Genomic DNA, 69,373 nt, shown 5'->3' with positions numbered 1-69,373 from the left:
AGTATATTTTAGTTTATTTTTTAAGAGAATTTAAGACATGATGATTCAGGTATACTATCGCCAAATTAAAAGGCATTTGTAATAATAAAATGTCTCAATTCTTCGACAAATGGTCTCAAATATCAACCTCAATAACGAACGTCATAGTCAATGACTATTTTATAACCCGCGATACAATAATCATTCTTTCTACACAAAAAAGTGCAAAACATATGCATATTATATTGTCAATATTAAATTAAACATGCAAACAAAAATCTATGAAAAGGTACATAACTTAACAATCGTTTAATAGATTGACACGTTTTGGTAAAATATATCTGACATACTACTCAATCTTTGTTAAGGATCACTACTTTAAAAGGTAATACGTCAAACTGTGTGCATCTGATGAAATAGTCAAAGACAATATTGCGTGAAGATGACGAGGATTTGGGTTATTGTCCATGAGGATGAAGTCCGGTCCGATGGCACCAGCGTACGGTCTCACGTACACGTCCAGAATGTCATCCTTGCAGCGCACACCTGTCATCGTACCCTTCTGCAGGACATAGAGATAGGTTCTTCCAGCTCTACTGATGCCGTCCCGAACCATGATTGAGTCTCCTCCATTGCAGTCATGTTGAATCATCGAATCCTGAAATCTTTCTCCTTGTCTACGCCACACTTGGGCACGACGAGCCGTGAAGTCTGGACAGTGTCTCGATTCATCATTGAAAAGTACTGAGTGAGTGAGTTGGGTTTAACGTCGCTTTCAACAGTATTCCAGTTATATCGCGGTGTTAAAAAGTACTGGAGCACAGTCCTGGTCTGTCCATTAAAGCGATCCTCAGTCCAATACAGACGTGCCTGCCTGTGGGTTGCGAATGCATGCCCTCCGTGACCGGAAACCATCCGCACGGAGACGAGTACACACTACACACTGAGTAGAAATGTTAACGCCGATGGCGTTCTGCGGATCATTTCTGAGTGTGGTGGTAGTCACCAAGTGATGACATCTTGCGCCAATCAGGAGAAACCTGTCTTCCCAGTGTGTTGCGGGCCGCTGTCGACCACCTGCATGTCGCTGGGTAGCTGATCAAAACGTCCGGTATCGATTCCATACCCTGCTGATCACACTTTGGCTGACAACAAAGACGTTTGCAATGTGACGTTGTTTTGACCCAGTTTCAAGCATGACTATGCATCTGCCTAATTCTTCGGTCGTCAAACGACGTCTTTGACGTTAAGGGAATATAAGTACATTCAGTAAGTAGTGTTGTGCTCTTTGAAAATGATTAGCAAAAACTCTGTCACGATACATCAAAATATAGGTTTTCAAGCACCTTGTGCAGATCGTGCCCATGACTGCATGCCTCTGTCCGTTCATCATGAAACGGGGGTCCTTTCGGGGCTATCCAATCATTGTGTACCGGTATGTTTAAATCTTTATTTATTGGATGTTTTTTTATGTATAAGCAAACCTGATCCTTAGCAAACTGTGAGTAGTATACACATGTTTTTATTTATAATCAAACTTGATCCTTAGCACGCTTTGGGTAGTATATGGCTCAAGGCTCTACCATATCACATCTGAACAAAGCGAGCAGAGAGAAACCTGGCAGCTGTGATTGTATAATATGTTTTTAAAATGTTCGTCTATGCAGTACTGCCTGGCCATGTGTTTCGGTGTTTCTGTTTAAACATGATGACTTATGTAAATGTGACCACAGACATTTTTCAAGCAGGTGACATTTGGTGCGGAACTGGGGCTGGCCTGTTCATCTTCCTACACTCTGGAAGCTGGGTGAGCAAGCCAAACTTTGTGATTTTATTGCAGCTTTAAAGTCAGAATGTGCACACATGTACATGGTATGGTTGTTGAATGCCTTGCTATGTAAAACAAGGCTATAGAAGTCTATGTGTAACAACAAGAGTCCACCCATCCTTCTTTTAAATTGGGCTGTTGTCTAGGGGTTTTGTCTGATCTGGACAGAGAGGCGAGGTGAGGTTAAATGGGGTTAAACGTCTTTCAAGATTATTGCCCTCATATAACGATGTGCATTGAATTGTGTGGTATTACGCTCTCTGAAATCTTAGAAAGAGCATCGATATTGTAACTAAATAATTTGGACATGTTAACTCCAAAGGCTGGAGCTGTTTGAGAGAGAGAGAGAGTGAGAGAGAGAGAGAGAGAGAGAGAGAGAGAGAGAGAGAGAGAGAGAGAGAGAGAGAGAGAGAGAGAGAGTTTGGTTTTACGCCGCTTTTAGCAATATTCCGGCAATATCACGGCGGGGGACACCAGAAATGGGCTTCACACATTGTACCCGGGTCTTCGGCGTGACGAGCGAACGCTTTAACCACTAGGCTACCCGGCCGCCCCTGGAGCTGTTTGAATATATTGCTCAACATTAAGGGAAAGTTGTCTATAGGAAAGTTGAAATCATCCCACTTGGCATACATTCTTGTGGGATTTTGTTGTTGTTGTTGTAAATGTAATGTAAATATGAAACTGTTGATGCGTTTGCCTGTCTCTTTTAATTCTAGTTCAGGTTGGTAAATCAGTGGAAGGGGATATGCTATGTGTCGATTACTGAATGATATCAGATCATCCATACGTCATGGGCACAGTTATGAATGCGTGTTCCAGGGCTCGGTAGTGTGTGTGTGTGTGTGTGTGTGTGTGTGTGTGTGTGTGTGTGTGTGTGTGTGTGTGTGTGTGTGTGTGTGTATGTGTGTGTGTGTCTACTTGGACTAATGCCGGTTTGATAGTACCAGCCCACTGAGATACCATGCGTCAGTTTAACACGAATAACCGACTCAGAAACAGTATTCTGATCCAAGCCGACCAGTCCTTGTTATATCCCCGTAACGCCGAGCACCAGGCAGAGTAACAACAAGTACCATCGTTTAATGTCCTTTGGCATGGCACGGCCGGGAGCCGAATTCCCGATCTTCAGTTCTCCGGGCAGACGCTCTATCTACAAGACCACGGAGGCGGTCCCTTGGATGAGTGAGGTATCGCATCGAAGTAATGACATTGGTAAAGCACCATACCTATATCTAAACATATCCACATGCCCTCGATGACCTTTATGGCACTTAGCTGGGGTGTCGAAAATGAAAGTTGTCCTTGCGAGTATGTGTGTATTTTGATCCAGAAATACACTTTTCGGAGCAGCGTTAATGAAATAATCCTCATCGGTATATAACAACATTCCAGCATGACTAAAACATTACCTATTTTCCTTGTTCGCGGAGATAAAAGGCTTCCGAATTTCGACTAACAGGGCCTCTTACACGTGAATAAATTGCGTTGAAACAGCCCCCGTGTAATAACCGTATCACCACTGGTTGTCTCCCTTGGACAAAGACACACGCTGTCCCGGTGAACGGACTCCGACGCCCGCTCCTGTTGAGATGCTATTCCCTCAATTAAATTACAAAAGCACTCACGTCCGCCGTAAGTCGGCTATCACCCTCGGCTGTGAAAAGACCTGATTAGAATACCAAGGCGGTGGTGAGAGCCCCTATCTTGTAATGTTTTACAGACGGTTTATCTAGCATCAGCCGCAATATCTGTCTATCTATTTCCAGCTTGAGCTGCAACGTGCACGCCCCCAACTCCCATTGAAGGCTCCGACTTTGGAAATTAATTTGAAAAAAGAGGTGTGTTTGTCGTTTCTGGTCGAAACAAAAAGGTAAAAAACTGACAGTTCGAAAACATGGGCTGCTAGATTTGAACACACTTCAGTAAGCGTTACACTCTACACGATAAATGCATCACACGTAACATTAATTACGTTGTTTCTTTTCCTCTTGGTTGTTTGCAAATGACAGAGTAAACACCACGTGGTACGCCTAATGGTCAGATGGATCATAAACCTTCCACAATGAAGGGATCTGAATACGTTTGTTCTCTCTTATGATCATCTAATCACGAAACATGAGTGGACGTTTACAATATGTGTGATTACATAAATATTGATGGTTAAAATACCAATATTTATGTGATGTAAATAAATGAAAGTCTTTGATGATTATTGATAAAAGGTAATTGCGTCGGACACAATTACATCCTATTCTTGTTTCGCTATGAGCGAGGACCCACGGGTATTCCAGGGAACGACAGAGCTTCCAGGAACGTATTTGTGTGATTGTCGTAAGTTGTTAGACTGTCGATGTCGATTGTATGGTATCGTATTCAAGTTGCGTGGAGCGATGCTCATGATATCCATCACAGGATTGTCTGGTTCTGTTTTGTTTCCAGACCGCCGTCATACATCTGGAATTTACGGCAAACAAGTGAGTGAGTGAGTGAGTGAGTATGGTTTTACGCAGCTTTTAGGAATATTCCAGCAATATCCAGCCAAAATGTCGCCAATACCTACAACAGTGACAAAAAACATCAAATCCTTACTTTTCTTCATAGTCGTACATGTAACTTTGTCACGTGAATTGGAACAGCCAACTAGCAACGACGAAATTTTGGGAGCCCGCGTTATATCCAAGGTAGCGGTACATCGAGGGGCGTTGTATCGATGTATCACTGTATTACAATATGACGGAGTGAGTGAGTGAGTGAGTCAGTGAGTATGGTTTTACGCAGCTTTTAGCTATATTCCAGCAATATCACGGCGGGGACACCAGAAATGGGCTTCACACATTGTACCCATGTGGGGAATCGAACCCGGGTCTTCGGTTTGACGAGCGAACACAAGGCTACCCCACCGCCCTACGGCAAACAAACGCCATGAGTGAGAAGAAACGGTACCAGACAGGAAACTGCAGTGATACGCCGACAAGAGACATCGTTTGTCGAGTCCATTCCGGTAATTATCTAAACAAGTGGCGTGGTCATAATCATATGGGGCGGTCGGGTAGCCTAGTGGTTAAAGCGTTCGCTCGTCACGCCGAAGACCCGGGTTCGATTCCCGACATGGGTACAATGTGTGAAGCCCATTTCTGGTGTCCCCCGCCGTGATATTGCTGGAATATTGCTAAAAGCGGCGTAAAACCAAACTCACTCACTCACTCACTCATAATCATATATAAATAGCCTCAAAAGAAACTTTACCAGAGTTTGAAATCACTCTTGCTCAAAAACAACAAAACATACATGCATGAAGTAAAGTGTATTGAGAAGATCAATATATCAACATAACCAACACTGAAAATGACAATCATACCGCGACCGAGGTTATGTGTTTTAGATAGACTTCATCGAAACAAATTTATGCTTTGTCTGAAATTTATATTTTCAGTTGGAAAAGTTTCTTTTGGACGTCAGTTTACTTGTTGCCCAAACAATATATAGAGGGTGTTTTTTTAGTTCCGACACACGTCATCGAGTGACCTGCAAAAGTTAAATTTTTTATCGGATGTCACGTCACTAAGTGAATGCTGATGACGCGTTTGAGTAAAGTCAGTGCTGACGTATCGTGACGTCACAATTGACGCGTACCGTAACGTGAATTCTTTGTTTCTGTATTCGGCACAAACATATACCTTATGATACCTTTTGAATAATCCAACACACACAAACACATATTGTACATAAATATTTGTGACCCGTGAAGACGCTGGGTAGAATAGGTCTTCAGCAACCCATGCTTGTCGTAAAAGGTGACTGCTTGTCGTAAGAGGTGACTTACGGGATCGGGTGGTCAGGTCTTGCTGACTTGGTTGATGCATGTCATCGTATCCCAATGGCGTGGATCGATACTCATGATGTCAATCACTGGATTGTCTAATCCAGACTCGACAGACCTCCTTCATATAGTTGGAACAACAAACAAACAAACAAATAGACAGAAAATGTGACATAAATATTTGTGAGATGCATTCTTTGCAGCGAATATATGAAATTACCGTATTCGACGTAATAAGCGCCCGGCGATATTTGCTAATATATTGGCTAGTGAACAATCCCAATTAGCACCCCTTTCGATTGATCAATGTACACTTATTTATTCGTGTATAATACGCACTGGTGTGTTATATGCACCCTCAATTATGGGCAATTAATTTCTGGAAATTATATCTGTCGTATATAATATGCACATACTTTTCATTTGTATCATTTCAGGCTGTTAGCATAAACCACGAAATTTACGGAAAAAAAAATTTCACCAAAATTATATTCAAATGAGAGCCCCCTATTTCCAATTTTGTGAGCGCCCTGGGCGCTTATTACGTCGAATATGGTATATATATTTTTAAGTCTTTACACGGCTCTATCATATTAATTATGGTATTACTTCTCAATGAATAATAGCCACAAACGAAATCTCTGCTAAAATACTTTTGTTCGATTCCGACAATATCATAAGCATGTGTTTATCCAGTGATGTGTTTCTTCAGACATTGTGATGTGTAACTACATATATGCACATGTTCCAAATGCTGACAAAGAGGTTCCTTAATCTGCTTAAAGTCAAAGAAGCTGAAGCTAGATGCGTGTCCAAATACTCTATAACGGAACAATCATTTTGACAAACGTTGTGGCCCTCGATTATCTAGTATATGATAGTATCTTAATGGAATGGAGATATACTAATACGTTGGATCATTAAGGATCGGCCTTAGTCATCATTTAATTACACTGCTTCCTTTCGAGAAGTTAATGATACTCAACATGTGTATTTTCGGGTTTTGCGTACGTCTTTTCGTTCCTTTCTCCCATGCTGCAATTATATACGTTTTTAAAGTGGAAGACTCAATATAAACACTATTGCAAATTATATTTCAACATAATCCTCTCAGTGGTCCTGTGACTTATTTCAACCAGCGGATCGTATTGGCGAAGAAGGCCTTCTCCTGGTGGTGTTAAAACGCCTCCAATGTCGACATAACGTCATCGTCATTTGTGTTATGGTGACCAGACACCCCTTTCCTCAAACTTGGAAATAGGTGGACATTTTACAGTGCCAAATCTGTTGAATATGGAGGATGTTCAATGAGTTCAAAGCCAGCCATGAATTACAGCCAACAGACATGAACACATAAGCATTGTCCAGGTGGAACAACACGTCTTTAGTAAGTACAAAGCGTCACCTAAGCAGAGTAATTAGTATAATATTGACCGTTAATTGGCTAACCTTTCTGGAGGTAGTCTACCAGGAGGATTCCCTTGGAATCACAGAAATCTGAAGCCATCATGAAACAGACTTTCATGTAAGATGTTCCCACTGCGTTGACTGTTATCTGTGGCTGATAGTGGTAAAACCCAAGACTCATTCAGGGTTCCAAATCGCTCAACAAAATCAACTGCTTAAAAAGTACGTCAATTCTTACGAGAGATGTTCAATTCAGAACGTTTCTGAAGCCTTGGATTCCATCGTACTGAAACCTTTCTCATGCCCAGTTCATTCCTCATTGCTGGCAGCTCGGTAGCCGATTTTGTCCATTTTCATCACCAGAGATTACCTAATTGATGCCTGCAGATGTATGCTGCCTCCTTTGACGTGACTGTTGCATTATTGCTGTGAACGATGCCACTGATTCTGTACCGTTATTTAGATTGTTTTTTGTCTTACTGATCTAAAATATGTGAAGTTGTTATTGTTGAGGTATTTACATGATAAAAATTGACTTCAATATCTGTTTGCATGTAACGACTGGCAATTACACGTAAAAAACGGTGTAGGCAGATTTACCCAGTATGCACTCCGGTGTTTACTTCTGTACTCCATGAACGCAAATAATATTAAAGTTAATTTTGACATGACGATGTTTGATTGTTTGAATGTGTTTGACTTATCGTCCTGAAATGTGTCACCTGATAACAATGCATTCAGCTGAAATCAACCTGAACCTTCTGCTTCTGAGTGTTGACATGTGGTTGCAGGCTACGTGTTGTAATTTTGAACATAAAGAGATAACGACAGCTGCTCACGTTAAACATCAGTGAGTGGGTAAGTGAGTTGGGTAAATCGCTGCAGTATTTCAGATATATCAGTCGTATAAGTTTGAGGTGGGAGAAAGCCTGAAAATGTACGTCTCGTTTACCCCTTTATAGAAACCCACGATAACAGATATGGTGCTGTCAAACTTAGAAACATAATCAGGCCGAACCGGGATTCGAACCGTGAGCATAGGTTTCTTGCGCGTCTTCAGGACGCAACTCTGCACGCCGGATTGCGACGCCTCGAGGCGACTGGGACAACCGTGACTTCACTATGCAAGTGCACAATATACATGTACACACATACATGAACATTAAAAGGGTGTTTTAAAGATATATCCCTCCATATTTCCGTTCTTCTTGCGGAACACGTATTTGTAGGTCCCCTCAGGCTGTGAAGAATAGGTCCTGGAATGCAAGCTGTGACACCACCTCGCGCCTAATTCAAGTGAAGGGAGGTGACATGGGGTTTAACGTCGCGTTCAAGATTATTGCACTTATATAGCGACGTGCATGCACGTGTGTGTGTGTGTGTGTGTGTGTGAGTGTGTGTGTGTGTGTGTGTGTGTGTGTGTGTGTGTGTGTGTGTGTGTGTGTGTGGTGTGAATGTGTGTGTGGTGTGTGTGTGTAGTGTGTGGTGTGTGTGTGTGTGTGTGGTGTGTGTGTGTGGTGTGTGTGTGAGTGTGTGTGTGTATGTGTGTGTGTGGTGTGTGTGTGGTGTGTATGTGTGTGTATGTGTGTGTGTGTGTGGTGTGTATGTGTGGTGTGTGTGTGTGTGTGGTGTGTGTGTGTGTGGTGTGTGTGTGTGTGGTGTGTGTGTGTGTGTGTGTGTGTATCAGCTTATACTAGTAAGGACTGATGCCGGCTTTATAGTGCTAGCCCACGGAGACACCATGCCGCAATTTCACATAGATAAATTGTTTGATAGGCATTTCTGAGAAGTTGACGGATGACAAAGGAGACACAATTTATGGATAACGACTTCTTTGTTCTACTTTGATGGTGACGTCTCGGTGTAGACCCTTATTCCGTTGTCAAGCAAGGCTGTCAACGATAAAAGAATCTGTACCGAAAAGTCGCCATTATATAACAGTAAAATAAAGAAGTTGTTGTCCCTAAATTGTGTCTACTTTACATGGATACTTGACTCGGAAAAAATATTTTGACACCGAGCCCACCAGTCCTTGTTTTAACATCTTGTCTCCGAGCGACAGGCCTAGGCAGTGTAAAACAACTACCACCTCTTAACCTCGAACCACCGACCTTTTACTCTCTGGGCAAACGCGACACCATTGAGGCGGTCGACTTAATTCAGTACATGACACTCATTCTTATTGAATGAGGTGAGGTGAAATGGTGTTTAACGTTGCGTTCAATATTTTTGCACTTACATAGGGACGTGTGTCTGTTTGGCTGCTTGTACTAGTCCGGACTGAGGCCGATTTTATAGTGCTAGCCCACAAAGATACTATCCCGCAGTTAAACATGAATACCCCACTCAAACACACTATACTGACTCCGAGCCGACCAGTCCTTCCTCTAGGCCCTCAATGCCGAGCGCCAGGCAGGTAACAAGTACCATATTTTGGCATAACGGACCTTCCGCTCTGCGGGCGGACGCTCTACCACTAGACCACGGTGGCGGTCCTTTTTGTATGACGAAGTCAAGGTTACTAAGATACGCTGTAAATGTTCATTTGTTGCGAACACAAATAATTTTGAAAACTATTGCAAAAAAATAAACACTTTTTATTTCGCATCACAGCTCACACAACCAGCATGACGTCATTTGTACTGAGTGTTTATGATGTAATAGGGTTCCCTTCCGCCTCCAACTTCGCCTCAAGAATAAACCTGACGTACTGCGCAAGCGCAGCTGCTGCCACTGTGGTCCTGTGACATAAACACCCGTCACTCAAACGTTTCTCCTCCCTCTTCACTCGCAAAGGGTTCCTCTTGAAATGAATGTCATCTGAAATATACACAAAATTATTATTATCATTATTATAAGTCAGCCTATTGTATAGATGACGTAATACGTGCTATTGTTAACAATGAAGCAATATGACGTCGTCTCTTCAAATGGGGTGAGGTGACATGGATTTTAACGTCGCGTCCAAGGTTATTGCAATTTTATAGCGACGTGCATGCACGTGTGTGGCTGCTTGTACTAGTCCGGACTGATGCCGATTAATAGTGCTAGCACCTTGAGATACCATGCCGCAGTACAACAAGAATATCCAACTCAGGCACAGAATACTGACTCCCAGCCGCAAAGTCCTTGTTTTAGCCCCTTAATGCCGAGCGCCAGACAGGGCAACAACAAGTACCATCTTTTAACGTATTTTAGTTTGACACGGCCGGGGATCGAACCCCGGACCTTCCGTTCTTCGGGCGGAGGTGATCCCTCTTCACACGACCAACCAGCATTGCGACTCACTAAAAGAATTGTATGCAATGGTTGTTTTGCTTGCTTGTTGTTTAACGCCGCACTCAGCAATATTCCAGCTATATGACGGAGGTCTGTCAATAATCGAGTGATTGACATCATGAGCATCGATCCACGCAGTTGGGATACGATGACATGCATCAACCAAGTCAGCAAGACCTGACCACCCGATCCCGTTAGTCGCCGCTTACAAGTCTCCTTTTACGACATGCATGGGTTGCTGAAGACCTATCGTAACCCGGATCTTCACGGGTGGTATGCTATGGGCTATGTTCTGTGGTATAATGGGTACTCACTGTATAGCATATATTGTACAATTTAATTAAGTGTTATTATCATGAAGTTTGTGTCTCATAGGCCTGAAGGCATAAACTTTATGGCATCAAACTCGTGCGCCCTGCCTAACGCAATTGGCTCAATGCAAACATTTCCACAAATGACTAACACGTGTATTTATAGGGCTACTCGTTGAACAGATACAAGTGTATTTACAATTAATTCCTCATTTGTTATGCACCAGCACATACACATTTAGTGCACAACTGGGACGTTTAGTCACACTGCCGATAAAATATACATATGTTTATTTCTGAGGACAAAATCCCCCACGTCCTAACGTTGCCTAGGGACGTTACCATCGACGTTAAACGCCCCAGGATAACAAACGTATACTAAAAGTATACTAGGAGGCAAACACTCCCTCCAGAGCAAGGACGTGTAAACATATTTACGAACACGTTTCCATGTTACGTTGGCGTACAATATCATTAATGCAGTTATTTCTAAAGAAAAGAACTTGATTGCGTGCTGTTGAAAGTGCTCTTACGCGCAAAGAATCGATTTGAGAATTGTGTGAGGAGATTATCAGACAATAGTCAGCGATTTGGGTTTAAAAGTCAGTGATTCTTTGCCCATTTATGAGATTATGTTCTCTCGGATAATGGTGAAAAGTTTTAAAGCGCGAGCAGATTTCAACGTATTTTGTTTGAAGCATCCAATGTTAATTTGAGTTTCACTCTGGTCATATGGTTTCATCACCGATTTGCCGGCACTGAGGCGGAATGTTGTCAGGATCACGTTCAAGTTTAATAGCTTAACCCAGTACAGACTGAGGTGAGGTTATGAAATGGGGTTTAACGTCGCGTCAAAGAATACTGCACGAGCATGCGCGCGCGCGCGCGCGTGTGTGTGTAGCTGCTTGTACTAGTCCTGACTGATACTGATTTATAGTGCTAGCTCACTGAGATATCATGCCGCAGTTTCACATGAATACCCCACTCAGACACAGTAAACTGACTCCGAGTCGACCAGTCCTTGTTTTCGCCCCTTAATGCGAAGTACCAGACAGGTACCAACTTTTAACATCGTTTTGGTATGACGCGGCCGGGGATCGAAACCCGGACATTTCGCTCTCTGGGCGGACGCTCTACCACTGGACGATGGAGGCGGTCAGTACAGTTTGACAGTGAATTGACACCACCGTCAACTATATCCCATCTTACCTCGTCGGGAGACACCAGGAATGGGATTCAAACATTGTATTCTGGTGAATTGAATTAGCTGACGCTTTAACCACTGGGCTACCCCACTGGCCTACCCATGTCCAGAGGAAGTCTGCACTTTGAACGATGTCTTTTTCAAACATTTCTGTCTTAATACAATCTGTTGATAAATGAATATGTTCTCATGAATGTGCAAAATCCTTTACATACGTTGAGTGTATATCGCTTACTTAGTTCTTTTAGGCCATTAAAATTTGCATTTAAACCTAAACATTCCACACCAACATTCCACCGTACCAGCTCGCATATAGCCAGCGTTATATGTTGAGCGAATAACAACAGAGTAACCATTTCAAGTCATTCGATGACCAGACGGGCTGGATTACTGCTCATAATATCAGTCACTGGACCGTGCGGCCCAGACTCGATAATTTACAGACCGCCGTCAGATAGTCGGACTATTGCCAAATGTGGTGTCAAACAAACAAACAAAGAAACAAAGAAACAAACCTATGCCAAGGCCATCTGAAGTGGACCCTCGGAAACATCCCACATTCAGGTCTTGCCAGCCAAGGATCTTCTCAAGCCAGTCAGAGTTCACGAACTGCCGGTATCCCAGCATTCCACACAGAGCACCTACAGAATGTATGCCAATGAATGGTCATAATGTTATATCAGACAACAGATTAACTACTATTTATAACTTTTACACCTCTACGTCGCTGTGGAAGAAAGCACTTGCGACCCAAGGCTGTGCGGGTCGTAGATTCTGATCACTAATTCGCTCCTATTGTCAGCGTCTTATACGTGCTCGTGGGTTTCACCAAAGTGAGGAACGACCTGCATCACCTGTACTTGCTCCCTACATTATGCTGATGCTCCTGGTGTAACAAAAACAATGTTCAAAGAGGAGTTAAACTCAACTCGCTACGAAAGTTCGGAAATGGAGGCAACACGTCATTGCACCCATTCTCAATTTACCATTACGTCAGATTTCAATGTGTCACATTAAACCCCACAACATCATGAATATTCTCAATTTTATGATATGGAATGATAAAGTAAACCTTCCTCTTCTGTTTTACAATAGAGTTGTCAGTACCATATATGTACCCGTGTCACCGTGAAGACCTGCATCACTTCGACTTTCCTCCCTCATCAAGCATCAAACATTTCTTTTATAATAACTGGGCATGAACAGTAATTAGTGGTAAAATTTGACCCCATTCATTGTGAAGAGTTGCGTCCCTTGGACACGCCACAAACTTATGATTGTGGGTTCGAATCCCGGTTCGGACATACCCGTGATCTTGGGTTTCACCAAAATGGTAAAGGTATGATTCCTGCATCACTTCGGGCTTTCCGTCCACATTAAGCTGATTGGAACACTAGTACTGTTAATAGCGGTGGTCTGTACATTATCGCTGCTGGAACAGACAATCCAGTGATTGACATCATGAGCATCGATCGACACAAATGGGATACGATGACATGCATCAACCGAGTCAGCGAGCCTGACCACCCAATCCCGGTAGGCGACTCTTACGACAAACATAGTCGCGTCTTAAAAGAAGCATTGGTTGCTGAAGACCAATTCTAACCCGGATCTTGAGGAGTCCACTGACTGTATAACAAAACTGCATCATTTGGCATGAATAGTAACTAAGGACAAACCTTGTTCCGTAAGGGTTAACCAATGACTAACCTTGTTCCATAAAGAGATCTTGTTTAGGTGGAGGGTAATCGTTTGCCGCTAGGAGGCGCGCTTCAGACAACATGTTAGCACAGAATTTCTCTCTTTGGCTCTCCAGCGACGCCTGGTGGTGGGTGAGGACTTTCCACAGCATTTGGGGGAGGCAACCGAACTACAACAGTGAACACATAAACTCTGATGTAACTACTCGTATTTGCATGCTGTGACATGGGAATAAATAGCATGAATGAGATTATTGTTTTCATTTTCTGTGTTTCAGTTAATGTACGAGATATTCTCACAACCTTGTCTAACAAGCTGGTGACATATTGAAAGACGATCTACAGCCGTTTTCACACGGCAGTTTGGATCTGTCTCATGATAATAATGTAATCCCTGTAAAAGTGAACGATTTGTTTAACTGAAAATATCTACTTTAGACCGTGCCCTATTCTTAGACTCCCGACCACCCTTCCTTACAATACATGCTATTGTAGACAGAAATAGTGGAGGGCATTTCCTAGGTTATGGTTATTTGTTCATTTCTTTATTCGTTGGGACAGAAAATGAGTTTCTGTTTGAATTCGTCAAATCGAGGTATATGATCAGAGTGAGTGAGTGGGTATGGTTTTACGCCTTTATCAATTTTTTAGCAATATCACGTCCGGGGACACCAGCAATGGGTTTCACACATTGTACCCATGTCGGAAATCGAACCCGGGTCTTCGACGTGACGAGCGAACGCTTTTACCACCAGGCTACCCGACCACGAGCCTGACCAACCGATCTCGGTAGTCGACAAACTTGTCGGGTCTTATAACAAGCATTGATTGCTGAAGACCAATTGTAACCCGGGTCTTCTCAGTAGGGCCACTCTCTGTACAACAAAACTGCATTACTTGACATTAATAGTAACCAACCTTGATCCGCAAACGTTAACAAGGTGCGTGTTTGGGGTAGTCATCACGTTCAATCTTACCCTTTTCATTATTTGTTTTTTAAAAGACGTCCATTTTTCAAGTTTCATAAAAGCATCCAGTCAGTGTGACACAGGCATAAACAACATGTTCTTTAACTATTAATCACATTGTCAACATACCCTTGTTGGCTTTTTTTATGAGGGTCCTGATGGGTTTTAATGCTTAACGTAAACACCCTTCCAACACTATCGTAAACGTGAAATTCATCTTTTTTTTTATCGTAAATGCTTAACGTAAAATACCAGACAATAACTGCTTAACGTATATGAATAATTTACTGCTTATCGTTAAACGATTAAAATGGTCAAAAATAGTCTGTCTTCAAGCCCCAAATGCTTAGCCACAGAAAGCAGGCTGCGCAACTGACGCAGGGGACCAGTGTAGAATGTTTAGCGATTTGAGATTTTACCCGGTATTAAAAATATGAATTGTCATTTGTTGAAAAATTCATTTGGCATTTTTATGAAACAAATATGCGACCCCAAAAAATTTTCACGACGATTTTATTGAAAAAGAAGAAAAATTACTGCTTAATGAAAAAGTACCCTAAATTTTACTGCTCACTGCTTATGGGACCCCCCCCCCCCCCCCCCCCCCCCCCCCCCCACCACCAGGACCCTCATTTATTACCTTACAGTGCTTCACATACACAGTTCTGGAACCTCACAAAAAGACTGCCTGCACGTTGTCAATACATAATGCTGCTTTGCCAAACCGCTGAGCCCCTAATCGCACAAACAGCACGAGCCAAAGGAAGCCACATAGTGCTATGTATAGAAGGATCAACCGCCCCTACATACGTGTACAGACAAATATAGTGTTTACTGGTTACTAATGACTCCCTAACAGCTCAACCAGGCACCCCCGGGATCTAGACTGCCCCAAGGCGGAGGGATGGGTTAATGGCTACCTGCATTGCAGGCACTGCTGCCGTAGACTGGTCTCGTAAATAATAACTACAAGTTAATAATCTGGATCAGTTTTAGTGAGAAGTATCCCCTGTGACCTTTACCAGCGAAGAGATCAAAGGTGCGAGAACATGCCACTGTCTTCTGTTTGAGGACACTGACCGGAGGCTAACAGTAACGGAATGGCAGTCATGTGTAGACGCATATTCCACAGCGTGTTCTACATTGTTGACCGGACCGATCGGTTTCACAATTAAAAGCAAACATGTTTTGATCAAAACCCAAATTATATTAAATGGTCGGTGTCTTCCGAGGGTATAAAGTCACTACCATGTGTTCTAGAAGGATTACCGACCGCCTCCGTGGTCTGGCGGATAATTAGTGAGTGAGTATGGTTTAACGCCGCTTTTAGCACTATTCAAACAATATCACGGCGGGTGGCACCATAAATGGACTTCACACATTGCACCCATGTTAAAACTGCGATGGTATCTCATGGGTTGGCCCTATGAAACCGGCATTAGTCCGGACTAGTGCAAACATACACGCACAAACACACACACGTTAATGCACGTGGCTTTGTAACGGAATAATCTTGAACCCGTTCTTAAACCCCATTTCACCTCACTACTAGAAAGATATATAGTGTCTTAGTCTCTTTACTACCATTTCTCTGTCATGACGAACTAAAGATGAAGTTGCAAGTTAATACTTCGAAATCCATGTTTCTGTTTTCCTTAAAGGATTATACCATATGGTATTATATTTGGCAGAATGTTGGAATGATGAATAATAGCTTTCACAAATGATTGTTTCATATTCAATAGTTTCAACTGCTGGTAATATGTTACCATAGCATTTACTAAAACATCTGAGCCTGTTTAAATCTAAGGCATGTTTACAGTGCTATCGTTCTCATGCGCTGCTTTGTCTAGTGTTAGAGTAAGGTACGGAAACCTTTTAGGGCCATTTTGTTTTGTTTTGTTTTTTTCTTGAAATTTTAAGACACTAACTTGAAATTTCAAGATGCTATGTTGCAATTTCAAGATACTAACTTGAAATTTCAAGATAACTATCTTGAAATTTCAAGCTATAATTTTTAAATTTCAAGATACTATATTGTAAGTTGAAGTTTCAAGATACTAACTTAAAATTGCAAGATACATATTAAAGTGAAAATTTCAAGATAAGAAACTTGAAATTTCATGATAATAAATTAAAATTTCAAGAAAATAAATTGAACTTTCAACTTATTATCTTGAAATTTTAAGATTATTATCTTGAAAGTTGAACTTAGTAAATATCTTGAAATTTCAACATAACATCTTGAAATTTCAACTTGGTATCTTGTAATTGTAACCTAGTATCTGAAATTTTCAACATAGTATCTAGAAATTTCAAGAAGAAAAATGGCCCTGAAAGGCTTCAGTAGTAAGGGGGTGTGGTCGTCCATAATAGATACCCTTAATAGTCACGAAGCACAATAACTGTACATGCCTCTCGTCACGTGGTTGTTATCGCTCCAGCTTGATAACGGTGTAAGAATCTACATCGAAATCTCGCTATATGCAATAAAGTAGAAGCTGTTATTCATAAAGTTGACGTTTTCTTAGGAGACTAAATAGAAAGGACGAAACCCTTTCCATGATCATAAGAAATTGCTACAAAAAGCCATGCACGATTCGGACTATATCATATATATGATAGCATGTATTTATGAATCACTATCAAATAGTGATGATACCAGGTACCCGCTAACGCGTGTTTTAGAACGTGATAGCATACACTTTCAATTACATTTAAAAGCAAAGGCTCCAACTGAGGAAAATAAATTAATGTTTACATTTTGGTACCCCCTTCAAGCTAATGTTGCCCAGTCGTCTAAGGCGCCGCGATTCGCAATGCAGAGTTGCATTCCTTTGGCACGCAATAAACCTGTGATTGTTGGTTTCACCGAAGTGGTAAACGTCTGAGACCTGCATGATCACTTCGATCTTTCCTCCAACATTAAGCTGATACGCCGCGATATAACTGGAATACTGTTAGAAGCGGCGTTAAACCCAACTCACTCACTCATTCATATGTGGGGTGTGCGTTTCATTTGGACCTCAGTACTCAATAAACGACATCAATATTTGTTGGCTTGACGAAGATGTTTGCAGTGTTCGCAGGGAGAAGATTGACCATTATGTATGTTGTCTATATCATCAACAATTTTACAGTAAACTACGGTTATAACGAACTCAAAGGGACCACTAATTTAAGTTCGTTATAACCGTAGTTCGTTTTAAGCACATAAACAGCATTTATACAACAAATGGCCGGGACTAAAACGTAAGTTCGTTATATCGGTCAGTTCGTTATAAGCGTGTTCGTTATAAGCGTAGTTTACTGTAGTTGTCAATAAATTTGTATGAAGTTATACACAATGTATTTTGCCACGCTAACCTTTCTGAGAAGTATACATATATGAATGTTTAAATGTTGGCTTGAGTATTTTATTTACGTACCCGTTCTCCTATTTCGAGGTAGAATATCTCGTGTGACAGTGAGTAGCCGCTGTATCCATCAGCCGTCATCATACGCCAGCACTTGTCAGATATGTGACACTCCTGCTTACTGGTCTTACTGCAGAAACAGACATATACCTTCAGTTGCATACATGATTCTTCACGGGACTGGACTGGCTTCAATGTCTGATATCGTGAAAAATGATGAATATGCCGAGATAACTGTCGTGGGCTTGTATAAGAGGACGTGGATGTGGATCGGGATGTGGATGCGGATGCGGATGTGGATGTGGATGTGGATGTGGATGTGGATGTGGGTGTGGATGTGAGTTTTGGTTTTGGTTTGGATGTGGATGTGGATGTGGATGTGGATGTGAGTTTTGGTGTTGCTTTGGTTTTGGATGTGGATGTGGATGTGAGTTTTGGTGTTAGTTTGGGTTTGGATGTGGATGTGGATGTGGATGTGGATGTGGATGTGGATGTGAATGTGGATTTGAGTATTGGTGTGAACTTGGGTTTGGGTTTGGATGTGGATGTGAATGTGGGTGTGGGTTTTGGTGTTGCTTTGGTTTTGGATGTGGATGTGGATGTGAGTTTTGGTGTTAGTTTGGGTTTGGATGTGGATGTGGATGTGGATGTGGATGTGGATGTGAATGTGGATTTGAGTATTGGTGTGAACTTGGGTTTGGGTTTGGATGTGGATGTGGATGTGGGTGTGGGTTTTGGTGTGGGTGTAAGTGTGGGTGTGGATGTGACTTTTGGTGTGAGTTTGGGTTTGGATGTGGATGTTGATATGAGTTTTGGTGTGGGTTAGGGTTTGGATGTGGATGTGTGTGTGGATTTGAGGATGTGGATGTGGATGTGGATGTGGATGTGGATGTGACTTTTGGTGTGAGTTTGGGTTAGGATGTGGATGTGGGTCTAGACTTGGATGTGAGTATTGGTGTGGGTTTGGATGTAGATGTGGATGTGGGTGTGGGTGTGGATGTGAGTTTTGGTGTAGGTTTGGGTTTGGATTTGGATGTTGGTGTGGGTGTGGGTGTGGGTGTGGACGTGGGTGTGGGTGTGGGTGTGGGTGTGGGTGAAATTGTGATGCCAGTATAACCATTAAAGAATAATGATGAAGACTATACAACATATACAACCCCAACTCTTTCAACGTTCATAATGAACACTGACTAATATTACCAATAATAACATTCTGAGATATATTTTTTAAATTTCCATTGTCAGCAACCAAACTAGCACTACCCAATGACCTTCACTTACACTCATCTATCCACACAAACAGATATGTAATGCTACCAATGTTTTTATTATCATGCTAACTTGCCCTCGTTCTGTCTCACGTAAATGCGAGTGACAAGGACGGTGCGACGGCAAATGACCCAAAGCTTTAATCTGTCGAGAGCGGTAATCTCCCTGATCCCACTAATCCCCCTGAATGAATGGCAGTGAGTCAGAGGCTCTCAAGCCGGGCTGCATTATGACATAGCTCTTCCTGTTAGTCTCCTGGGACAGGTTTGAGGCGGAGATCTCTATTCTATAACAGTTGTCTGTAATTGTTGGAATATGCTGAAGACGCCGCGATATACCTGCATGGTTTCTTGCAGCAAAGGAACCCTTGCTAAATGGAACTCCAGATTCACCACTACACAAAATCACGTTTGTAAATATTACAATTACTTGTATTTGTGTATTGATTGATATATCTTCTTCGATATCAGTTTGTTTTAATATCGTCGAATGACCACGTGTTACGTGACAGAAAGATGTGTAAAATATATCATTGTGATTTATAACAGTGTTCTTTTCGGTGTTCTATGACAGGGCGTCATATAGCAGACATATATGTTCTATGGCGTTCTGTGTGAGTGTGTTCTATATCTATAAGTTCTGTGAGTGCATTCAGTGACATTGAGTTCTACAGTAAACTACGGTTATAACGAACTCAAAGGGACTACTAATTTTAGTTCGTTATAACCGTAGTTCGTTATAAGCATATATACATCATAACTACAGCAAATAGTCGGGACCAAAAAAGTAAGTTCGTTATATCCATCAGTTCGTTATAAGCGTGTTCGTTATAACCGTAGTTTACTGTATATCCATATGTTCTGTGAGTGCATTCAGTGGCAGTGTGTTCTTTTTGCATGTGTTCTGTGAGTGCATTCAATGGCAGTGTGTTCTTTTTCCATATGTTCTGTGAGTACATTCAATGGCAGTGTGTTCATATCTATATGTTCTGTGTGTCCATTCAATGGCAGTGTGTTCCATATCTATATGTTCTGTGAGTGCATTCAATGGCAGTGTGTTCTATATCTATGTGTTCTGTGAGTGCATTCAATGGCAGTGTGTTCTATATCTATATGTTCTGTGTCAGTGCATTCAATGGCAGTGTGTTCTATATCTATGTGTTCTGTGAGTGCATTCAATGGTAGTGTGTTCTATATCTATATGTTCTGTGTCAGTGCATTCAATGGCAGCGTGTTCTATATCTATATGTTCTGTGTCAATGCATTCAATGACAGTTGGTTCTACATCTACTACATGTTCAGTGTGAGTGTTCTTTGATCTGATTCACATGTTCTGTTTGGGTGTTCAATGTGGATATGTTCTGTGAGCGGTTTTCTGTGGTAGTGTCTTTCTGTGAGTGTGTCCTCTATCTATATGTCCCGTGGGTGTGTTTTTCTACGACAGTGATGTATTCTCTGTTCTCTATGTGTATTTATGTTCGTATGACTTGTGAGTGTGTGTGTGTGTGTGTTTTGTATACAAACACATTCCTTGTCCGTAACGAATAAACAAAAGCATTTTCGGTGTAGGATAGAGAGTGTATGGTTTCCTTTGATGTAAAATTAAAAAATACACTTCTCGAATGTTTTTCGGTCTCATAAAAGCACACATACACAAACATATCTCAAGACAATTGTTTTGATACGTAATCGACCCCACAAGATCTGTATCGAAGACAAAAATGGTTGAAAAACTGTTTCCCATTAAACAAGGTATAAAGATGCATAAATATTCATACATTCCTGGTGTAGTCTGTTGTACCCAGACCAGCAATAGTCAATAGTGCAACAACTTTCAGCTTGTTATACCACAATGTATAAGCACAGTAGCAAACATCGTAACACAGTAGTGAGTGAGTGAGTGAGTGAGTGAGTGAGTGAGTGAGTGAGTGAGCGAGTGAGTTTGGTTTTAACGTTACTTTGAACACTTTGTCATTTACTGTAAGAGCTTGCGCATTGGTTAAAGAGCAAAAGTGAAACCAAGGTAACTCCAAAATGACATTATATATCTGTTGAGCCCCACTACCAACTGCACATGCACCAAACGGCATTACATTCTGAATACAAATGACCATGAAGTGGCAAAAGATATACTAATATTAGGCTTTTGAAAATAACTGCTACAGTATGGACAGCTTTAGGTGCCATAATTCATGGGAAGAACGATGTGGAGTTTCATTGGTCCAGTGATTTCTGAGGAGATTTTGAGGAAAAAAGAACATGGTGGAAGTGCAAAGGTCAAATCGAGGTAAATATTTCAAATATTGTGCAAATGCCCACTGCTACAGCCCACAAATAACTTCACATGTCCAAACCCCATTACGTTTTATACAAATTGACTGAGTAATGGCCATATATATTTTTTACTGATATGGCTGCTGTGACGTAAATTGTATAACTTAACAACTCGAACGGTTGTGTACGGGGGTGTTCTAACCACATTCTGTAAGTAAGAGCTACAAAACTACTTCTATAATCATACGTTATATCATTAAAATACATATTCCATTATACGATTCCGATTATATCATAAAATTACTATGTGTGTGTATTTGCTTAAGTTGTAAACAAATGTCCACAGGGCAATAAAATGCACATTTATCCACTTCTTGTTTCATTTAGTTACTGGGATTAATATTTAAAAATACAAACTTGTGGGACTACTGGGTAAACTTATAAATACTAAATATTATAAGTTTTATGTAAGTTTGTTTATATGGAGAAAGAGGAATACAACTGTCAGAATTAAAGTTGTGTGACATATATAATTACACAAATCATGTACCCTGTCCCGAAGAACTCGGTGAGACAGTCGTCGGAATCTTGTTCATGCATCGTCTCCTCCAGTTTGTACTCCCATATTGGGATGCTGGCATCAATGTCGCGACTTGGGAAATCTAGCTCCCAGAATCCATCAGCCAAAATGTCGCCAATACCTACAACAGAGACAAAAACCATCAAATCCTTCTTCATAGTCGTAAATGTAACTTTGTGACGTGAATTGGAACAGCCAACTAGCAACGATGACACCAGGTGTTCGTGAAACGGGTATGGTGAGTGAGTATGGTTTTACGCCGCTTTTTAATGGCAATATTCCAGTAATATCACGGTGGGGGACACCAGAAATGGGCTTTACACATTGTAGCCATGTCGGGAATAGAACCCGGGTCGTCGGCGTGACGAGCGAACGCTTTAACCACTAAGCTACCCCACCGCACCAGAAACGGGTATGGATTTCCTGCCGTATCGGTAGCACAAGTTAGAAATCGAGCTTTATATTTCTGGAGGGGTTGGGGTGGGATTGGTGGTTGAGTGGGGTTGGGGTTGTTGTGGGATTGGGGAGTGAGGGGACGTTGGTTTGGTGATTAATGTAGGGATTATGGAGCATATCAAACTCGCTTTGAGGTCAAATAAACTGCCGAGCCAAAGTGTGAGTGTTCACCCATGTTTGATGGTGGAAGAAATGAAACAAAAGAAGAAATGGTTATTCGATGGTGATGTATTTCAAACGGGTATCATAATTATGAACGCTGCAGGCGACTGGCTTCATCCTACTAACGTTTTGATAATGTTTTTAATATTATGATCAAAGCCAACTTTCAAGTGTTTTCCATCAGGTTTCACAAACTAACACAAAAAGATATTTACCTTCAACATAACAAATAATTTTGAACTTACAAGTCTGCTTACTAATGTTTCAGACAGTGCACGCCATATTTGAATTAGCCAGGCGAAAGCCATATTACCTTGACGTCACTCAAACGTCAAACCAGATTTTGTTTACGGAGCATTAATTTGCCTCTACCATATGCCCCGAGAAGAGTATAAGTTAAGGGAATTAACTCGTGTTGGATAAAAAGGCCAATGAAGGGCTTGAATTACAACGGTTTACCAGCATGGCAAAATCAGCACCTTTCATTCAATTAGGTTCCATGGAAATGGCAGACCCGTCCAGCGGCATCCGGGGGGAAATCAGGGGAACTACCACTGCAGATGCGATGTGAAGAACCTATATGCCAACGTGGCGTATCTCCTCTCCGTGGAACAAATGCGCATGTTTGTATGGAGATCCATTATTGACAACCATTGCGGCAGTCCATCTCCTCGGTTGCTCGTTGTTTCAGAACAAATTGATGTAACATCAATTCTTGATTGTGAATTATTTACAAAGTTCCATACACGCTGTTCTGCTGTTGTTTATTGTCTGAAGTCGTACGGTGTTTCTCAGGGTGGGTATTTTATAGTGCATGTATTCTAAATGCGTAAGTTCAGCGGATGGTGACATCCATATTTTAGTGCTTCCAACAATAGCGGCTAATCCATAACAGGACCGCTTTGTGACTTGAAATCTGGTTGTACAAGTGTTGAGGCTTTCGTGGAAGATGTAATGAATGATTGAAATACGTCTTCAATACCATTAAACCGCGGGGACAATAACAGCATAATAGATTTCTTCGAAGTCGTAGAATTGATGTGAAGTAAATAGTTATAAAACTAGGTTATGTTCGCGGCGGATGTTTTGCGTATTTGAGGCGTGAAACGTCAAGTCAATTAGGTTGCCTCCGTTTTCACACTCCACTATGAACAAACAACCGTATGCAAACTGTGACTGCACTGAGATACCATGCCACGCTCGTATTGACTTGTACATTAAATATATGTTATTTGGCAACCTCAAGCAAAATACAAAGATAGCTTTAGGGGTGACGTGTCCGCTCGAGTGAGTGAGTTTGGTTTAACGCATCGTTTAACACTATTCCAGTTATATCACGGCGTGTCAGCTTAATGTGGGAGGAAAGCCCGAAGTGATGCAGGTCTCAGACGTTTACCACTTCGGTGAAACCCACGAGCACGGGTATGATGCTGATAAACCTAGAAACATAATCGGGGCGAACCGGGATTCGAACCCACAATCACAGGTTCCTGGCGTGCGCAAGGGCCGCTACTCTGCACAGCGATTCGTGGCACCTTAGACGACTTGGTCACCCGTGCCCCCCTGTCCGCTCGACGCTGAAGACACTGACAGAATTTGTCAGTAGTCCCAAAGACAAGTGAATAAAGGAAGCTACGGGGCATTTTGAATCTCGTGGTCCTGATCGAAATGCGTGAATATTGATAATCATTATTTCTTCATTTTAATAATAAATCCTGCCAAATAACGCAAAATGGACAATCATTTACGTGGAATTATTTTCACAGGTTCTTGAGATTATTCACACGACCTGGGTTAACGGACCAACGTTAAGATCCACAGTGAAGATCTTGGATTGTTTGTTAACTGAGTTCAATGTTTAAGCTGTGTCTCATGCGCCCGCCGTGCCATTAGTGCAACACTGCTTATATCAGTGTAGTGCTAGATTCGATCAAAACAGCTGGTTATCCCAACTTTGGAGACAACATTCTATACATGTACTGGAAGTAAAAGCTAACCACCGAGTGAACATTCCACGCGCTGCTCGTTTAGCGATTAACCTATTTCTTAGCGTCACTTTTTTGTTTCTACACATCTTCGTCCTAACTGGTCGTGACAACACGAGTTTCGCGAGTTGAATGGGTACTCCATTGTGACGCATTTACATCATGTGTTACTGTAGGTCTTCAATAAATCAATCATTTATTTCAGTATCAAGGCATCAGGCCCACGTAATTTTATAGAATGAAAGTAGTTCGTGCGGGCGTGCAATAGCAAATACGTATAATTGTGAAGATCGGAGATTGATGGCATCTTTCATGTAATTTGCTAAATGTTTTAGAAAGCTTACATCGGAGGACTGCAGAATTGTTATCAAAGTAACTATCCCTTGATTAAGCATAAGTATGTACATTGAATAATGGTAAATATTATGAACGAATATTAACATGTGCGGGGTATATCAAACATTTTCAATTACATGTTATACCCCATTTCACTAAGCGTCGCTCTGTGGCGCTCTTACAGATCGCCATTGATCGCCATATAGAACGCAAGATCTTCAAAAGCGTTAATGGATCGCTATCTGATCTCTAACTGATCTCCATGATCGTCAGGGAGGGCGGGTAGCCTAGCGGTTAAAGCGTTCGCTCGTCACGCCGAAGACCCATTCCCGACATGGGTACAATGTGTGAAGCCCATTTCTGGTGTCCCCCGCCGTAATATTGCTGGAATATTGCTAAAAGCGGAGTAAAACCATACTCACTCACTCACTCCATGATCGTCAAGGTCTTCGCCTGTCCACTTCCCTGCACGAAAATCGGTGGCGCTCTGCCCAGAATGCCGTCAGAGCGCTATCGTAACACCTTAGAGCGCCGCCGATCGCCACGAAAGACTAGGACCTACCCCTCTGCTTCCAAGCGTAGACTGATGAGCGCCTCAGAACGCTACGGGTTTTTATAGGATCGGACCCAAAATTCGGCGATGGATGGCAATAGAATCCCAAAGAGTGCCCATTGAGTGCTAATTGATCTCCATAGGTCGCCGAGATCGCTCTCTGATCGGAGTAGAGCGCATTAGATCGCAATGATCGCCATCGGATCGCATCCTGATCGCCTTGGATCGCACTGATCGTGCAAGATCGCCACATTTTGGGTTGTTTGGTTACGAGCAAGAGTCTTCAAGTCGCTATCGGATCGCATAGGTCGCTATTGGATCGCAACGGGAGAACTACTAGTATCTGATCGTAATCAGATCGAAAGTGCCCCGAGAGAGCCGACAAATGAGGAGACCTATGGCGTTCCTTCAGAGCGCGAGGAGCGCAGAAGAGCATCTTATCGATGCCAACTCTCCTCCTTTTTTATGCATAATTTCCAGTACAGCAATTCTTACTATAGTAACTATACACCTCGTCATAAATATTTCACCACCAACAAGTAAAACTGGATCTTCAACCTCATAAAAATGGTGCTTAGAAAAGCACATTAAACTGTTTATATGGCCTCATGTGAGCGTTCAGTCAGAAAATTGACATCACAAGACCGAATTTGAGCACTAATTGAGGGTTAAATTGTAGCAAACTAAAGTTCACTAAAATCACCGTGAAATAAGGTGAAATAAGTATGGCTGCCGGAGTCGTTACAACAGACACACAACACAGTTGACATTTCATTAATGTCGAACACACTAGTAAGGTCCACAATGACTGGCTAACTCAGTATCTGGTGTAACCGCCTCGCACTTGGATAACATGTTCTACACGCCGCCTCGTGCTGGTCGCCAGACGTCTGAATCTCTGTCGGGGGGATCTGCTGGCATTCATCATGCACTGCATGGGTCAATTCCTGAAGGTTCTGAAGTGGAGAATCCCTTGCTCTCACCCTACGTCCCAAAATGTCCCAAAAATGCTCAATAGGATTAATGTCTGGACTTCTGGCAGGCCAGGATAGTGTCTCAATGGCGTTGTGTTAGAGATGCTGAAGAACAGCTCGAGCACGATGTCCATGAAGACTGGACGTGTGGCGAGAGCATGGTTATCGAAATGGGGCACAACAGCACCGTCCAGGATCAAGTTCTGCTACCTCTGTCCATTCAGTGTTCCGGGAACTGTGATGAGGTCAAGTTTACAATCGTAGGAACAACACCCCCACACCATGACGGATCCACCCCCAAATGGAACATCAGCTTGAATGTTCCTCTGATCATATGCTGTGCCTCTCTGCCTCCAAACTCGTGCCCTCCCGTCTGCAGCTGCAGCAAAAATCTGCTTTCATCGGACCAGTGGATCCTTCTCCATGTCCTCAGGTACCAGCGAGCACGTGCTTGGCACCAGGCTAAACGGACATAGCGGTGCTGATTTGTGAGGAGTGGACGTCTGATTGGCCGTCTTGCTCTCAATCCTGCAGAATTTAGGCGTCGTCTGATGGTGCTGATGGACACTCTGTTGTATGGATGCCATCCATGTCGCAGCTGTGTACAAGTAGATTTGGGCTTCGACTGGCTTGGCATACGAGAGCTCGATCTTCCCTGTCATTAGTTTTTCTGGGACGTCCAGACCTCGGTGCAACCTTCACTTCACCGGAAGCAGTATGCTTACGTATTAGCCTGCTGATGACAGTGTGATTAATGTTCAGTTGTGCTCCAATAGCACGACATGAGATACCAGTCTGGTGCATACCAATAATTTGCCATCTTTGGTTCAGAGACACTGGACGCTTGGGCATTTCACTGGTTGGTCAAAATAAATTAAGCTTAATTTATGTCTCAAACCAAATTTTAGCTGTGTCTGCCAACATGACATACGCCAAAAGAGGCTATGTGCAGACTGCATTTTTAGCAAACCGACCCCCGGTACAAGCATGCTCAACGCAAGCATGCACGTGCAGCTCGGAACAGGGTGTACATGTGTTGGTGATATTATGTTCACAGATAGTGTAGTATATGAAATATGTACTTGTAGTTTAAAAAACCGAAAATTATATATTCTACTTTTACTTTAAAATGTGTGGTTCGATATTTAATACGAGGTGTATATAAGTCTATTTTCTTTTTGATAGCATACTTAACAAGAATGGTTCTAATGTAAGCAAAGCCTTCAACAGTGAATATAATCTAGTTTTGAATAACTCGACCCCTTGCATTAGGTCTTCTTGCCATGCTTCTTGTAATGTTAACCTGGACAAGGAACAAGGAAGAATCAATTTAAAGTTACAGAAGCAACGTTCCTACTCACGTCTGTAGTAATTGGGCGTGCTCTCGGCAACATAGGGCGTGGCATCACCACTGACCTTCCTGGCCAAGTCTCTCAGCTGCTGGATCTGTCTGACAGGAACATTAGGCAATGAGGTGTCGCTGTCTAACTTCCGAAGCAAAACGTTGAGAGTACCTGTGTAATAAAAATAATGATTTTGACAATAGTATAGAAGAATCAGTTATCCTCCTCAAACGTCAGAGAGTGCCCAGCCTTCCAGGCACATCGCTACCAGGAACTATTAGGCACAATGCGTGTGTCATTAAAGCCATTGTGAGGGTTCAGGATTCATCCAAATCCACATTAAACTGACACTGCCAAAGGGGTAGTCATATAAATAAATAACAAGGAACTAACAAATGGAAGTGATCTTATTTCGGTTATTCTAACTCGAAGGGTGCGTTTATTCTCATTGTGAACGAATAACCGGGGTGTTGTTTCCTTAAGGAAAAACAATCAATGTCAGATGGAAACAGAGTGAAGTTTTACGCTTTACTTTAAAATATATTTTATATTTGACTCTGCTGTTTCAAGCGTTTGTCTTACAACACTTCTATTCTTTCCTTTTGAGTAATCAATTTCCCTTACATTTTCAATTAAAGGTAAGGTCAGGTCACTAAACTTTACTTTGTTGATGGCAATTGTATGAGGAACGTGGCTTTCATACTGATATGTTCAGTAGTTTAAGAGAAGATGTTATTTGTTCAGATGTAACGGATGTACAACGGACAAATCCTGATGCTAGAAACTCATATTAACACCTTCACGGTGAGCTAACAAATCCGATAGTGCAAGCGAATAAACAGAAATTGAAAAAAAGCAATTCAGCGATTACAACGTATCCGTTTTTCGTGCAAGTTCAGGAAGATCAAACGAGTTTTTCATGCTTAAAATAGATGATGAAACAATCTCTGAACCAGATGATTTCATTAATTTACATTCGAAATTAAGTCACGTTCGATAGCTTATCAATATAACGTCGTCAGTGATTTTCATATCTTATCTATATGTCACAGTCCGTGTCCTATTGTTATCCGGGATAGAAATAACAGCCTCAGTGTGATACGAACAATGGTTCCATTGTCAGCATGCTGTACCCTATCACCTTTTGCCTCAGTCAATGAAACACAAGTACACAGTTGACACTGCGAATTAACCGTCGCTTGATATCAGAAACGGAATTCTTTGATCCAAATAAAATTAAACCTTTCATATTGGACACTTGTAACATGACGATCGTGGTGGTTTTAACGTACAACCACCCTCGTATATCGAAGGCCTTCGGTAAAGAGGACCCTTGGGACTGCCGTGTCATAACGCTGGCTGATCTGTGGACATTGATGAGAAGGCGCAGCTGTTTCTGGTTGTGTCATCATGATGTACAATAGACACGCTATGGGCACGGAGCGGAAACTCTTCCCATACTTCCACTACGCAATGTCAGTTCGAGCGACAAGGTATCAGGTTGCTAAAGTGTTTAGGTTACGTAGGCAGACTTACATGAATGAGTCTGATGCGCCTGGGGAGATGTGATGGATCCGAGGTGAACAGGTGTGTTGTACAGAGTCAGCAATGCGATAACCAGTTCACTCAATTAGCCCTAAGTGTAGCAAACGATGGTTTTATCATAATGGATTGTTAATTTTTAATGTGTGGAGTCATCGGTGATAAGATTTCCGAATTCATGCTCCGAATGATAATCACTGATTGACAAAAAGTAACATCTCTCTTTGTCTCTCCCTCCCCCTTTCTCTCTCACTCCTTCTCTCTCCTTCTCTCTCTCTCTCTCTCTCTGTCTCTCTCTCTCTCTCTCTCTCTCTCTCTCTCTCTCTCTCTCAATCTCCTTCTGCCCTATCATGGTTATCGTAATTTCCAAGGTTTCATTTTATTGGGTGCTGTCTCCTGTCACTGACATGTCTTGCGCAGAACACGCTCAGTGATCCATTCATGTAAGCTTTATCACTATTTAAACTTTACGCCCTATGGAACCTTCTTGATATAGACTAACATTCTCTGGCGTTTGAATTCACTGCAGCTGCAGTATGTGAGGTTAACGTCGGTAACATTATTGCCCCTTTATCACTTGAGATTCTTCGAGACAGAAGAGGATGGTATACAATGAATACATGTATGTATAAATAAGAGACTGAGGGAGATGCTTGTACATAATAGCGCAAGTGCATTTCGCAATAGAAAGAATGACCGTAAAGAATCAGTTATGATTCACACAGGCAAGAGAAAGAAATGATTGCGTTCAATGACTCTAGTGTGTGGGAAGTATAGAAAAAGTGATCTTGTACGATGACTCACGTGAATTTGTAAGACGAAGAAATGATTGCGTTCAATGACTCCAGTGTGTTGGTAGTATAGAAAAAGGGATCTTGAAAAATGATTGTGTGTAATGACCCACTTGTATTGGTTGGAGAAAGAAATATTGAACAATGACTTACATGTATTTGTAGTGGAAAGACATATTGTTGCACAATGACCCATTTGTACTGGCAGGCGAATGAAATGACCATGTACAATGACCCACGTGTGTTGATAGGAGAAATAATAATACATGATTGTTTACACTGATCCAGATGTGTCGCTTGGAGAAATAAGTGATTGTTTACAATGACCAATGTGTGTTGGCAGGAAAAAAATATACATAGTTGTTTATAATGACCAACGGGTGTTGCAAGGTGAAATATATAGTTGTATATAATAACTTATGTGTGTTGGCAAGAGGTATAAAATTTTGTGTACAATGACCAACGTGTGTGGGAAACATAATCATAAAAGATTGATTATAATAACCCATGTGTGCTGCTCGGAAAAATAAATGATTGTTGACAAGAAATGTGTGCGAACTCGAATTTTTTGTTAGAAAAAAACCAAGTTGACATGGACATCAAGGGGTACTGTGTGTAGTGTACATCACTGTGTGTTGAGAAAACACACACCATTCTTATTATTAACTGACCAGCACATATATTTATGTATTTAGATTTAGATTTTCTTTTGATTGGCAAAAACAATTAGGCTCAGCAAATGAGAGACACAACCGATAATGTCATTCTCATAATATCTGTAGTTTTCTGAATACATTGTAGTTTAGTTGATAATTTAGTCACTGTGACCTCACCGAGTACCGTTATAGTATCCCAGTCTTGGCATGAACACACAATACATTTTAGTTATTTGATGTTTAAAATAGCATGGCAAACATAGATCTATGACAATAGGATTATTATTGTAGACATGAATGCACTCCCTAGCCCAAATACGAGAACAATATAGAATTCAGGGTGTACCCACGCAATATCCAACGCTTGCACGTTGTCATGAATATATCCATACTGGCATTCTGAAGTATCAGTCGTTGAAACAGCATCCCTTATGACACAAAACATCAAAGGTTTTATCACCAGCGAATGAGTTGCCAGTTCTATCATGGTGTGTGAGCTTAATAATGGAAGACCGAGTGGGGATTCCGGTTATCACGGGTCCCTGGCAACCATGCTGGTCGTAAAGGGACGATTAATAAAGGGCTTCGTGGTCGAGTTGGTTACGTGTCATCGTACCCCGATGGCCTGGATCGCTGCTCAAAATAATCACTGGATTGTCTAGTCCCAACCTGTAATACCCTGTTAAGACGGTTGTGTTGCTCACAAAGAAAGAATTGTTCTCGAGATAGATCCGGAAAACGGACCCAGTATAGATATAAAACTGGGCCCCCCACGTGACCCATGTACAGTAAGGACATATCATTGGTATGATTAACAACTGACTTCAGTATTTGTTACGCTTATGGAGGTATAAACAAGAAAGGCGTCAATTCTTATGTTTTCAAAAACAATATTAGCTTCCCAGACTCCTTAGTGAATCATAAACACAAAACACTGCCAGAAATACGAAATCTGGGACATTGTGCAGCCCAAAAATGCAACCCAGGCACCGCCCATTTTATTACCAGCCACTCAGAAAACATATCGTGACTTATTTGTTCGGTTTATGGTAACATAACGCTTAACATAAACTACTAGATTAGCCAATCAAAGATGAACACATTAATTGTATAGATCGATGCTCATGATATCAATCACTGGATTGTCTGGTCCAGATTTGATTATTTACAGACCACCATATAGTTGGAATATTGCTGAGTGCGGCGTTAAGCAAAAACCAAACAAACTAACAAACGAACAACAAAATGAAATTAAACACCTTTCGATTTGTTCAAATAAAATACGCCCAAACCGCAAAACCTGCAATCTGCATTTTATTCCTTCCTCAAGAGACTTTATTCATTTTATTTCCGTGTTCGTTTCAAGCCGGCTCTAATGATGCTATATGTATTCGGATCACATAACCCGTAGGTTAGAAAGTGTCTGCATTCAGATTCGTGTAAGACATGTATGTAAGGACATTGTTCCTATAAGCTTCTCGTTCTTGATGCAATCCAGCTGAATACAACAGACATGTCATAGTAGGAGTACATATTAATGCAGTAGAGTAGGTCCCAGATAGACATGATAGAGTAATACCAGTCTCCCGGGTACGGCGGATCCTATGTTGAATACACACAATCATTTATACCCTAGAGGTGCAATCAAAGAGCGTTTCAGTTCAGAATTTAGATTGGAATTGACCGAATGAATATTATATATTACAGTGGATGATAACTGCCTTGCGTCTGGTTTGTGTATCTCAAGTGGGTAATTATCATACGTTAACCCTTATATGTTGGACTGAGCAGAGGCGTCAGCTGATACGATGTCCGAGTCGGACTACGGTAGCCTGGTGGAAAAAGCGTTCAGGTCGTCACGCAGAAGACATAGGTTTGATTCTTACTATTCTTACAATTGGTCAAAACCATGCTTGTGTCATGGCAGCTTTATTACTGGGTGTCATTGTACAAAGCGATCTTAGCACAAAGGTGATCTTAACTCCCATACCTTAACATAGACTTACGATAGTCGTAGCGCTAAGGTTGTTCTGTACAACGACACCTTGGACGTTAATATCAGGGACGGAATGCGATACTCGAACCGACAAAACAATTTCCATATTCACAAGAAAGCCCTGTCAAAAGCAGACTATATCATGAACATGTTTATGATTAACTGTCAAGTAGTGATGATTGCAGGTGTTCGTAAATAGGTGAGCGTATCCTGCCCCATCGGTGGCACCCGTCACAAACACATGCAAAGGCAAGGCCTTAGTAAGCTTTCATAAGGTTTTATGGTAGACATGTGGAGGACATTTCCAAATTTGATGCATCAGGGACCAGAATGATGTCCGATGCAGGTCCCCATTTTGATTTGTACCATAAATATGTTCCCTTGTTTTTTCAGGTTGGATACGCTCATCTTTTCCCGAACACGTGGTACCACCTATATTGGATAGTGATTGGATAGTACAATGGACTCTGCAGATACTTGGTATTAGTAGGGAAAGGGTTTTGCTGCTTTTACTGGCCAGAACGTTTAACTTAAGCTTCAGGAATATCGATATGATCTGATGTCGTTCAATTATCATTAAATAGCCAATTCCTTGCCGCTGATTTACCTACCTGAACTAGAAATAAAGGAGATTAGAGAGACCTGGGCCCCGTTCCTCAAAGCGATCTTAACACTAAGGATATCGTAAGTCCCATACTTTAGCATAGGCTTACGATCATCGTGGCGCTAAGATCGCTTTGAGGAACGGGGCCCAGCTCGTCTGTTTCATATTTAGATCTATGTAGAAAGATCCACAGAGAAAAAACTCTCCACGAAACTGTATGACAAGAGCGAGGGATGTCTAATAGTCAACTTTCCTTTTATGCAATATTAAATATTAAATATTTAGCAATATTCAAACAGCCCCAGCCTCTGGTGTCCACATTACACAACTTTTGTAGAACAATCGAGCATGCTTTTTCACGAAGATTTAAAAGAGCGACATACGACTCTTGCTCAATAGTTGTTGATATAGGTTACAGTGTTAAAGGTCTCAGTAAAGCTTTCATACCTATTTGGACATGTACAATATATTCCGGTGTTTTTTCAGGTGAACAATTGACTTGTCTTTGCATGTATTTAGTGACGGATCCAAACGTTTGGGCAGGTTACCCATAACTTTTTCGCGAACACATGGTATCATCACTATTTGATAGTTATTCGTGCTCATAATATAGTCGGAATAGTACAAAGAGATTTCTGTATATGGAAAATGTTTTGTCGCTTATAACTACAGAGGAACATAACGCGTAGTTCCACCAGTAGACAAGCAGTAGTAACCATGCGATACCATTCGCGCTTATGATCTTATTCCGTCTGTTACACTATCAGGAACAAAAGCAATTTAATATTTGTTGAACAATCATGCTTCTCCTCTAACCAACTGCATTGTTTGGTGAAGGCCAGACAACGTCATTGATTCGCAGATTGGGTTCTATGAAACCTTGAAATAGCTACAGCGGATGATACTCTTCCAGTTCTGCTGTCGTATTAAGCCGGTGACCGATCTAAAAGGCTCATACAGAAACAATATAAAATCCATTGGACGGTGTAGTTATAAATACATATACCTGAGAGTTTATGCTACGTCGATGCTTATTTTAAGTTACCAAAGGCTTTGGTGGGTACACGCAGCTTTTATCTTGGTTTTAGAGGCTGGTACTATGCGATGGAATAAGTAATTAAATTAGAGGGAGATTCTTTGTGCTATCTTTAGCATTTGATACTCTGAAGAGTATCTTTCTCCAAGTAAACATAATTATACATGTAACTCCTTTTACCACACACCACTGCTCACAATTAATTATCTTTCTTTCGCGGTACATTTGCGCAAATTTATCGCGGTACTCCTCGAAGATGATTTATTATTATTATTTATTATTAATATTATTATCATCGTGATACAGCTCCGGAACTAACACTGTACGTTTGAATATTACACGCGGTTCTAAGGTGATTACCACAACGTTACGCATGTCAACATGACGTATCAATACGTTATCTGGAATACTACAGTACTCCTAAAAATCAATTACCGCTTGTAAACATGTCAAATGATTCCACATGCAGTAGTGAATCGACGAAGAACAAGGGCTAGGTTACATATTACTCTTATTCTTGTTATACCTGCTCATAAAGGGAGAGGCGACTTGTAGCATATACTAATAGCAGAAGTTAACTGAAAGAAAACGTTAGTTTGAAGTCATCTCCTATGACCTGGGACGTTGAAATGAAATATAAAAAGTCAGCGCCAGAGAATAACCAGTATCGATTATCCGATTTCCAGTGGGCGTAAAAGGCGGAATAGCGGTAAAAATCATATGAACTGATCACAGAAAATCAGTGATGACACCAGGTGTTTGCGACACGTTGACCTCACCATGTGTATAAACTATTGAAATGTACTTGTCCGAAGTAGGAGGCTACCTAAAGGCATTTAATCGGATACCTGTAGGCTTATGAATTGATGGAACTACATATGTTTTTCTTCAGCGAATCTGAATTCTTGCAACAAACGCCACGTCATTAAAATCAATGATTACAAGTTAAAACACATCCACTAAACACGAATGATTAGGATGGTATCTGTCGAACGAAATTAGAGAGTAATAATGTTTCTTTTGGTTCCATAGAATCTACTTGCACGACAGTCTCTCATCGGGACGCCATGCTATAACTGAAATTATACTCTTCGAGGTGGCGTTGAACCAAGCTCACTCACTCACACAGGGATCAAGGGAATCTGGCATGGTACATCCGCACTTGCCAAGGATACTTTTAAAATCTAAAAGAAATGACATCTGGCTGTAGCATTAGCTTTCGTTGCCGGTACACATTTACGTGCTAGTATGAGACATGTTCTAATGTGCATGAGACATGTTCTGATGCGTAAGCATGTACGTTATTACCTCAATATTAAAAGTCGAACTACACATCCTGACTATGGTTGGGGATATCCCGGGGAGATTTGCCACAATTATCAGCCGCTCTACTGGGAAAACGTCCAATAATGCTATGAGTCCAGCTGTCAACGGCTTCCCTGATGACTCAATTGTCTCAATTCACTCAGCCAAACAGACCACCTAGCTGCGTCATGTGACAAACCGGATATCGTGTAGGAGCGAGTAGGAAGTAGAGCCGTCGCCAGTGCTTGTTGTAAGAGCCGGAAAACATGGCCGCCTACTGGGGATTGTACACGTACGCGCATCGCATATTAGTTTCGACTTTCCAGGATGAGCAATTAGATGATCAGTAATCGCTAATCGCGTCATCTATATAGCGTTATCTCACCTTGGGGAGTTCCTTTATGAAATGGTGTCTGCCTATAGAAACTCATCAGCTGAAAATCGATGTGTTTTCGGCAGGCAGATGTCATTGTCACCATTGTTCAAATGTGTGCATATTGGGTGGATTGGATGTAGCTTTTCACACCTGTATGGTATGAAGGGATGTGAACTGAACTAATATTAAGGATCCCAATATTTATATTAATGTAGCACTCATTAATCCGGATGCTAAATGATTTAAACCGCAGTCATGAAGTATAATTATTTCATATAGAAAAATATAACGTATAAATTTATGAAATTTATATACTTTATGATTTTGAATATTATTACGTATCCATCAGATATATATCTTTTTCGAATCTAATAGGTTACTGATGGTTAGAATGACCATTATCTATGTATCTATCCATCCACCCATCCATCTATCAACCCATCGTTCTACAATCCATCCATCCATCCACCAAACGTTCCACACATCCATCAATCCTTCCATCAATCTATCCATCCATCCATCTATCCATCCATCCATCCATACAATACACGAAACATGTCAAAAGAAAGTCTATATATTCACTTGACAAGTGTATTTGACCAAAACATCACCACGCTATCAAAACGTTACTAGGCTTAAACAGTTGCCGAGACACTGTAAACTTAAGGTCAAAAATCGCAACTATTATATCCGTTTCAAATCCATCACCACCGAAAAACCATTTCCTGTTTGTTTCACTTTTATCCACCATCAAATATGAGTGTATACGTTCTTTTGCCCGGCAGTTTCTATACATCATAGGTTTTAGAACAGGATCAGAATACAGAATGTATCACAAAGTGGCTATCCTGGGTCAGGATATACGGATATATGTCCCATAGTACATGAATTATACTATGATATATTATACGTGATCAGGGATGGGACACAACTATCACATATGGGTTAACAAGCACTAATGTGACGAGACAGACGCTACCAACATTGATATGACAGGAACTGGTTCTGAAAACAGACTGTTTCGTTTTGGGGAACTTAATAATAAGTCTAGACATCTATTGGTGTTGTACATCTAACTTCAAAAACAGTCACGTCAACCATATTTATCTTGTCCGCGTGTCTATTGAGGATTCAATGTTACAGGGTCTTCAAGAAGACAAAGATCGTTTTATAATTAGATATATCTTGCTATGGATATGAATTATAGCTATACCGTTTGAAAATCATGGATTATGAATGAAGGGATATAATATAGAGGACTGCAAGTGATGCATTTCGTACACGGTTTGTACGAGTGCATGTTGTCACAGAAATACTATTGATACTTGAGGCGCCTGCCTCCCAACGCAATGAGGCTCTCTTCGGAACTCACGTATTGAGAATGTGGGCTTCTGATCTCTACAACCTCGTAACTAGTGCTTGACATACGCAGCTGTGAAACTGTCCAGGGTTTTATATATATGTAGGTATAATGAACTTCTTACATCCGTTTGATCGACTTTATTAATATCGGTTATAACATTATAACAAATTCTTTTATTAATTATAACAACCCTTGGAGATCAGGGTTAGAACTGACCTTCAACAAACCATCCTCGTCGTAAGAGGTGACTGGGTGGTCAGGTTTGGTGTCTCGATTGAAGCAAGTCATCGCCAATCCGTTACGTGAACACCAGGTGTCATACACGACAGGGCTGTTATTCATGTGTGTCAGGGTTATTCCGAACACGATCCTTCAAATTACTTGTTACAAGACGTCTTAAAATGTCTGGAACACAAAAAAAGTTGTCGATGCTATTTAGTTTTCTGCTTCCACTGAAATTACCGAAGTGGCACGGCTCGAAGGCGACAAGACCAGCAACGCATGCTATAGCTATGTATTCAGAACACTCTGTTTATTCAGCCGATAATGTAACAGTTGCACTCGTAACTTATTTATGGCATATTGTTTCCCGGCCCTCTACAAGAGCCTCTAGATAATTATTTTTCGACTTGCAAAGATGCACGTCACATATCTCACTGCCTTTTGGGAAACGTGCACACATCTATGTGATCAAATATACATATAACGATAGTTTGTGTAAGTCATAGTAGACTTAAGTCCCTGGTGATCCTCTGCAGTTTCAGGGAGTTCGTGAAATATGCCCTTGTAATACGGTGTACGGGTCTGTTAGACGTGGCCAACCGATACACAAATCATTGGGGACAATATGCTTGTCTCAGGTTCCTGTTCCAGTGAACATTATTGGACGTCATCTACTATACTATTGAGTTTGAGGGTTGATGCATTCTGCAGCAAGGACAGAGAAGGTGTTTGCAGCTTTTTTAGAAGCGTTTGCAATTATCTAAAATTTTCAAGAACAGATAAAATATATTTCAACCGTTTGCTCCTGTTCATGACTTAGGTTTTCATAATGTACTTGTTCCACTATTAGTCGATTTCAGTTCAATGTAATGTGACGTTTCATAAACAAGTAGTTTTTATGTATCGAATGTCTTTATATCGAATTGGTGTATATTTCTATTGAAACCAGAGCTTCAAATTCAGTTCCATCGCTTGTCATATTCAAATAATGCTTAGTTGTGAAATAAAGAATATATGCACAAAAGTATTGATTTTGTACATTATCGATTTGTAAGTTGTTTTGAGAATGAACAGTAGTTATCAAGGCACGTTATTGAATAGGCACTTTAGATACTTTTATTATCATATGGCTCACCTGATTACGATAATCACAAACATGACGTCTGGATTGAATGAGCAAATCCATCGTGAACACTTGTCACAGAGCTTTTAACTAAGATGTCATGCAAGTGAACCTAAAAACTTCAAAGGATTTGCTGCAATGTGTTTGCAATCTCAGAACATAATTAAGTTTAATTTTGTTAAAACATTTGATTTTTCAACTTTGCAAACCATTAGCCCACATGACAAACTTAAGAAAAACATAATTCGTTGATCCATGGGGCATTTGTCAAAAAACGTTGTGACCATAGTTATTGTAGCATCAATATTTTCAAAGGTTCATAGTGATTCATAAACAGATGATACAGTCGGAATATTTCTAATAATAATAGTAAGAGCTCTGACGAATCTGGAACCATAAACACGTCGAATACGCCATTCGATCTCATTATTAGGTTTTTGATACGCCTAAGAGACGCAACTCTGCACAGCGAAAAGACGAGTGGGCCACCCATGCTCCCCGTTTATAATGATCACATTATATATCGCCTAAAGATGCCTAGGAGAACACGTTCGAATCACCATAACCTTAATGGCTAACACCCCTGACGGAAGAATATCTTTATAATCTTTATGAACAAAAACATGATTGTGCAATTCGATGGTTTCCGTAACTTATGTCAAAACCATGCGGGCTGTCAGTGCCAATGAAAGGTATTTCTTCACTGGAGATGTCACAAAAGCTATCAAAATATGTGTTACAACAATATTGTTCCTGTATTGAATTTGTAGAAGAATTCAATACCTGTGTTTCGTAAACCTTTGGCGTCAGTGCTTGGCCTGCGTTTTAACCGACACAGAAGCTGTGAAAATCGTCTTTTTTGGACACACTTACAGAAACAAACCTGTTATTGGTCTACCGTGGCTTGACGTTTCCTTGTGTACAGTATTGTGCGAGCTGTATATTATTGAAGCGTTCGCTCGGGATCCAATTTGTGTAACGTATTTCTGGTGTCCCCCGCCGAGATATTGTTTGAAAATTGCTAAAAGCGACGTACATCACTCACTCAGTCTATCTCTTTTTCTGATATGTATACTCCTCGTGTGGATGGCAAATATACTAGCCATCCCACTGGGATGGTATTTGATGCCCCCCTCTCTCTCTATCGCCAAATCTCTCTCCCTTTTCATTCCTCTGCATAAAATAAAACATAAAAATCTACTGGGTTCTTTCGACGGTCTGGAGGCATACGTTCTTGTATGTCATTTTCAGGAGATATTGGTTATATCTTGGATATTTTGTGAAAACAATCAATGTCACACGTACACATTTAAAAAAAAGGATACATGGGCATTTGAGATATAAAAATACGGTGATTAACTTTTTACACAGTGAATATTCACTTGTACCTCACTGAGTTAGTGTCCAAAGTCATATCGTCTACCGTCTTTTCTTGAAGGATAAAGTTACCACCTATAAGGCCATGGTTCGCTTGATTCGGGATACATGTTTTATTTAACATGAGTTGGCGTTTCAGGTAAATTCCTAGCGCAATCGGAATGACGTATCTCCTAGCGCAATCGGAATGACGTATCTCCTAGCGCAATCGGAATGACGTTTGCCACACTTCAAGGAACGTCATACGACTTTTCCTTAAGGCACCCGAAGGCTACGTTATATGGTAGATATATGGAGGGCATAATGGTGGATGCAAATCAGACTTCTGATGTGTTCCATAATACAAATATGTTCCCAAGGTTGTTCAAGTGAACAACTGACTTGTATGTGCATGTGTTTGTGACGGATGCAACTGGTGGGACAGGATACGCTCACCTTTCACGAACACCTGGTATGATGGTGTACATACACTCACGCCCATGACATAGTCGTAATCGTACAATGGACGCTGCTTGTAGCAAGGATATCTTATGATTATGGAAAAGGTTTTGTTAGGTATGTTTATTATTTAGATAAATGTGTACCTTTCATGATTCATAATACAATGTATACCCTGATGGTTATATTTGTCTTCAAAGTAGAAGAAGAACAAGAAAAAGAGGAAGAAGAAGAGGAAGAAAGGGAAGAGAAAGAAAAAGAAGAAGCGGAGCAAGAAGAGAAAGAAGAAGAGGAAGAAGAAGAGGAGAAGAAGAGGAAGAAGAAGAGGAAGAGGAGCAAGAAGAAGAGGAAGAGGAGCAAGAAGAGGAAGAAGAAGAGGAGGAAGAAGAGGAAGAAGAAGATAAATGTTTTGAACACATGTTTTGAACACATGAGCAGGAAAGCGCTGAGAGAGTTTGATGGTGTATTTTCTAATGTAATATGTATAAAAAAAAACTGTATTAAAATGTTTCATACATAATTATATTGAAAAGGTAATTACAAAACCATCAAACAAACATTAGTATAAACTATATTTAACTCTCGCAAGGCTCGTATTTTCTTAGAACGACTAAATTATCTCGTTTCTGAGACTTACTATTTCGTTCGCACGAGATATGTATCTCGGCACTGATTACATAACCCAGCCCCAAGTATCGGTGCTCATACAAAAGCTGTGATGCGTGTGATGGCGTTATATTTTTAGGTTCACATATGTTTTTTTCATTCCTAATTACGTATTATAAAGTTTAAAGAATGAGTTTCGGTTATTTTGTCTTATAAACATATAAAATAGAAGAGATTGTTGCTTGTAACGTGGGTGGCCAATGATTGAATGTTATTTTCCGTGTATGTCGTTTATCGCAGACACAAATAACATTCTTCGTTATATGCTTATTGAATAGAAATGAATTGACTGAGGTTATTAGCATTATAGTGGTTCAGGTTCCGTGGTAGATTGTCGTGATGCATAACTGATGCAGTCATCCATTAATGGTTATCTAATGACAACCGTTTTAAACTGAAACATTGAGATTTTTTTCGAAAATTCATTAGCGACAATAGCAAAACGTATGAGCTCGCTTTAATAGAAGATAAACGATTTCAAAAGGATAGCTTAAATCGGAAACATCACAAATGTGATTCCTTAATGAGAATTCGTATTGTCTCTTGAAACATGTAAAATCACCATCTCGAAAATGAAACCTCATTGAATAGGAACAAAACATGTTTTCATGTCATTCACGAATGTTATCACTTTAATTTAGCACCCTGTTTGCTGCTTCATCCCATAAGGTTCGTCTTTAAATTCAAAAGAATTAACGTGTGGATACGTTTAGGTTGTTTTCACATGAAATATTTAATCCCCGCAAAAGAGTAGGATCTGTCAATGGGGTCTTTATGGACTTAATGATATATCGCATTGGAAAGGATGGCAGTTTGACATGTTACAGTTATTGCTCTCCGGTATTTTATAGCAGATTGGAACCAAGAATCATTTTGGCTGTCTGATCAGTACTACGGGAAATAGGTTTTTTTTCTAGAACAATCATTGCAAAACCTATTCGCACAAACGTATGCAAAATTAGCAAATTTCATAACGTATTATTGTATACGTTAAATGTTTTTTGGGTAGAATAAATGCGGCAATGTAAATTCAAAACGTCAACGCCATGGAATAATCATGATCAGTCACGATTATCTACCTGAACAGATTCAATTTGGCAAGAAAGGCATCTAGTGATGAATCATATATAAATGAAAATCAGTGACAACACCAGGTGTTCACGAAAAGTGTAAGCGTGTCCAGCTCAAGACATGCCAAAGAGTGAGTTGGGTTTGTTGTCGAATGAAAGGGTAACATCAGTTGTAAAAAGATCCATGGTCAACGATGTCAAAGCCTTGCAGACAGAGCATCAATTGCTCACTGGGACTCCGTAGTCAATAAGGATATTTGCTTTATCAGACAGGGCATTGTTTCTATTTGATATTTAAACATATTACTATCTGGACGACATACATTTTCAAACAGTTCTTGACGTGTGTCAATTGGACCTTCGGGTGGAAGGTAACATTGTATTCTTCATTCAATTGCGAATATCGATCAAGCCTATCTTCTGTGTTAGCTGATACAAACGTTATAGATACAATATATTTTCTAGTTTTATTTCAAAGCAGACGAAGGATAAATTGAGAACCAACACGTTTTACCACCCACATATGCAATCTAAGATTAACATATGAATGGAAAGTATAAACTCATGATCAATCAGCCTGGAAAAATGAATGGAGCCATTTGCGTCGTAAAAACAATGTATTGTTCATCGATTCGTGTCGTGGAATCGGAAGTGTTGATCAGGTTACTGTCATTTATTTTAATATTGGGCAGCAGAATTACAATAACAGAACTGATAGCATTAATCATTTGGTAATACACTGTCGTGATCATTGTGAATACCGAATAATGATGAACATCGTTTGTGTGCATAGCGCTGCATATATCCCTTGACGTAAAATTGGATCCTAGTATTTTCTATAAGACAAATTATGGAACGTATTTCTGACACATCGCATTGGCCATGTCACGCGGAGATAATTGCCTTGGAGCGCAGTTAAACATTATTTCTTCACATGCAGGCATTTATAACTGTCACTTTTGAGAACTTTTCTGTTAACTGTTGACAGTTATTGAAACCTGAAGCATACTAAAGTACTTCAAACAATGAAAGTCCAATAAGTTGTATTTATCAAATATAATGCTACTTTCACTTGGTAGTTTCGTTTTGTTGAAACTTCTGACAAATCAAAGAAACAAGTTCAAAAACTATACCTTCAACTATCCTTGTACCAATAATGGCATCCAGGTTGACACTACGGTACTCCTTGTTGAAGAAGGCCAGAGTGGCACCCAAGGCACTAAGGGTACGGTCAAGGAGGACATCAGTGTTGTTGCTGATGACGGCCTTAGCTTGTATAGAAGCCGGTACCCCGAAGAGTAGCAAGCAGCAAACCGCCTGAGCAAATACTACCATTCCTACAATATTCTTTCAACACGTAATCTTTGAGACAGCCGTTGGTTCCTGATCGTCATCTTCTACTGTTGTGAAGATATACCCCCTACACCCTGCGTGGGTGATCGGGCTGTTCCTATTGGTTGCAGGGAGTACACAAATGCAGAGGGGCAGTCTTCCTCGTAGTCACTGTCCTATGTTCTCACGAGGCTGTCACTGCCTGCATCAGTTGCCGTCATCGATCCACGGCGAACGAACGCTGCTACTGCGCTTTACTAGTCAGACATCGAGCTCATGTTCCTGTGGTGCGTACAGCATTACCTGGATTATACTAATTGTTCCATATTGTATGGCGGTAAAATAGCCTGTGGACAGAGATGCTCATATTATCAGAATCAAGGCCCGTTCCTTGGTCATATTACGCTATTCATGGAACTTGTGATATGAGTCTCAACTCCGACACTAATTTCTGTGTGCGTAATGATAGGTTGTGAGCTGAAAATGTACACCCGTGAAAAAGAGCAAAATCGGCATGGAAATTAATTTGCTGTTATTCGAGTGACGATAAGTTATGTCCGCAGTCTATGAAATTGTACATGAACAGGATCTCAGTATGTTTCATGAAACCAAACTAGAGGTTCTACATGTAGACTGTGTTTAGTCTCAGTGGTAGTGTCGATCTTTTAAACATTTTCATCAAAATCCATTTCTAAGTTCATCACGACACGCACTAATTCCTTCGATGACGACAATGGTTCTATGACAAGCTCAGACATATGCATACATGTTCACAAGATGTACACATTGCATTTTCTTCAACAAATAAAATAGCATTGGATGTATTGTTCATGGAATGTTTCCAACACTTATATTGCCATAGACGGCAGTATTATAACTGAAGAATTGTGTCAAAAGATAAGCAGATGCCATACTTGCTCATTTGTGCGCAGAGATCTCAGAACTACCAAACTCCTTTAAAACATTGAACTCTATAGCTCTTTGTCACTCATAAATAGACGGAACAGCTCTTTTAAACATCCTTCAATGCGTTTTTTAATAAAAAAAATAGCTTTTAATTCTCGGATGTTATGAAGGTATCATTCAAAGCGAAACAAAGAATCAAGCCAAACATCTGCAAAACATTGAACCGTTGAACCATGGTAGCTCCTTGACACTTTACTAATAGAAAACCCGTTCAAACATCCTTCAATGCGCGGTTTAATAACAAAATAAGCTTCTCGTCTAGATGTTCTGCAGATGAAGTGAGGATAACATTATTTTGAAACGAGTTCAAGATTCAAGACCTTTATCATCCGCCAAATCTGATAAAGACATCCAGTCTCATCATGCAATGGGGGACACGGGTGGCCCAGTCGTCTAAGGCGCCCGATTCGGTGTGCAGAGTTGCGTCCCTTGGGCACGCCAGAAACCTATGATTGTGGGTTCGAATCCCGGTTCACCCCGATTATGTTTCTAGGTTTGTCAGCATCATAACCGTGCTCGTGGGTTTCACCGAAGTGGTAAACGTCTGAGACCTGCATCACTTCGGGCTTTCCTCCCACATTAAGCTGACACGCCTTGATAAAACTGGAATACTGTTAAACGCGGCGTTCAGCCAAATTCACTCACTCACTCATCATGCAATGACATAGGTTGTGAGTGAGTGAATGAATGCTGTTTTGCGCCAAAGTCAGCAATGTTGACAATGACCTTATTTTATTGTTGTCGAGGCCAACAGACCAATACAACCGACCCATTAACAGTTTGTCAACCTTATCATTTCCAAGGCATATATATAATAATAATAATAATTTTATATATATGGATTGTATGCATATTATTTAAACCATATACAGGTGCGCTTCAAAATGGTTGGAACCATAATAACTGATTCATATTATGAGTCGGGTCCATCGCCGCTGGGAAGCCATGACACTTAACCAGCGAGGCTAACCGTCCGATCACTTTAATCCCACGAGAAGCATTCAATTTGGTTTCTGGGACTTATTATAACCGAGAATCCCCACGGGCCAGAGTGTAATGGCATCTACTTGTTAATTGAACAAGATGCTTCTTTGATAAACTACAATTCACATTCTCTTTGGCCTTCAAACACCGAAGTCAACGGGAAGTAAATACGTTCATAGAACTGGTGGTACTACTGCCTCTTTGTCCGTGTAGCTTTATCATGTCCACAGCGGACACTATGGTCATAATCATTTCCCATCACCGCGTAATGACATGCATTACATGCCTATTATATTTTACGTGGCATTTGTCGACTGTTCTTGTCGTTCAAAGACTTGACAACACTCACACACACATAATTATAAAAAGGTTCATATCATTTAATAACAACGGATTATTTGAATTACTTTGAAATATAAATGGAAATTCTTCTTTCTTTCGTGGCGAACAGTGAGTGATGCGTCCTTGTGTTCCTTTTACAAAAAGGCTCCCGTTCTTAAGCATGGTCGCAAAATACTCTTCTTATTTTTAGAAAACGAATTTCACGTTGCCAGACTAACAAGAGTTCATCAGAAGCACAGAACAAGCATCATATGGCACAGCGAATGTGCATCCGTAAAATGAGCATCTGCTCACATCCTTCCTATTAACGCGCAACTCAAGACATTTAACTTCGGTAGATGTATATTACATTACTTTGAAGAACATCCCTCATCTGAATGGGTTCCCACACACCTTGCATGACCAGGAATAGACTAAGTTTAATTTGCGGTCGGGATATCAGTCAACACTGGTCCTCAGTGACCAGTTATTAACCACCATACGATCCCCACGCAACAGGGGATCTGACCAGGTTATAATTGGCAACTGCAGGGAGTTGTTTGGGCCGTCGGTCAACACCATCACGTAACGCAGTGTGATAATTCTCTACCACAATCTACCTCTGCCATTGTGGGCAGGATACAGACATGATCAAGCGGTATAGTGTCACTTCAGGAAAAGCAATAAGACCGGATGAGATTGTAAATCTTTATCTGGTCAAAGAGTAAGAAGGTTCTTCGTGATTGGAACTTGTCAGTGACATTGATAGGATGCACTGCATGGAATGCCAATGTCAGTGGAGGTATTTATGTGATTTTGTGCTTAACAGTGTTCGTTCTGTTTGTCAGAAAGAAGGGGACACTTTAGCGATATACTGTCATTGTTCATGTTGATAATACATCTTTGTCATGATCAATTGCCGCATAAAAGTATACTACACAATATAAGAAAATTGGCTCAGTGACGACGGAGGGTGAAAAGAATTTACAGACGATGAATGATCTTTACGTACGTCTTGATTTCGTTTGGATAAATTGGATCCACTGGTTCTATTCTTCATTTCCTGGTGACTGTTTCGTCTTTCGCTCCTCTTATATTGTGAGTCGGAGCGGGACTTTGACTTCCCTGAGTAACGTGTCTGAAATTAACGCCCCTCGCCGTCTGACCCTCATCAGCTAGGGAAGCCATATTGGAAACATGGACATTCCCGTGGGCATATGTAACCTTTCTCAGTTACTTAATTTTTAAGTTATTTATATTTAATTTCCCTTATTACTGTCTCATATGATCCATCTGGACTATGTGTCCAGTGAGAAGCGTAAAAAGGTTCACAGATGTCATCTTAATATATATTAAATATCCAAATTAATTATTTCCGAGTCAGCAATAGTTACCATTACTGTCAATATTACTGCGTTTGTACATGTTTTAACACAGGAGATTTCAACGTTAACTGTACCTACCATAATGGTTAAAATAAAAAATGAACTTATTTAGTAAATACTATACTGAAAACGAATAAGGGGACAATGAAAAGTATAATGGAAATAAGCTTAACCGTCAGTGCATTTGAAACAGCTCGATACACATTCAACACATGTCAGAATCAAATGTTGAGATGGTTTTTTTTGCATTGTTTCCAACTCGTATTTGGGAGACAAGCCTGGGAACCAATAACATATAAATTTACTGTGTCTAAAACTAAGTGTTTCCTTGTTCATTTCAATCAGTATATATTCATTTGACAACACATGACACTTTTAACACATACTCATCAGCTCATCCACTCATCATTTGGCTGTCTGAGCATATGGAGCAGTGAGCTCTGAGATTTATTCGTTGTCATTTATTCCTACATCTGTGAAGGCAGCGCGGAGCAAACTTGCCCGTCAAGCCCAAATCACGGTTCGGGTTCCAACTTAGGTTCAGTGTGTGAAGCCCATTCTCGGTGTTCCGGCGTGATATGTCTAGACTTTTTCTCACTCACGGACTCGCCACACACAAATACCACTCACCACATACACAAGTACCGTCTCGCGCAGGCTCAGTCACTCATTATATTCTATGGAATATAAGCTAAAAGTATTGTAAAAATAAGTGATAAAATCCTTTTCCATAATCATGAGAAATATTTGGTATAAGCAGAGTCCATTGTACGACCCGGCTTACCATTAGCATGTTTTTTTCTGAATCACTATGAACCAAACCTCTCACTCGTGTTTCTCTGTCGACTAGAATACGGATCAAGGCTAGAACACAGGAAACAATAAGTCACAACCGTTGTACAGGGGGTGCTGTATTACACATTTCTACCATAAATTGTCACTCTCCCATTACCTAGGTATATGGTGTCCGTACTCCCACACCCTATGTGGTGTGAAATATGGTTGAACCATACAATGACACCAGTCGATCTTTCACGGAAATTATATGTCATAAAAAAACCTTTATAGAGAAATAATAAACAACATATGCATTTCAGTAGGATAAAAAAACGGTTATACAATTAACAGCATAGGCCATTAACGGATACAGCTTCCATCTGTCATTATGAAAATCATTTTGCTTGAAATGTTTAATTCTTTGTTGCGTGAAATTATTTCTTTCAGGTGTTTCCGGTATTATAATGACGTTGATTAGTGCCGGCGGTTCATATGCCTTTGAAATTGTATCGCATTGAATTACCGATAATGTTATACAGTTCTTCCCAGCAGTTTCTGATGAACTTCATTGAACCCTCCGATGTGAGGTCTCAACATTTGGAACGTTTTTGTTTGATTGCTACATGTACTTGCTTAAGACCGCATAGACCTATGAGTCGGAAGAGTGCCAAACTCATTAATTTTCAAGCAATATCGAGAGGCCAGTAAAAAAATCGAGACAGGTCTAGACAAACCTGTGATTAATATTATGAACATCTTTACTTGCCGTCGGAGAACGATGAGATACAGTCAACAAAAGTCACTTGGATTGACCACCCAACCCATTTATGTGGTTTTTCACAACAATCAGGTGCTATTTGAGGACCCTTATCTAACCTGGGATCCCAACTGATACATTAATATGGACGACGTATATATCTTAACCGGGTGTACATCTGAAATGACATTGCTAAATGGCCGTCCTTTAAAACACCAAATAAAACAAAGCGAATCATTGCAGAAGGCAGCACTTGCAGTAATTGAGGACCATCAGGCCGCACTACCAGAGACGGCTAATTCATTTTCTGAAACATCACAGATCCTGTTACGGATCTTCGTCGAGGTTAGCTATCTGTATTCTAGTAATGGGTGGTGCTATCCTGCGAGGTTGTTTATGAAAAAGATGACACCGAAAATATTAAGGTGACGATATTCTACGATTTGAAAGAGAATATAATTAAATTGCATGACATTTGGCCTCGTAAATTGTAACTGCAGTTGAAGTTGTATTGGAAATCGTTCAAATATTTTTTGATAGCTTTAGATGTATTACATCGAGGTTAATGGTTGTTTCGAAACCGCCAATGACATTTGAGCATGGACTTTAAAATACTTAAAAAACATCCTTGAGGATTAGAAAATCTGGATGTTCGATGAAGAAGGAGACATTCATATGTCTCTTTGTACAAAAAGAAAAACTGATATAAACGAATTGCGCGTGTATTTCAGTAAAATATAATCACCATAAACATTGAGAATCACCATTACTGCAGAACTCGTTTACATGAACTATGAGTAAGCCTATTTCAAATCGTCAGCTTAATTTAAAAAAAAAAGAGAGTGTTCCAATCGATTCTTTACAAGTTGTTTTTCTAAACTGATGATAGTGTGTCTACTACGGTGTCAGTTGGTTATATCTGCTAATGTGATTACGGCGTAATTGTCTGTAGCTGCTGTCAATAGAATCTCCCTGAGCACAAACAGTTTTTCTTGCCACAACATGAAGGCAAATAGCAAATGTTTGAACTAAAAGAAAATCAGCAAAAGGTCATGTAAACCACTACAACAACTGATGACAATAATGCTAGAAGCGTAATAATTATGGTTTCATCTTATATTGAAGTATATTTGACGAGGTTATGTTTCTATTGGAACATCTAAAGGCTACGAAGGATGTATGTGTAAATTATTAAGTCGTTGCATTAGCTATTTGTGTAGAGTGATTCGGCAAAAAGGTCCTCATGCTTGTTACCATATACTGACGACTTTTGACAAAAATGGCAAAATTTAGTCTGTCATATAAGATTACTATTATTATAAACTGGTTTTGACTTTATATTAATTCCACTGCCTATCTCAGCTAAACTGACATTCACCACTCGCCACTTTCCGTAACCTGCATGAAGAATGGTCTTCCTATTGATTAATGTTATGTGCGAAAATACGACAAACCAGTCAGAAGGCGCGTATGACTTCAAGTACTTCGGTCACAGAATCCCTCAGGAATCATTTTTGTGTGTTTACATATGTCTTGCATCTAACAATATACCCCAGATACAGTTTTATCTGTTCAGTCATACTGTATAAACTCCGTATGTCCCTATGTGTTTTGAATAGCATCTGGAATATATATGACTTATATAGAAATAAATGTGAATCATTACGCTCCGAGTTGACAATTCTTTGAAATATGCCAGTTTGCGCTAAGACTGAACCCAGTCGCAAAAATGACCACGAGAGTGGGGCGTGTTGCTATTCGGCTTGTCCCGGAATGACACGAGTTGGTCACGAATAGGGAAACTGAAAGACATGTACAACATATACGGTTTAACATAAATTTAGACCCATAACTTTGGGTATGTACGAAGTGTAACCTTTCCGTAAAAGAAAATGTGTATCATAACATTTTCCCATAAATATGTCAATTTTACATGTTACAACGTATGACCAGGTATTATTAAGAGCCATCTTTCCAAACGGTTATCAATAGTCTGTATTCCGCAATTTTTTTTATTAGCATAATATGTCCATACATTTGAAACTAATGTAAACATATGAGTTAATGCATATGTATATCATGTGTTTCAAGTATGTATGTAAATTCTGGGCCATGTGCCCTTTAGACATGAATAAACAATGTTCTCCATAATAACGTCATCAATGCTTTTTCTTCCAAAGACGTTGTCCATCGTTGAGAATATTTTGTCATGCTGTCATCCACTGGATCAATGGCTCACATCCACTTGGACTGTTAAATCCCAAACTTTTGAATATAGTAAAATATAGTTCCTAATTTGAATTTGATACACTTCATTGACGATGATTCTTCCGTGGAATGTGATTTGTGGGAAATACATGTACTGGAAATCCCGCTTGGCACCATCTGTGTGGAATGTGGGCCCAAAACCTTCCGACAAGAAACAGGAACCTCTGTGCGCAAAGAGTACGTTTCTCTTCTGACAGAAATGTTTCGCTATGCATTTCATTGAGGCTAACTTGGTTCGGTATACTGTAAAAAACATTAAAGCGCATTTAACGAAGACAACATTTCACGCTTTCTTTTATATAATGTTTCAATCATCGTACTTCGAAAGAACGTTTCCCTCGAGAGATGCTGTCATGACATACGCATTGAACTATTTCTAGTTTTTAAGGTTATGGTATATTTTGTGACATTGACAGTCCTGAAACTGAAAATTGAAAAAGAACGTTTTTCAATAAATTTATACCTGAAGGAGGATTTCATTCATCAAACGATGATCACAGTTTGCATGAATTCACATTTTGTCGCCATTCTAAAGATGAGCTATATATACTTGTGGATGAATGAACTGTTGCATACTGGAATCGATACGACCGCATGAAAATGATGGCCGAGAAACCTTATCTGTTTCCTTACTCCTGACTCGTCTTTTAAGATTGCAAATAAAACTGTAAGAGATAAACCTCGTTTGGATAGCTCAATCTTTGTAAGCGTCATAAATAGTCTTAATGAATAAAATGTGACTTATTAGATACACATGTTGATGTGTAATTGATTTTGATTAATGGGGGTATTCCTCAAGTTAGGGAAAGGCGGACATGAAGAGAAGGAATTCAGTTTCGGTTATTTGACCAGTGCGATGGCCCACCAAATACCTGAGTGTGAATAATATAACAAATTGAGCTGAAACCGACTGGAACCGTCGACCGCTGCCAAAACAAAAGCTGTTCGACTTGGATTTTGGACAGGTTGCTTTCATCGAACATCTTCTTAAATCTGACGATTCTGACGTCTGAGGAAACGCTAAAAAGTAATGCCAATAAAAATAATCATGTTGGTGTCTCCAAGATTAAAATTGGGTGAACGAAAATGTTGTACTTAAAATAAGCTCACTTTTGCACTCCGCATGAAAGTGACGTGTGGGAAACATTATTTAGACAAACTTGCACCTGATCAGTGACAGCTGAGGCCAGTGGCATACATGTAGGGATATTGGCAAGTAACGCCATCATGTTGACTATTATACTTCTACAAAGAAGTGAATAACACTCGATTCTTTCATTTTACAATAGTTAATCGGTCATCCATGAAAGATTACAGTCATGTAACTATAGTTATATGAAAGAATCTGTTCCACTATCATCATAGGTTGCAGTAATGGGATTGTTTTATACGGTGTCGGATTGGGCGAAAACTACAGAATATTTCATATTGACGAACATTCTCTGTATTGTATGATATTCGTGTTTTCATTTTAACGGGTCATGTAAAGTAGCAGTGAAATTTCTACCTGGTTCAAACTAATTACTGGTAACTTCATTTCTTTTCTACTGCGACTTGTGAACAATCACGTTCTAATACTCCTACTACATGACCCTTTCTTGCCTTATTATAAGCTCCATATTGATTTGCCGAACAGGAACTTGATGTGTTGAATCAGTTTGTGAAATCATCGTAAATTTGTCACGTTTTTTTTTTAACTTCAGATGAAAACCAGCGAAGCCATCTTGGTTTGTTTGTTTACATTCAAGTCGGCTGGGTTATATGGCAGCTGTTTGTGAGCACGAAAGAAGGCTACAAAAGCTAGGTTTGTGATTCATATCCATATCCTTTACCATCCAAAACTTAACGTATTTTAATGTCATTGAGTTAGATCCTGGTCAAGGCCACATCTTTGTTTGTTGGTTAACGCCGCACTCAGCAATATTTCATATATATGTCGGCGGTAAATAATCGAATCTGGAGCAGACAATCCAGCGATTAACATCATAAGCAACGATTCACGCAATTGGGATACGATGTCATATGAAGGTTGCTGAGGACATATCCTTACTCGCAATACCCATGAGTTGTGTGGAGACTTAATCGCATAGAAAGAAACAGTCGCAACGTGATAAGGAATTGAACCCCATACTAATGTCATTTCCGATTTTAATAGGATCCCAGGGATTGATGCTTATTCCCAGTCTAGGTCTAAGGTGAGTGAGTTGACTTTACCGTTCCGAATGGTATTTCGATTAAATCAGCTAAATATTGACGAAATCCTAGACTGATGCAGGTCTTAGACGTTTCCACAGGAACTGAAATGATGATAACCATCGCCTGAAGAGCGCGTTCTGTATTTGTATTTACAGATCAGTATTAGCATTTTTTATGATGAACACTAAATCTCCTAAGACGTCAAATAATTCTAAACATTAATCTTGTACTTGTATGTTCCTAAACATTTTGTGATGAATTCACAGTCGCCGAAATTGAATAGTTATTATCATCAATCTCAACGATCGTCCTTTAATGGGAATAATGACTGTTATTGTTAAGAAGAATATGATAAACCTACAACCACTAACAAAACATATGATGAAACCACTGATGTCCCTTTGTTGCTTCCATTAATTAATTAACAGGTATTTGAATAAGGCTCTGTTCAGTATTTGATGGGTTTTTTTCCAGTTGAAAGCGAATTCAACATCATACCCAGCATATTAATACTATAATCGAAACCGGCGACACAGAATAATAATTTTATTGATTCTTTATTGTCATAGAGCAATGCGACATGGCAGTATATTTTATTACCGTAGGAAATTCAACTTCAAAAGGGAATACGAGATGGACTTTTCTTGTCTGGATTTCGATTTCTTTCTGAGCCACAAATATTTAAAAAATAGTTAAGTCCAGAGATGGTGAGTAATTGTATTCCCTGAATGAAACGGTAAAATGTTAGTAGTGATTTCAAACGATTGAAAGTATAAAAAACTATTGTGATATAATGTAATTACGCCAAATTAATGTCATGTTGTCAAGCTGTTACAAGAACGGGTGTGGGAAGTGTTTTGATTGTGCTGATATAGGAGCAGCCTGGTTGTCTCGTGGTGCAATGTTGTCTCATGACACAGAGGGCCAAGGTCGAAGATTTAGTATGAGGACAATTTGTGCATTCAAAGACAGAGAATAATCAGTCTCAATTATCTGGGTGAAAAAAGCAAAATAGTGATGAAAGTTATGTGAATGAATCAAGAAATATCAGTGATGACACTAGGTGTTCAGTGATGGGATGTTCAAGGTGTAGCTGGAGTGGTGAAGCCCTCTGCAGTATGACTTGAATTATGATGAGTTGACGTAACGCACAACGTACTTACCTCAGGCGCCTCAAAGAGGAAGATTAAGGCATTGCATAATTCTAGATTCGTACAGGCCCTTGTCAACTTTAGTTTTTGTATACTTTGGCAATGGATCCCCAGCCACGTTGTCATTTTAGATCTTGACAAATCTCCGGAAAATGCGATCCTCATTCATCTGGCGGTCGGGTAGCCTAGTGGTTAAAGCGTTAACTCGTCACGCCGAAGACCTGGCCTCGATTCCCGACATGGGTACAATGTGTGAAGCCCATTTCTGGTGTCCCCCGCCGTGATATTGCAGGAATATTGCTAAAAGCGGCGTGAAACTATACTCACTCACTGGCTCAACTACAATTTAATCCAATGCCGCTACCGAACGAACAGAAAAGATTTACAGTGGACCGTGAATTGTGTACGTAGATCGTGGAGTGTAAATCGTAGATTGTACATCGGCGGTTGTAGTTTTAAGAAAATAGATCGTGTATATTGTTGATCTTAGAGTGTGGATAGTGGATTGTAGATCAAAGATGGTGGAATGAAGAAAGTAGATCGGGTATGGAAGAACGTGGATTATCTATCGTAGATTGTGATTTGTAGATATTAGATCGTGTATTGTCAATCGTGGAGTTTTGATCGTAGATTTTGATTGGTAGATATTAGATCGAGGAGTGTGGATCGTTGATTGTAGATCGTAGGTTGTGGTTTGTAGATAGTAGATCGTGTATTGCAGATCGTGGAATTTGGATCGTAGATTGGGATTTGTAGATATCAGATCGTAGAGTGTGGATCGTTGATTGTTGATCGTAGATTGTGATTTGTAGATAGTAGATCGTGTTTTGTAGATCGTGGAGTTTGGATCTTAGATTGTGATTTGTAGATATTAGATCATGGAGTGTGGATCGTTGATTGTAGGTCGTAGGTTGTGGTTTGTAGATAGTAGATCGTTTATTTTAGATCGTGGATTGTTGACTTTTAGGCCGTGCACTGTAGATCAGGTATTATTGATCGTTGATTATAGATTGTAAATCGTGGATTAAGGAGCAATAGACGTGCGTCGTTTTTCGTTGATGATGGGCAGAAAAACAGATCCTGTATCATGTAGGGTCTTTTGTTTAATGGACAGACACATGATGTACGATAATAATGATGATAAAATCAGAAGCACAACACGAATAACATGCAAGGCATACCTCCCCAAAACGCACGTTAAAGCAATATTAATATGATTATAATGAAATGATTGATGTTTGCCTACCCGATTTTTACTGCAATCCAAATTTGTCAAAGCACTGAAATATCCTGTAAACAAAGGTGTCGCCTAAAACGACTGCTGTGGGATGAGCAGTGTTACAACAATTTTAATAACCTGTCCGGCGTTGGCGTCTCTCGGCGTACAAGCACATCAATGTCAAAACGCTTCAGTGCCCAGTAATTTCAATGAAAGAAGGTAATCGTAGAGGCACATCTTATTTTCCCTTTATTGTTCTCGCCAGCTGTTCTGCGGTAGGATGGCGGCGGGGTAGCCCCGTGGTTAAAACATTCGCTCATCACGCTGAGACCCTGATTCGATTCCCCAAATGGGTAAAATGTGTGAATCTTATTTCTGGTGTTCCCCACCGTGATATTGCCGGACTATTGCTAAAAGCGGCGTAAAACTATTCTCGCTCATTCCGAAGATGGGTGTATAGCTGGACAGAGCCAAATGAAGCAGGTCCAAGCAATTATCATATGATCTTATGACATATTTGAACCGTATGAATTCAAATAAAGGTATATTGTAAACAAGTCAATGTGTGAAAAATGCTGACAATGTGAAAATACGTGTGTCCTTATCAAACGCAGAATCTACATGTTCAATGTAGAGTTATTGATGGAAATGTTAGTGACCTTCGCGATAGGCATTTCTGAAGACTTTCCTGTCTTGAGTGCACATGCATATATGGACCAGATCGTGATGAGACGCGCTAGGTGTTGGGATGACCTGCGACCCATATTTCAGCACGCCGTCAAGTCTGACATCGACTTGCTCCATGACAAACAGAATAACGTACTCGCTGGTATTATTTATTCATTGACCATGGCACCTGTAAGGACGTTATGTTTTGCAAGAATACTCATCACTGTCAGGAAACAACGTCGTCCGTGTTGCGATAGTTACAGAAGGACGTGACGGGGCCGACACATTGTCTTATGTTTGACGTGTGACAGAGGGATGGATTGCTTGGGCTTGACCAACAAGAGAGTTCTGTGAATTACCAAATTAAAGCTTCTTTTCATTCGTTTGTAGACAATGGGATAGCTCAGAAAGTCAGAAAGGTGAAATTACTTACCCATGTGCAGTTTGAACTGCTAAACCTTTTAGCGAACATGTGTCATCACTATTCCTTTATAATGTTTCGCAAACAAAGCGGTCATCTTTTCTACTTCATTATTACACTGTTTCATACGTGCAGGCTCGCCTAAACTCCCTTTGGATTACTAGTATTTTGTTTGATTAAATTACGTATATGAATATGAATATCCAAAGCATATTTTTACTATTTTGCCTTTTGCGCACAATGGAATCTTTTTCGGTGGGTAATCAAAACTGTTTCTTCTCTGCCGATGAAGTTATATTTATATTTACGGTTTGCTTTTACTGTTACATTCTTAAGAAAGAAATTTGCATGTCTATTTTCTCATACATTCATAGAAAACACTTTGGAAAAGAAAAAGAATTGTTTGACTTGTTAAATATAAAATTGTCCAGATCATACAATAATGCTCAGATGTTACAAGGGATATAGGCTGAGCAAAGGCCGCTGTAACTATAAATATGTTCCTTGCGAATCGTTTGGCAGGTGATCCTTCTTCTACATAATGAAGCAGCATTGGAAGAAGAATGGCAATTATAATAATGGCTCCTATCTTTTTAATATCCTGCATGTGCACCTTGGATTTACAAAAGTAGAAGCATCTTCGATCTGCGTCCCATTGGACAAATCCTAATATAGCCTAATATAACTGAGGCGTTAAAGTCACATCACACTCTCGTTTACTTTTGTGTTATTTGTGATTTGGTCCGTAGAGATAAGCCAAATATATGGCTTCACTATTAAAAAGTATTGATACTGTCTGACATAGCCAGCGATTTACGAGTGGTTTTAGATGATATTTCATTGCTCAACTTTCAAGAAGAAAAAAAGTGTTTTGTAAAAAAGCAAACAGTGAATACTTGGAGACAAATAAACAATGATGAAATGATAACTTGGTCCATACTTGAGCGAACTTTAATAAAAGATGGCAATTCCAAAAGTATCATAATCTTTCGATGAACTAAATGATGTTCAATGTAACGTTTTGTACACTAGCATGACAGTATACGTTACGAATAACTTGATGAAGTGGAATGTTGTCGACTTGGTATGCATCGGATCTATTTCCTCGCGTGATCAGATGTATGTCATCACATTAAGACGAATGGAAGAAATCCTCGCCAATATACACGTGTTCACACGCATCATATGAGAAACATATTTAAGAGGACATATTACCAGATCTGTTAAGATTGATTCACTGTAGTAACAACGAGAAACATCTTCATTACCAACATATCTGGTACAACATGTTGGTCGTAGACATGAGGCGAGGTCAACTGCCGACAGGACCGAAATCAGAGGGCTTGCGTGTAACTCGGTGCGAATGCCTGATCATGCATTATTTAATGCTTTCTGGGAGGGGAACATGTTACATTATCACAATTGTAATGCTGTTTGGCCATCAAAGGTCAAGGGATGACTAATAGCAAAATGGGATAGCGTGATTACTGTTGTTTTGATTCTTGCCTCTTCTCCTGTAAGTATTCTCCCGGGCAAAAGAAAGTTTACACTTGAAAACTGGATGTACCCACAAAATTGCAAATGTTATCTAAACGTTACAAATCAACAGTCAACACTCAACTCTGCAACAACTGTGATACCCGTAAAAAAACAGTGGTTCTGCTGTATACATGTATGAGAGAGTATTTATGTGTGCAAGTATGGGGTGTGGTTTTGTAATTGTCTGATCAAGGTATACTTGTATGTACATGTGTGGGGGTAAGGTTGTGTGATAGCTTGATCAAGGAATACGTGTATGTACATGTATGTACATGTATGGGAGTAAGGTTGTGTGCTTGCCTGATCAAGGAATACTTGTATGTACATGTATGGGAGTAAGGTTGTGTAATTGCCTGATCAAGGAATACGTGTATGTACATGCATGGGAGTAAGGTTGTGTGATTGCCTGATCAAGGAATACGTGTATGTACATGTATGGGAGTAAGGTTGTGTGATTGCCTGATCAAGGCATACTTGTATGTACATGTATGGGAGTAAGGTTGTGTGATTGCCTGATCACGGAATACGTGTATGTACATGCATGGGAGTAAGGTTGTGTGATTGCCTGATCACGGAATACGTGTATGTACATGCATGGGAGTAAGGTTGTGTAATTGCCTGATCAAGGAATACGTGTATGTACATGCATGGGAGTAGGGTTGTGTACTTGCCTGATCAAGGAATTCTTATATGTACATGCATGGGAGTAAGGTTGTGTGATTGCCTGATCAAGGTATACTTGTATGTGCATGTATGGGAGTAAGGTTGTGTAATTGTCTGATCAAGGAATACTTGTATGTACATGCATGGGAGTAAGGTTGTGTAATTGTCTGATCAAGGAATACTTATATGTACATGCATGGGAGTAAGGTTGTGTGATTGCCTGATCAAGGAATACTTGTATGTGCATGTATGGGAGTAAGGTTGTGTAATTGCCTGATCAAGGAATACTTGTATGTACATGTATGGGAGTAAGGTTGTGTAATTGTCTGATCAAGGAATACTTGTATGTACATGTATGGGAGTAAGGTTGTGTAATTGCCTGATCAAGGAATACTTGTATGTACATGTATGGGAGTAAGGTTGTGTGATTGCCTGATCAAGGAATACTTGTATGTACATGTATGGGAGTAAGGTTGTGTGATTGCCTGATCAAGGAATACTTGTATGGACATGCATGGGAGTAAGGTTGTGTGATTGCCTGATCAAGGAATACGTGTATTGTGTGATTGCCTGTTTGAGCTATTAATACAAGCGACAAAATCCTTTCCATATCACCATCACATAGTGATAATACCAGGTGTTCGCGAAAAGTCGAGCGTATCCTGCCCAACCGGTGGCATCCGTCGCAAGCACATGCAAAGGAAAGTCAATTGTTCACGAGAAATAATTAAACAACGGTAACATATGGTACAAGCCAACATAGAGAATATATATCTGGCAAAATATTCGTCACTAATGCGTCAAATGTCCTCCACATGTCTGCCATAAAACTTTTTGAAAGTTTGACTGTGGCCTTGAATGGTGTAACCTTGATCAAACAGCTTTTGCACTAGAGTCGATCGACTCTCTTTGAAATCTTTGTAGAAAGAGCAGCTCGATAATATATCAAAAGTTGCGAAATGTAGACACTAAGGGCTGGAGCTGCAGGAATATTGCTTGACGTAAAGCACAAGCTTAAGTTGACTCTTTGAAAGTTGAAGTCATCCCTTTTGTCTTACAGTCAATTCATAAATATATTATGATGAATACCCAATCGCCGAAATCAAATAGTCATCATCATCAATCTCAATAATCTTCCTTAATAGAGATATCATATATTATGAAATGAAATATACACAACCATAACAATGTAATAAATCTTGTATATTTCGTACATTTAATGCGCAGTGACGACAACCGGCAGGTGTACATTTCTTTCAGCTAGTTATATACGAAAATTTATTATGATGTTTCATCGGGAATAGGGTAGGACCTTTAGATGATTCCAGACTAACTGCAGACTGTAGGTAAGTGCATCGTGTTATATGTGATGGATGATACTGTGTCGTAAATTATGTTTGCTTGGTCCTATGATCTGCCCTAATGTCGGTTGTCTGTGTTAACGAAATTACGTAATTTATCCCACAAGCTTGTTCTTCAGAAGCAGGTAGATTATGTACACAGTGGTTGGTCTGTGCCGGTTCCAACATAATTAATAACAATTCTTCTGTTCTAATGTCATTGGGGGCGGTTGGGTAGCCTAGTGGTTAAAGCGTTCGCTCGTCACGCCGAAGACCCGGGTTCGATTCCCGACATGGGTACAATGTCTCACTCACTCACTCACTCACTCACTCACTCACTCACTCACTCACTCACTCACTCACTCACTCACTCACTCACTCACTCACTCACTCACAATATGGCTAGACGTTTACTCAACGTGGCGTGTGGAGCATGGGGTTGATGAAGATACATATAGCTATATTGTAGACACGCCACGGCCAATGTGATAGACATTGTGATAGTCTTAAAATACATGTATGTGGGTCCATATGAACCACTGAACGTTGTGTCATTGTTAGACAAAGTTAGTGACCTTTGGTTTTACTGTAGACTTTCCTGTCCCGAGTGCACGGTCATATATGACACAGAACGTAATGAGACGCGCTAGGTGCTGGGATGATCTGCGACCAATTTTTCAGCACGCAGACATGTCTGGCTAGCCCCATGACAAAAAGAATAACGTCTCCCCTCGCTGGCCGTCGCGTGAATATTATTTATTCATTGTCTATAGCACCTGTAAGGACATTATGTGTTGCAAGAATCCTCATCACTGTCAGGAAGCGACGTCATCCGTTGGCTATTTACAGAAGGACGTGACGGGGAGGATACGGTTATATCTCAGTGTTTGGATTATCTTGATTGAAGGTCGGATTGTTTGTGCGTGATCAAAATAAGGATTTCGTCGCGACTTCTGCAAATACCAAACATAACTCGAAGAATATTTTTATCATTCGTTGATAGTGTAACATCTAAACATCTAGGAAAGTATATGTACTAAGTTGTATGGTATGTAAAGCAAGTATGTCACTCTTGACGCACTCAAAGCAGCTAAAAAATATACACCTCACAAATGTGGCAAGGAAAAATACTTTTTGATGCGTTGCACACGTGGGACAGGATATGTTCATTTGTCGATATGGTATCATCTCTAGATCTGTTAGGGGCACGGGTGGCCCAGTCGTCTAAGGCGCCGCGATTCGCTGTGCAGAGTTGCGGCCCTTGGGCACGCCAGAAACCTAAGATTGTGGGTTTGAATCCCGGCCCGCCCCGATTATGTTTCTAGGTTTATCAGCACCATACCCGTGCTCGTCGGTTTCACCGAAATGGTAAACGTCTGAGACCTGCATCGCTTCGGGGTTTCCTCCCACATTAAAGCTGACACGCCGTGATATAACTGGAATACTGTTAAAAGCGGCATTAAACCCAACTCACTCCCTCACACTCTAGATCTGTTTGGTAGTGATTCATAACTACTTATGAGTAGTGTTACTTTACAGTGTTTCGCGAAGACTTGGTGTCATCACTTTTACTTTACATTGTTTCGCGAAGACTTGGTGTCATCACTGTTACTTTACAGTGTTTCGCGAAGACTTGGTGCCATCACTGTAACTTTACAGTGTTTCGCGAAGACTTGGTGCCATCACTGTTACTTTACAGTGTTTCGCGAAGATTTGGTGTCATCACTGTTACTTTATAGTGTTTCGCGAAGATTTGGTGTCATCACTGTTACTTTACAGTGTTTCGCGAAGACTTGGTGTCATCACTGTTACTTTACCGTGTTTCGCGAAGACTTGGTGTCAATGTAAAGTAACAGTGATGACACCAAGTCTTCGCGAAACACTGTAAAGTAACACTACTCATAAGTAGTTATGAATCACTACCAAACAGATCTAGAGTGTGAGGGAGTGAGTTGGGTTTAATGCCGCTTTTAACAGCATTCCAGTTATATCACGGCGTGTCAGCTTTAATGTGGGAGGAAACCCCGAAGCGATGCAGGTCTCAGGCACGCAGTCATCCCTGTTACTTTACAGTGTTTCGCGAAGACTTGGTGTCATCACTGTTACTTTACAGTGTTTCGCGAAGATTTGGTGTCATCACTGTTACTTTACAGTGTTTCGCGAAGACTTGGTGTCATCACTGTTACTTTACAGTGTTTCGCGAAGACTTGGTGTCATCACTGTTACTTTACAGTATAAACACCTGGTGTCTTTGCTGTTTCTCTACGTTCGTTTCCTGTGTCAATGAAACGCACATGATTATTTGCAGTTTGGATGTCAAGTCCAGTCTTCAGTTAGAAACGTATGTTTCCATTTTGAGGAAACAACTTTTGTTCAAACTGGATTTTTTAATGGGTTGACGCTTATTGATATTTCCTGTCACTGTCATCGACCTGCGATTGGTTTACATTGTAAAGATCGATTCTCAGAAATAACAGCGAATTACAGCAGACACCGTCTGTAATCACATGCCCCAAGCAGCACTGCATGTTGACAGTAGACACGAGGTGAAGTCATCTGCCTGCAGGATGCATTCAGATGGATGCATATAGCTCGGTGAGGGTGCCTGATCATGCATTATTTACGTGGTACGTGGTACATTATCACAACTGTCTGGCTATTGGCAATCTTAGGTCATATCAATGAATATTATTTGCCAAAAGGGTGAAAAATAGAAAAATGGGATAGCACGATTACTTTTGTTTCGATTCTTGCCTCGTCTGATGTAAGAACCACAGGCCTCTCTTGTCCGTGAAGCGGCGGTCGGGTAGCCTAGTGGTTAAAGCGTTCGCTGGTCACGCCAAAGACCCGGGTTCGATTCCCGACATGGGTACAATGTGTGAAGCCCATTTCTGGTGTCCCCCGCCGTGATATTGCTGGAATATTGCTAAAAACGGCGTAAAACCATACTCACTCACTCTTGCCCGTGAAGATGTTAGTAAATAGTTGTGTGGTTGTCTGTTTGTGAGATTATTTGTCTGAGTGCCTTTTAGTGGCGTTTTATATATTTATTTATTTTGTGTTGTATGTATTCCTTTCAAATTTTATCTGTATGGGAGTTACATATACAAGGTGAGCAAGGTATACATAAAGTGTGCACGCAGATGTACAAGGTGACATCAGAACGCTTTGAGCCAAGCATGTTAAGTGCTAGTTGACAGACCAGGATTTGACCTTGTAGAAGACAGGGACAACTGACCCCGAGAAGAGATGGGACAAGTACCTTGAACCGCAAGTGTGCTCTGTTGAAAATTATTTAAAGCTCACGACAATATTTCGATTATACGCACAAAACATTTCGATGTCCCCTCGATTGAGGTTGATATTAATGAAGCAAGGTATGTGGTAACTTTACAAAGTTTCGTTCTTAATACATATATCCGTACTGCTTCAAGTGATATACAACCAATTGTTAGGGCTAGACGTTGCACACGCATCAAACTTTGGGTTTCTGTCTTCTGACTGTGCTATAGTTGTTTGATGGACATGATATACTGTGAAATCCATCACCTAGACCATGGGTTTCTGTCTTCTGACTGTGCTATAGTTGTTTGATGGACATGATATACTGTGAAATCCATCACCTAGACCATGGGTTTCTGTCTTCTGACTGTGCTATAGTTGTTTGATGGACATGATATACTGTGAAATCCATCACCTAGACCATGGGTTTCTGTCTTCTGACTGTGCTACAGTTGTTTGATGGACATGATATACTGTGAAATCCATCACCTAGACCATGGGTTTCTGTCTTCTGACTGTGCTATAGTTGTTTGATGGACATGATATACTGTGAAATCCATCACCTAGACCATGGGTTTCTGTCTTCTGACTGTGCTATAGTTGTTTGATGGACATGATATACTGTGAAATCCATCACCTAGACCATGGGTTTCTGTCTTCTGACTGTGCTATAGTTGTTTGATGGACATGATATACTGTGAAATCCATCACCTAGACCATGGGATTCTGTCTTCTGACTGTGCTATAGTTGTTTGATGGACATGATATACTGTGAAATCTATCACCTAGACCATGTGTTTCTGTCTTCTGACTGTGCTATAGTTGTTTGATGGACATGATATACTGTGAAATCCATCACCTAGACCATGGGTTTCTGTCTTCTGACTGTGCTACAGTTGTTTGATGGACATGATATACTGTGAAATCCATCACCTAGACCATGTTCTCGGGCCTTCCAAGTTCCAATCTTGTCCCGTTTCACGTGACCATGCAATTTATGCGAAATATTATAAGGGTTAAGGAAGAGAATATAGGGACGCCAACTTCTTTATTATGCGGAACACAACGTTTCGGAGAATATGCTTACTCCTTCATCAGGTGAATGAATGCCATGAGGCAGAGAGCATATATATGTACATGTAAGGATAACTAAATTAATAATAGTAATGATACCAGGTTATAAGGGTTATTATAAACAGAATACAATTTGACAATAATTATATACTTTTCCTGATGCACGCGAAGCTATATATGTATGTTAATTAAAGCGACAATGCCATTTTCATAAAACCCTTTTACATAATCATAAGAAATCTCGAAGTCTATTGCATGATTCTCACTAAATCATAAACATGTGTTCATGAATCACGATCAAATATAAAGTAATGATACCAGGTGTTCGCGAAAAGGTGAGCGTACGAGTATCCTGCCCCACCGGTGTCAAATGTCAAATCAAATGTTCACCTGGGAAAAGATGATCAGCATTAAAAGGGAAAGATCACCAGGGTGTGTTCCATATGTTCAATATATAATATAATTTGTGTCATGTGTAAAACGGATTTAGCAGACAAAGAAAGCAGACATTGAACGACTATCGCAAACATGCTAGAACTGCAAATGTGTCCGCACCTTAATGATCCGGGCCAGAATCGGTCTTCAGCAATCCATGTTTGTGGTAAGAAGCGACTGACGGGATCAGTTGGTCAGGCTCGCTGACATGTTTGAGGCATGTTATCGTACCCATATTTCGTAGATCGATGCTCATGATATCAATCAGTGGATTGTCTGGTCCAGACTGGATTATTTGCAGACCGCTTTCATGTACTAGTGGTTGGAATAGTGCTGAGAGCGGCGTTAGACAACAAACAAACAAAAGTATTTTGCCCAAGCCTGGCACACTTTTAACTGCTTTCATTTAAATGTTTGATTCCAAACTAGATGACAGAGGAAAGTGTCAGGAGAAGTACATATTACAATGTAACTTACAGCACATGAGAAAACTTTGTACAAAATCTATTCATGTGCATTTCACTGTGTTGACAATTATACACATGTCCCGTCTTCATTTTCAAGTCCGATTGGTCGCAGGTATGGGTCCATGATAGGTCCATGGTTCCGTGGTTGATGAGTTCTCAAGTTCCATCTGATGGCAAAAAGGCCCCAGGTGACTAAAGACCATTGTCGGGTGAAACTAGGAGAGTGTTTGTCCGGCGAGTCGCAGTTTCGTCAGGTGCAGCATGCACTTAATGTAGCCATGGTAATGTGCTGTCACGACAACACTGTCAAATATACAACATTCTCTTTCTGAACGTTTCTGCTAATACCGTTGGGGATGGATGCCTAGTGTCTAAGGAGACGCAACTGGTAGTGCTGACTTCATCCCTGAGATGCCGCGATTCTCTTGCTGCGTGTCTTAGTGGTAGATGCGTTCTATTTCAAACCTGTCAGGACTACGTCTGTGCTTGTCCGTCTCATGGTTAAGACCTACGTCAGTCTGGTCTCTTCATAATAGAGGATGCTTGAGTGTTGGTTGTGTCTTATTTCAGCTGTATGACGGCGGTCCTTAATTAATCGAGTCTGGACCAGACAGTCCTGTGATTTACATCATGAGCATTGATCCACGCAATTAGGATACGATGGCAAGCATCGGTCAAGTCAGCGAGCCTGACCATCCTATCCCGTTAGTCGTCTTTTACGACAAGCATGGGTTGTGACCCGGATCTTAGATCGGACCACAGAAGATGAGGACACCGATCTTCCCAGCCTAGAATAGTCAGTTACATGGTGGATGTGGGGTCATGCAAGTTCCCCAAAGGAGGTATCGGCAACGGGGTGATTTCATTTTTGACATTTGCCTGTATCCAAATTTAATGTTAACGGCCAAAAAGTGACACAAGTATGGATAAAATGGGTCGCCAAAACGCAGTTTAACAAACGACCAAAATCACAATTCACAAGGTAAAGGCAAGTGAATTTTGATTTCATGGAAAGCATTCGAGACTGTATGCCATGGTACCCTCATCGTTTGTTAGGCTGCGTTTTGGCGACCAATTATATCCATATTTGTGTCACTTTTTGGCCGATAACATAAAATTTAGATACCCCCAAATGGGGGGAAATATTTCAATGGGAAACTTTCATGAAGTGACGTTTCTTTTGCTGTTCAGTATAGGTTCAGATCCACTGTACAAGGTTCAAACTCAAAGGAGTATCATCATCGGTATATTCAAATATAAGTCAAACGTATAACACATGTCAACATATCAATATCGCTGAACGTCGATTCATTTTGGAGAACCCACACACAAATTCAGTGAGTCAGTGTTTCTTATCATCAGTCGCAATGAGGAACATGCAAACAACAGTAATTAATAGATTAAACTCTCCATCTATGACGAGATATGATTTCAAATCTATAAACCATCTTATTCATATTTATGTGGCCATCTGCGGACATGAGCGAACACTCGATGCGACGCTCGGGTGGGAGAATAGCTTCTTCCTCCGTTTGTACGGAGACAGGGACAAATCAATGAGTGTAATAACATATCTGGAAGATCGCACACGTTGTAACAGGCAGGGATCAATGCCAGTTAACCTTGCCTCATCCATTATAGATATGGTGTGTACACGGTCACACATGCATTTCATAGTCATAAGCCCACGTTCTGCGTCACGGTCCTGGCCTGCCTGCAGTGATTGGGCATCTCTGAAACAATACAGCTATCTCCACATCCTGTATTTGGGTAAGTTTGTGTGTTGTTTAATGCCGCACTCAGCAATATTCCAGCTATTTGACGGCGGTCTGTAAATAATCCAGTCTGGGCCAGACAATCCATTGATTGACATCATGAGCATCGATCCACGCAATTGGGATCAATGACATGTATCAACCAAGTCAGCGAGCCTGACCACCCGATCCGTTAACCGCCTTTTACGACAATCAGAATCGCTTACAGCAAGGGGGATGCTGAAGACCTATTCTATCCCGGATCTTCACGGGTCATTTGGGTAAGTCATTTGAGAGGCTTTCCATTTGTGGAATAACAACATAAATTCAATAAGTACACAGATGCACTGTATCATGTGAACAGATCTATCTATCGATCGCTAGCACTTGCCTTGTATAAAACAGTTCCAATTACAGGAAACACAATTGGTGCTTTGGTAAAACCACAGAAGCAAATTGAAGGTCGCTTCAAAACGAGACGTCTGGATAAGCAGGTGATATTGGGATAATAATATGCTTCCTTGGCATCACTGACATCGAATAGAAGTACTGTTAGGCCGTGTTTGAAAAGTATCCCGATGATTAAGAACACGTTGTTACGTCGCGAGTCCCAAACTGAAATCGATTGTTAACGCAGACATCGGTACATACAGAACTAAATTGGGAAAGCAGTAAATATCCAAACAATATCAATAAACAATCAACAAACTGTGTTGAAATACACATGACTAGGCTTACACTAAAAGGCGTGGACGCTGTGGGGCAGGTCAAATCATTGCAGGAGGCGTCGAATCGCCCCCATCTCGGTGTTTTATTGGTACAACCTCCTAGAAAGTGCCACCTCGAAACGTTTCGAATCATGTTGTAAATCGACAACTGTAAACAAGCTCCTAAATCACAGCGGATCTCCATTCCGGGAGGGTAACGAGGGTGTAAGGCCCTGAGACGGAATTTGAACTAGAAACAACTACGCGAGGTCACTCTAAATTAATAGCTGTAAAGGTCACTACTACAACCCGATATTGTACGGGCGTTTCAATTAAATTGCTGCCACTTACAATCATGCTTATGGGTGAGATGAGGTGAAATGGGGTTTAACGTCGCGTTCAAGATTACTGCACTTACATAGAGACGAGCATGCATGTGTGTATGTGTGTGGTGTGGTGTGTGAGTGTGGCTGCTTGTACTAGTCTAGACTTGTACTTGTCCGGACTGATGCCCATTTATAGTGCTAGCGCTCTGAGATACCATGAGTTGAACATGAATACCCATGAACACATGAAGACACAGAAAACCGACTCCGAGCCGACCAGTCTTTGTTGTAGCCTCTTAATGCCGAACGCCAGACAGGATGACAACAAGAACCATCTTTCAATATGACGCGGCCAGGGCTCTGCGGGCGGACTGTCTGCCACTTGACCACGGATGCGGTCATCAAGCTTATAGTGAGTGAGTGAGTGAGTATGGTTTTACGCAGCTTTTAGCAATATTCCAGCAATGGGCTTCACCCATGTCGGGAATCGAACCCGGGTCTTCGGCGTGACGCTTTAACCACTAGGCTACACGACTGCCCCCATCAAGCTTATTCCAAAACCTCTGCCACAAAACAACGCTTACGACACTGTGAAGACTTTGTGCTCCTGTTTACAGCCGTCCAATTATCACAAGTGGTGGTTTCCCGTGGGATTCGAGGGAAGAAAAGAGGTGAATTATTGTGGTATGGTTCGTAACTAGGTTGTTTGTGTGTCGTCGTTTCCCGTGGTTCGTTGTTCACTGTATGGTTTGCCTGGTCCAGACACGAATAATTCCAGGCAACCTTGATACAGCTATACCTAACTGTACCTACACTTACGCCTTAGCCTACACGTACACATGTTCCTACACCCACGCTTACGCTTTCGCCTATACCTCCAACTGTACCTACACTTACGCCTAAGTATACCTCTACACATGAACCTACAC

The 69,373-nt window shown here is 40.5% G+C and overlaps 1 protein-coding gene across 1 annotated transcript; it reads right to left on the bottom strand.

Annotated features, from left to right (window-relative positions):
- Positions 1-9,618: 9,618 nt before the first annotated feature.
- Positions 9,619-43,979, bottom strand: LOC124146371 (UPF0764 protein C16orf89 homolog). Its single transcript, XM_046516635.2, has 7 exons — positions 43,545-43,979; positions 27,865-28,017; positions 22,008-22,158; positions 17,928-18,045; positions 13,542-13,701; positions 12,347-12,472; positions 9,619-9,857 (listed from the first exon to the last, which is right to left on the bottom strand). Exons 1-7 carry the CDS (start codon positions 43,744-43,746, stop codon positions 9,688-9,690), a joined length of 1,080 nt encoding a protein of 359 aa, XP_046372591.2. The 5' UTR covers positions 43,747-43,979; the 3' UTR covers positions 9,619-9,687.
- Between the last annotated feature and the right edge of the window lie 25,394 nt (positions 43,980-69,373).

The sequence above is a fragment of the Haliotis rufescens genome, unplaced genomic scaffold (assembly GCF_023055435.1).
Source record: "Haliotis rufescens isolate VD_foot unplaced genomic scaffold, xgHalRufe1.0.p SCAF_11, whole genome shotgun sequence".
Lineage (NCBI taxonomy): Eukaryota > Metazoa > Mollusca > Gastropoda > Lepetellida > Haliotidae > Haliotis > Haliotis rufescens.
The sequence above is the reverse complement of the archived record's forward strand: the minus strand, read 5'-3'. Positions and strand labels throughout refer to the sequence as shown.

What these genes read in the sequence shown, in the direction of transcription:
- LOC124146371 (XM_046516635.2), bottom strand. Translation starts at nt 43,746, where the DNA reads ATGGTAGTATTTGCTCAGGCGGTTTGCTGCTTGCTACTCTTCGGGGTA. An exon ending in AGATCTCTTTATGGAACAAG is followed by an intron (nt 12,473 to 13,541) that starts GTTAGTCATTGG and finishes TACATTCTGTAG; the next exon opens with GTGCTCTGTGTGGAATGCTG. An exon ending in TTCAGATGGCCTTGGCATAG is followed by an intron (nt 9,858 to 12,346) that starts GTTTGTTTCTTT and finishes TGTATATTTCAG; the next exon opens with ATGACATTCATTTCAAGAGG.